The sequence below is a fragment of the Pan paniscus genome, chromosome 4 (assembly GCF_029289425.2).
Source record: "Pan paniscus chromosome 4, NHGRI_mPanPan1-v2.0_pri, whole genome shotgun sequence".
Lineage (NCBI taxonomy): Eukaryota > Metazoa > Chordata > Mammalia > Primates > Hominidae > Pan > Pan paniscus.
The window spans coordinates 80,239,812-80,311,900 of record NC_073253.2 but is presented as its reverse complement, the minus strand read 5'-3'; positions in this window follow the sequence as shown (position 1 = coordinate 80,311,900).

Sequence of the window (72,089 nt, the reverse complement as noted above, 5' to 3'; positions counted from 1 at the left end):
AAGGCCTTGGCATTAAGTAACTATCTATCTTCCACCTGTCTCTACAGTTATCCACCATGGAGAGAGCAGTGCTAGACACAGATGCATTGGTCCTTACATATGGGAAAATGTGAAACTCACTTACCTTTTCTGGTCATAGGAAAGAAATTAATCATCCGTCTTGCCAGTTAAGTGTCATTATCTCATCTCCCAGAGCCAGACTTGCTTACTTCTCTCCCTGAGCCATTTTAGAACAGAGTTTGGCAGTGAAGTATGTGTGTTTGGAGATGGGGGGAAAGGGGAGACATTTGTTGACTTCTGGGAATCTTATGTCTTGTGATTTCAACTGTGCAAAATAAAATCTATTGTTTCTCTTCATCAAGGAACCCAGAAAAATAATATCAGGATTGTGTTTTTATCTTAGAGCACAGTAGTAAAAGTATTTCTTATTTAAAAATAAATCCTTTGGGAATGTGTTTTTTGTATCACTTGTTTTTGATTCACAATATACAAACGCTCATGGAAAAAAAAAGCAATACAAAGGGTCAAACCAGTAAAAATACACTCTTTTCCCTCATAGACTTAGTTTTTCTCCCCAAATGCAGCCTCAATACTAATTGTTTGTGTAGCTTTCAAAGACACAAGAATTCCCATTATCAGGATAGACATTTTTTTAATACAGTGACCTTTACAGAGACCTTTTCATATTAGGATCACATTCTTTATTATCTTGTCATTCTGTCCAGTCAAGCATTATCATTGTCATTTCCCCTCATTCCTGTTGCTACCATTTTCTGAGCCTTCTGAGAATGCTGCAATATAAAACATTTATCAGTTTCTCAACTTTCCTCATTTCCTGCGTAGAATTCAGCATTCTTTGTTCTGTTAATTCTGTTACCACTTGACCATCTGTTTTCCAGCTCCCAATATTTCATTGATTTGTTACATGTTCCTCTGTCCTGCTTGCCTCCTTAATTTTATGCTTCTCTTTCTTTTTAATTATGTTTTCCTTAGTCGCTTTAGTAAAATTTTAGAGGGAGTGAAATTATATGCACATATTCAACTCACAGTTTGAACCTGGAATCTCTTTTTTCTTTTAATCTCATGAAGAAGGAGAATCAGTAATTTCCCTATAAATGAACAGACAGTAAATAATTTAGCCTTTGCCAGACAATGAGACTCTGTCACAACTCCTCATGTCTGCCTTTGGGCTTTGAAAGCAGCCATAGACAATGCATCAATGAATGAGCACAGTTGTGTTCCAACAAAACTTTATTTACAAAAGCAAGTGTTGTGCTAGATTTGATCAGCAAGCCATAAAGATTTCCCTGTACTGTAGCTTTAAGAACTAATCATTAATTATCTCAACAAATATTTTCCCCCACATCTTTCTTCCTTAATAGACATTAAACTCTATGAAAACAGGGACTCTAATTTCTCTGTCTCTCTTTCCCTCTCTCTCTTCATACACACATGCTCTCTCTCTCCCTCTCTCTCTCTCTCTCTCTCACACACACACACACACACAAACACACACAGAGACACAAGGTTAGTATTTGGAAACATCAGAATTCATACTATGTAATCTTCATATGTTATTATTTCCATCCAGCTCTTATGTGGACGTTATTCCTTTGCCCATTTTGAAAACCAATTTAATTTAGTAATTGAATCTTTGCTGAACAGATGAGAAACTTTAGGAAGCAAGAGGATGAGTAACCACTTTCTAAATTGAGAACCTCTTTCCCCCTGTGGCAGTATGTATTTTCCCATCTCTATGAGGTTGGTACATAAAGATACACTAGGAAGAATGAGAGCTGAAATTTCTTATCTGAGCAGACCTTTTGCAAGATAGCATTGCACTATCTAGGGCTGATGTAAGTTTACAGCTAACTCATTCTCTTGTGAGTGCTTTCATAGTGTTATTTAGAGGACGTCCCACTGAGACCTTCTGACAACTCCCAGGAATGAAAGGCAATTGCTCCTGGCTTATGCCATATTGTTGGTGAGCACAGAGCCTCTAACTGATGAGTCTTTATAGGAAAGTGGTTTTCTGCGTCACTATATGACATCTCAGCATTGCTGTTTAAGTGATAAATCTTTGTCTGAAACCTCATTTTGGCCTTTATTTTTCTACTTGTAGTGTTAGTTGAAATTTTAACTTAATTACCATTGCATGTGCATACCTATGCATACCCTCCCCAGTATATACCCACACTCACCCTTGCAGCAAAAGCCAAGCTAACAAAACACCTGATTTACAGTCAAACTTTTGTTTTATCCTAGTGTCCTAATATTTTTCAGATGTTTTCAGTTTTTGAATAATCTTTTTATTTTGTTCTGGACTTAAATAATTTGCTCTGGTTTGTACTCTACCTTTCACATAATGTATTGCATGTAAACATTCTCTCCTTCCCTTCACTCAAGCAGGCTCCAGAGTCCGAGGATTTTCAGCGGCAGAATAGGGAGTGGTTCAGTCTTACATATTTTATCTCTTTTTCTGACATCTGGTTCTTCCGAGGTCAGATTTGACTAAGGGGAAGTAAAAACCATAGTAGCATGACTGTACTCAGCTGGCGCTATTTGCAACTCTCGTTTGGCTACGAGCATGCACTGTAATGACAGGTACCCACATGCTACATGTATTACTATTTTCAGGAGTTTTAGAGTCTCACCATTCCCACAACTCATCCCATATGCTTTTTTTTTTTTTGCAAGGACTTTTGGTGTCTTTATCCCATCAGTTCTCTTCCAGGGTCTCCCCATCTTGTTAGGTGGATGTCTTCACCCAGCTATGTCAAGGCTTGTCTTCTCAGCCCAAGAGACAACTCAGGTATCACTGCCAAGCTACAGTCTGTAAATGCTGGCTGCTCCTACTACCACCGCTCTCTCCTGTCCCTACTATCATGGGCTGTTTCAGATGGCATCCAACACTCAGGTTTCTCTTGACACAAAGCACCCACTTCTATCTCTGCAGTCCGACCCCAGAAAACTCCTGGAACAAATATCATATCATGCTTTTCCCCAAATTATTTTGACTCCTGGTGGGAGCATTTGGTGAGCTTATGATAATCTCCAGCTCAGCAAGTGTCAACCAGGAAAGAAGCCAGACGTCCCCATATGTGTAAGTAACATCCTTGACACCTGCTTTCAGGGTCCATAGAGCAGAAGAAGGACCTCAACAACAGAAGCATAAAGCCATGGGTCTGTCTACTCCCCTGAACTCTCCTCCAAGGTCATGGTGTGTCTACTAAGAAATCTTCTAGAAGCGCAAAATGGGATTGACTGGTACAATTTTGTCATCTTTAAATAAACACAGTGGCAGTGTCTGTCACCTCTTTTTAGAATGAACAGAGTACGTTCACTCATTGTCTTCAACTTTTAGAGGTGTGAAAGAAATTGTGAACTGACAGGGAAAGACACATTTTGTCACTTATTACATACATTTCCACACTGCCTTTTGTTTTTTGATGATTTGATATAATAACTATACAATATATATAATATAATAAATGTGTATTTATATATTATACATATAAATATATAATATATACATATATACATATGTATATACAAATACATATACCTATATATACATATATATAATATATATATATAAAATCTATAATACAGCTGTAGCCATATTTGTCGCATTTCATCTTCAAGGGATTTAGTCTTTTTCTCATTCCTGTACATCGAATCTCAATGATATTTAATTCAGTTTAAAAAATGAAAGATTATTGACTCGGCACAGTGGCTCATGTCTGTAATCCCTGCACTTTGGGAGGCCGAGCCAGGAGGTTCACTTGAGGCCAGGAGTTTGAGACAAGCCTGGCCAAATCAGTGAAACTCAGTCTCTACTAAAAAAAATATAAAAATGAGCCAGGCCTGGTGGTGGGTGGCCTGTATTCCCAGATACTTGGGAGACTGAGGCAGGAGAAGCGCATGAACCTGGGAAGCAGAGGCTGAAGGGAGCCGAGATTGTGCCACTGCACTCCAGCTTGGGTGACAAAGCAAGACCCCGTCTCAAAAAAGAAAAAAATAAAAGACAGAGAGAGAGATTATTTCACATTATTTCTAATATAATTTTAACCTTTTAAAATTATTTCATATTGTAAGTTGAATAATTATTTACTAATTGCAGTAAATATCAACATTAACTTAATTCAATTGTTAAAATCATATTCTTGAGTTCTATTTTTGGAGTCATAAGCGAAATGCTTGATAAGTGTAGTCATATTTAATTTTACAACCAGGGCATGAAACCAGAACATCCAGTGAAACCCAAGAATCCAATTCTATTAATTTTGCATACTGACATGATTTGGCTCTGTGGTCCCACCTCAACCTCATCTTGAATTTTAATATCCACATGTCAAGGGAGGGACCTGGTGGGGAGTGACTGGATCATGGGGGCGGTTTCCCCCATGCTGTTCTCATGATAGTGAGTGAGTTCTCATGAGATATGATAGTTTTATAAGGGTCTCTCTCCTTCACATTCTCCATTTCGTGTGCTGCCATGTGCTGCTTTCCTTTCTGCCATGATTGTAAGTTTCCTGAGGCCTCCCCAACCATGCAGAACTGTGAGTCAATTAAACCTCTTTCATTTATAAAATAATCAGTCTTGGGTATTTCTTTATAGCAGTCTGAAAATGAACTAATACACATATGAACAACTAATAAGATGGAAAGTAAATTTTTGGGATTCAAACTTTTCTCCTTAAAATTCAGTTGATATAGGGAACTTATCTTCTAGGCTTTAATACTGTAGAGAATAATTGCAAGATCATTAAAGGATAACTCTGAGGCCAACTTGATTTTTGCCTCTTTAGGTATGCATTTATTTAATTATAATCTTGGATTCTTGTGAGATTTTCTTCAAATGAAAATTTTATCTACATGTGTAGATCTGAGTGTGTTTTCACAATTTTTCAGAAATATAATAAGTCTTTAACAAAAAATAACTATAAAATAATAGAGGAAAATAACATAAAAATTCTAACATTGCAAATAAACCTAAAATGATAGTCTGCCTTGTACTATTTTGCAACTATTCCAACATTCTTGTCTATAATAGGCTTTCTAAACCTTGGCATCACTGAGATTTTGAACTGGTTGGTCATCTTTGTGCAGAGCACACTTGTGCGTTGTAAGATTTTTTTTTGCAGGATCCGCTGCCACCTAACCAATAGATGCCACTAAGATCAATCCTTTCCTTCAAGACATGATAATCAAAAATGTCCCTAAACATTGCCACTGTCCCTTGACGGCAAAATTTTCTCCCCCAGTTGACAATCTTTGCTCTGAGCATAAAGATTTTATGTGCTTCGTGCTTCATTTTTGTAAAATGATAAAATGATTTTTTTAAATAACAAGAACATATACTTTTACCTCAATTTAGATACATCTTCTCCTACTTTGCATTACATCTTATTTTTATTGTGTTATTATTTTTAATAATAGTCTTACATTTATAGCTTCTATAATATAGGTGCCTTCCTTGATTCATTTCATGTAGTACCCATAACTCCTACATCCTCTTCATCTCTCCTCCATTTTACCTCCACAATTCTAAGATGTTCTATTATTTTTGTTTTTAATAGCATTCAGTGGTTTTAGTCGAGAGAATTATTTAAAAAATAAATTTCAAATGTCTTACAAATCACCATTCATATAACTGCTGTTGACATAAAGAAATGGCTATACATGATTCGAAATTCAAACAGTATAGAAAGGTACATAAAACAAAGTAAGAACCTTCATTTATACAATAGTTCAGTGTCTTTTCACAACAGAATCTGGTCACCTTGGATAGGAATTTGATATTGCAGAAACAAACAGATAATCATGTACACATACAGAATAAAATGCAATTGAATTTCTGTTGCTTGAAACAGAAATACCAATATTGAGGAGAAATGAATTATCTTTTTCATACTCCCTCAAGTGCTTAAATCCTAGTATATTATTGTTTGTTTCATTTTTTGTCTAAGACATCCATGACTACCTCTGTGAGGTCAACAGCAGCCTGCTTGGCAGCTGGTGCAGGCATAGAGCGGAGGGATTTATAAATAGGTTAGATCATTTCCTTATCACTCAGTCTGCATAGGGAACACCATGAGAAGGTAAAAGTATGAGTTTGTGGCAGGACTTGGTGTGGTTGTAAGTCGAAGATATCAGATAATTTTCTGTAGGTTGTTCATTTTTGCGTTGCTTCAGGGTATGTCGATATTGATAAAAGGTCTGAAGTTACAGACTCCATCAGTATCCTCCAAGCCAAAACAGCAATCATTTCCTTAAAAGAGGACAACTATGTCCTGAAATGTTGCAAATCTTTTTGAGTTTCTATTGTGATTCTTCTATTTGAGTTTGGCGACAGGATCCACAAAGCATCCTGAGAATCCACCAACCTCTTCAAGAAGTTTTGGATTTCCAGGGACCCCACAGTAGAATCACAGAGATAACTACTCTATACTTGGCCAGCTGATTGCCATAACATGTTCTGGTCTTCACTCAAATCTGTGTCATTTGCTTTGCTTTCATTGCTAAGGCAATAATGCACGAAGTTGACTCAAAAGAGCATATCAAGTGTTATTCCGGTATTTTATTGGTGGGGTAACAAAGTAAATCAACTTGTCCTTTATTAAGACGAGAATAACTTGGTAGTGGCTTCACACTAACACAGCACCTTGCATCCCAAAATTTCATGGAGATAGTGGAGTCCGCTCTATTCATGGAACTGATCTCTTGTTCTCTGGTGTATATGTGGAGTAACACTGTGTTTAGATTACTCGTTACTTTTCCCAATAAAAACTGGCATGGTCCCTTCATAAAGGTGGCATTCTGTAAAACAGTAAGATATTTAGATCCCTAATCACTAAACTGAAATTTAGAAATAGAAGGCTGACTTATTCCAGAGGTAGAATTTGTCACAATATTAATCCTTCTGCTACCCTCAAAACCTCTGTATTTTTTAAAAATTCTACCAAGACCAGAAATCCTATATAAAGTGAGCATAAATTGAGTTCTCCAGAGCACTTCATCCAAGAAAGACCAATCAATAAAGAGCATTTCAAAATGCTGAGGCTTTTGTCACAAATCTACAGGTAAAATATTTGTTGAAAGATACTTCAGAGTACTTTAAAGAGATACTATTTGAGGGTGAATATACAGTATAACATAATGAATTCCTTACTTTCCTAATTCATTAGATTATTTTGCCTGCATTTTGTCAGAGATTATCTGGCACCTCAACTTACTTTAAGCAGGGTCAATAATTAGTCCCAGTTTTCATGAAACAGCTAAACTAAATGTGAACATAATATTCAGTTTTCAAGTAAGCATTCCAAATGTACACAGGCTCGTATATGAAACTATGTTAACACATTAACACCACTTTAAAATATATTTCTCTGGATTTTTGGTGGTGGTGGTTGGTATTGCTCACATATTCTCAGATTCCCTACATTTGTGTGACTATATTGAGGCTCTTTTGGTATGAATGTCTTCTGCTTGTGAATTTTTTTTCTAGACTGCATTTTACAATGAAGGCATGCTAGAATTTTATTGTAGCTCTTGACATGGTATCAGTGAGAGATGGGACACAAAGAGAATATTCGTTTCTTGTTTTGAGAAATTACCTTTATGAGAGACTACCCATTCAAACAAGAAAAGAACAGTGTAGTAAGGCTAAAAACACTGCTTCCCTTGGAGAAGTAGTTAAATTGGTGAAGAAACAGATATTCAAGAAACAATAGCAGTATTTATTTAAAGCACAGAATCAGAAAACCATGAGGCTGTTTAACTTGGTTGGGAAGATTACATGAATATGAGCAGACAGATATTAAACTGAAAATATGGATTTAGACTTGGTATTAGAGGCTTTGAATAACTTTTGTTATTTTGGTTAGCAGACAAAGATTTTGAACAGAACTGTGCCTAGAATTATCATTTTGGGAAATTAATTTGACAAGAATGTGTAGGATGAATTAGAAAAGTAAGAAAATGGAGACCGGGGCACCAATTAAGTAACTAAACAATATCCCTGGTGAGAAGCAACGAGGATACTACTGAAATAGTTGCAGAAGGAATGGAGAATAGAAGGTTAACACTAATCTCCGGTCTCTTGACTATTTATAGATAGGTGCAGTTATTAGGTATCTGCCCTTTAAATGCTGGGAGTAATACTTTATATTCATCCACTTAATATAGAATTAACCATAATGCTTTATTAAACTTAACATGGGATTAATAATTAAATATGTAGCTAAGATACTCATCTCGGTCAAGATAGGGCAAAGGAATAGGCAGAGTGGGTGAGGGGAAGCTTAGTAAGAGCTTCGCAAATGTGTGAGGACACTGGAATCATAAGGGGGATTTTTAAGAAGGAAGAGTGAAGAGATCTGAATGTCACTGGAGAAAATGCAGACTTAGCAATTCTGAAGAGATTCTGTGACATATTCATATTTGCAAAAGATCTCCATGTGAGGCTGATGCACAGTCAAAGCTTCACCAATCTACAGCTAGATAGGCTAATGAGGAAGACTCACAAAGAAACGTACACCTAGAGCAGACTTCTGTGGCACTCTGCTTTTCCATGGATGATCTGTCTCTACAGGTTTATTCTGTTCTTATATGAGATTCTGTTCTGTAATGTACACTCTGTTGCTCCTGACTCTGGCTAGAGCTTGAAAATCTGAACTTCATGTTTCTGTGTACATCTTGATAACCAGTCATGTATTTCTAAACTGATGAACATTAACTTCATGGTAAAATGTCAATTTTACCCAAGATTCTTCTTTCTATCATCAGGAAATTCAGATTTAGTAAACTCGTATGGCCTTCTGTAAAGAAATTTCGATAAGATCGACACTGATGACTACCTCAATTGTGGTTAAATCAGGAAAAATGTGAGTCTCTTTAGAGTTTCACGAGCTAAATTAAATTTTTATGACTTAATGATTTTTTGCAAAAGTCCATTTACATATTTTTGTGTCCTTAGTGTAAAAGTATAGGTGTATCTCCTCTCTTTCCCTTCCTCTCTCTCTCTTCACCTGCTCACATCCTCCCCTTCGCCACACACACACACTTGCAGACCTTCTAAAGTTTATTTTATACACTGAAATAATTAACTCACCTCACATTGTCTAGCAATATCTTTCCAGAGAATGGTTTATATGTTTGGACTCACCATTAATCTCATCAGGTCAATTGATAGCAGAACTATTTTACTGGAAGAATTGCCAAAAGGTAAAATTTACCTTTTATCTTCATTGAGATAAATTAAATTAATTCTCTACCTCACTTTTTTTTTTTTCAGCTTGATCTTGGAAAAACTATTATTTTCTCTAATGCAAGAATTGCTAACCAGTGTTTGTGGACTGACTCTGTCAAGGAGATGTGCTTTTAATGGCTAGGTAAGTATTTAATAATGTTTAAGTTTGGAAGTTTTTAGGTGCAGCATGAAATCTCCAATTTAACACAATTCCTATCACTTCATATTAGATTTCACCTGGATCTCCATGTACGTATGTTTCTTGACTTATCTTTAGTGGAATTTGAGCTTGACAGACCTAATCTAAAACTAGGTTTACATATGAACTACAAAAAAGGCTAGTTATTTTAAATAAAAGTTATTATTATTTACATGCAGTGAAATGAGTCAGTTTTATGTGCACAGTGTAATGGGTTTGACAGATGAATGCATCTATATAATTATCACCACAATTAAGATACAAAGCATTTATATCACTGTGAAAAGTTTCCCTTATTGCCAATCTCTTCTTCACGGCCCTGGGCCCAAGTCAACAATCCTCTATTGTCTGTCTCTATAAATCAGTTATTCCTGTTCTGGGATTTAATGTAAATGGTATCATAGAGTGAGTATTATTTAAATCCTAGTTTTTAAACAATCATCATTGTATAAGTTGCATCCACGTTGTTATGTTTATCAATAATAGTTTATTCTCTAATGCTCAGTAATGTTGCATCATCTGTTTTTAATTATTTACAAGTTGATGAGTGCTTTGTTTCTAATTTTTTGTTATTATGAATAAAACTGCTGTGAACATTTCCATCAAGTCTTTATGTTGACAGTGTATTTATTTTTTTTGGGAGCCACAAGAAGTAGTTTTTGTGTCTCTTTTATTTTCAAATGGTCCAAACTCTGTTATTTAAATTAATTTCACTCTTATAAGCATCTATTTAGCAACTATTAGGTACCAAGCACTCCAGTAGAATCTGTAAGTATACAAAATACTAAGTCCAAATTATTGACATAGGGAAATAAATCCAGGAGAATAATGCAACTTTTAAAAAAATTACCAAATGGTACGCTATTTCCAAAAGAATATTTAAAGACTGTTATGTGGGGAGGAAACTTTCACAAAGGAAATGTCAATGTAGCTTACAAAATAATGTGAGAGATTCCAGTTAGTGTTGACGCAATGATGGAAAAAGTAGCACATTGTCTTTAGTGAACTGCAAATAACATTGGTAGGCAAGGATATATACTCTAAGTGAAAAGCAGACAGGTATTAAGTTTAGACACGAAGCCAGACCTTTCGAATCTCATTTTGAAGCAGGGCTCTTAGAAAATATTTTATACATTAGAGTGAAAAGAAAATTAGAGTTTTGTTTCAAAGGGATTGTGCTGGTGGCAATAGAGCAGTGTGATCTGAAGGAAATTGAAGTTAGGAGCCAAACTGTTGCAAGAATTGAGGCAGCAATGGGAAGTTTTGTTGACTGATTACATGTTCTAGAGAACAGACCAAGTCCTAAATTTCTGGTTGCATAACTGGTTACGTGGAGATGCTTTTAATGAATGTTTTAAAATATTAAATGATTGGTATACAGAGGCAAAATTACTTATCTTCTTCCATTCTCATAAGCGTTGAGAATCCTGTGAAACTTTTGGGTGATTATGTCAAATAGGAATTTGGTTGTCCTGATCTGAACCTCAGGAGAGGGCTCTAGACTGCAGAGGCAGATTTCAGATTAAGAAGACTGCTAAACGTGTGGATGTGAATGAGCTAATCCAACCAGTGGGTGTAAAATGATGGTAAAAATGATAATGAGAGAACCATGGTGAAAATGACCAGAAAGGCAGAAAGGGTGAATTGCAGTTGCAGATAAGAGATGGAAAAACAAGCAGAGAGGAATATGGTGAGCCATGAGCACTGGCGTAGAAGCCAAGATAAAGAAAGATTCAAGAAGAGGGAGAAGTCAGAATATTGTTGAATGTTGTGCTCGTGATTTTGTTTTTAAATACAATAATCAGGAAATGATAACTTTCAGTACATGCTATTCCAAAATATAGCACCCTGGCACTTGAAAAAACAGCAGAAGAAACAAGGTCTCTCTGCTCTTCTCCTGTCCTTCTCTCCTGAAGCAGGCCCTAAAACACTTATCCGACCTTCCTCTGAAGTAGGTTATAAAATCTTCATGTGAGAGAAGAACCTATAACCAGAGAAAAAGGAATATATCTCCGAGGATACGAAGAAGAATCTGAACAAACAGGTTTTGCTAAGTTCCCCTCATTTATTACCATTAGATTGCAGCCCCTTCACCCAATCATACTTCTGCACAACTGCCCCCACTTAATCAAACTTAGCATAAAAATATATAGGGTTTCCTGTTTCTTTCAGCCTTCACTTCTGAAGATTCAAAGCTTATGTTAAATAAATTTGTATGTCCTCTTTTGTCAATCTGTCATTTGTTATGGAAGTGTCAGCCATGAATCTTGTGAAGGGTAAGAAAAATCTATTACTTTTACTTACCTACAGAAGGAATTGTTGAATCTATAAAGAAGAGGCAAGAATGAGCTTCACTGAGATGTGAGAATCAGGCACTAAAGTGGAAATATTAAACAAAAACTTCCAATTTAAATAAGCTTATTTGTGACTTAAGAAAAGATAACCCCTAGCTCAACAAACAGGGCTGTGAACGGTCTTCAAAATGAGAGTAATTCGAATATGATTACATTGTGAAGAATAAATTGAATAAAAATAAGAGGAAACAATTAAACTAACATAAAAATGGGTTGTCATGTAGAGCAATTAGTGATATTAAACTTGGGTAGGAAGAAAATCATCTCTTTTTCTTAGACCTGTGGTTCCCAAAATGTTCTCCAAACAGTAGCATCAGCACCTCCTTAGGAACTTTTAGAAAAGAAAAATGTCTAGCTCCTCCTCGGTTTATTGAATAAGAAACTCTGGGGTTGTGGGGTAACATTCTATTTTTTAAAATTGTCTCCAGGTAGAATATTGTTGCACAATAATGTTTGAGAACCCTGAATTGAGGAAAAAGGAAGGACAAAGTTTGTGAGATTATAGAGACTCCCATAGGGATAGACTGACAGATATCATAAGCTCACAGAAATCATGCTTACCAGCCTCAATGACACCTGTGAATTTGAAGATGAGGCCAGGGATAAAGAAGACGTAAACTTTTTGAGAAAAGTGGTGAAATAATTCAACATCCACTCCCTCTAATGTGGGATGAATCAATCTGATGACTGGACATTAAAAATTATTTTTAAGAGACCCTTGGTGTCCTAATCTGACTTCAAAATAGCATAGTTCTTCACAGTTATGTGATTTTTTTCTAGAGCAATTTTTAGTGACTTTGAGTAAGAGCAAAAACTGGGGGCTTTATCTTGGGGAAATATGCCAAAAAAATACAGACAATTTGAAATATAACACTAATGATTTTGCCCTCTCTTCACAGTGCTCTAAATCTTGGTATCTTAAAAAACTGTGACAACTTTTGTAACCTTCTGTTTCATGAGATGGACTAATTTGTATGAGTGGTGAGGCCACATGGGATTTAGATTCTAGTTGTGAGACAGACTAGTTGTAAAGCATGTGATTTCCTTTAGTTAAATTGCTTGTAGCTGTAAGAACTCATGACAATACTTGTTATGGTACGGTGTTATCGCTCCACTCCAGAGCCCTGAATGTGTCTCCACTGAAATTGCAAGCAATAGAGTCTTATTTGCTTCATTAAATACTGTACCAGACTGGACTTCTTTGGGAGATATGTTTATTTCCTGCAGGAAAGGCTATGAAGATATAACTTTTGAAAGCCTTATACAATATTTAAGGGACTATGTATTAGAAAGTAGACAATAACTTCTTACCTCATTGCTGTGAAATTATTTGCATGCTTCCTTATTTAATGAGTCACTAGATTCAACTTGCCTTTCAAAATCAAAATATTCCTAGAGAGTTAACAAAAGAATTTCAATAATAAGGATTCTTCATTTTCTCTTAACATTGGTTCATGTAACAGCTTGGGGAACTTTTTCTCCTACACTTTACTAGGCAAAAAAGTTATAAATATGAATTTTATGTAAGCAAAGTTCAAAAATAGCTAAATCTTATTACTATGCATAACTAGATTAGAGGACTCCTGAAAACACACTTTTTTGTATTCAAATTCTACTTTCACTGTTGTTATTGATGCCGTTTTCACAGCTGGTCTTTCAAATTCAGGGAAAAAAATGAATAACTGAAATAGTTTAGTTGATAAATTGTGCCTATTCCACTCATTTTATTCAATCAAGAAAATATTTAGTGACAAGATGACGGCTGGTTAGTAGAATGTCAATTCATCTAAAATAAGTGAATTAAGCAGCATGTATTTAGGGCCCATGTTGGATTTCTTCATTTTCCAAACTGACATTTAATTGACATTTCCAGCATGAAAGGTAATGATTTTTTATAACAATCATGTTATGATGATGATTGCTTCCACATTCAATGTGTTTCAATTTACACATGAGCAATATGAGAGTGTCCTTAGTAAATTATAGCCTCTCCACATCTGAGGTAGTTTCAGGGTCTCAATTATTCACAAAGACCTTATCAGCTAGTGAGAAAATAGGGCTCATTTTCAAATATCTATATTTAGATCACCCAAGGATAGTGGCCATCAAAAAAAAGAGAAAGAAAATAACAAAGTTACTTATGCATATGTAAACAATAAACACACACTGTAGAATATGATTAAGTAAATAACTGATCCTGAAGGACGAGAGGAAAGGTAAGAGAAAGGCAAACAGGTAGTTTGCTAGTATAGTAAGCTTAAAACAGTTAATGCTTCCAAGGTGTTATTTTTCCAATGAATCTTAAAAATTCTTTTCACTTATTTATTTATTTTCAATTTAACTTTCTTTTCCAAATCTTAGTTTGATTCTGGAAGTAAAATGAAGCAAAGGGAAACACCATGCTAACAGTTTCAAAAAACTCAGAGAAATAATGCTACTTAACGAAAATCTTACAATAGATTTTCATTGTCACAAATTATTCAATGGTATAGGAAAAACATAATATTGCACAAATACAGCAAAAAGCAATAACACTCTTTTGTGTTTTCTTACTTTACTTTTATCGATAGTTGCTGAGAAAAATAATAATCTGTTAAATCCATACACTTTGCAGCATTATATGAGTTTGACTTTATACTTTTTATTTTAGCCAAAATATTTAATATCTTTATAATTATTTTTTCTTGCTTGAGAAAAAGTTACACAGTTACTAGAACATATATAGCATATATGATGTAATTTACCTCCAAATGTTTTACAGTAGATTAAATTCTAGTCATCAACATCATTTTGAGATGTTATTACATTCCAGGCTCTTTGCTAGGCACTAAGGTTATGAAAGTTAATTAGGCCGGGCGCGGTGGCTCACGTCTGTAATCCCAGCACTTTGGGAGGCCGAGGCGGGTGGATCACGAGGTCAGGAGATCGAGACCATCCTGGCTAACACGGTGAAACCCCGTCTCTAATAAAAATACAAAAAATTAGCCGGGCGTCGTGGCAGGTGCCTGTAGTCCCAGCTACTCGGGAGGCTGAGGCAGGAGAATGGCGTGAACCCGGGAGGCGGAGCTTGCAGTGAGCCGAGATCGCCCCACTGCACTCCAGCCTGGGCAACAGAGCGAGACTCCGTCTCAAAAAAAAAAAAAAAAAAAGAAAAAGAAAGTTAATTATATGGTGTGGCTTACAAAGTCTTCATAGAAGTGTGGGTGATAAGCATATAAAGCTTGGATGACATCAAGTCTAAGAGGCTTATTAATATGGATGGATAGAAAGGAAGGGGGGGTGGTTCTGAAGGAGCTGAAAACTTTAAGAAAAAGCTTATAGGAAGTTGATATTAATTTCCATTTTCCCTTAGAATAAATTATATATTTAAAAAATGTTTGATGAATCCTTTCATGATCTACAAATCACAATTATTTTTGCAATTTCTTCCTTCATTATTTTTCAATAGTATTAATTGTATATAATGTATATACATTTGTATGCCCATGCATACATATACACATATATGTATACATTATGAATCTATACATTTTGCATCAGATGCCATCATTTTGTCTCAGATACTATCATTTTGTATTAGGTACTATGCAAGGAACTAAAAATAGCGAATAAGGCACATTTTCTTCTGGATGAACCTTTTATCAAGTTAGTAGCATTCAACTGGAAATGAATACATGCCATGGGATATGCAAAACATTTAAATATGGTGTGGAAAGAAATGTTACAACTTTTATTTGCAAATGTTTTATATTAAAAAGGAGGAAATCGAGGGTACATACTGAGAGCAGTGTCCTCATGTAAGCCCTAGTCCAAGTGACACTTCTCATGTTCTCTGCCTCTATTACCTGGAGCCAGTAGAAATCCTCATGGACAATTAACTTTGGTGCCGTTATTCTGTTGAATGCTCAAGTGTATGTGTGCCCAGTTAAATCAAACCTTGGATCATTTTTGCTCAAACTTAGCTATTAAACCAACACAAAATTTAAAATGCCTTACATAGATTTTAGTTAAGGAACTGTGATTTGATGACACTATTTATAAAGCAAACACAAGTGAAATAAAATAAGTTTGACAGAACTGACCTTTTTGCTATTGCATAAATACTCTTGTCACCAGCCACAGAGTTAATCTGTCCCTTCATGGTAGAGGAGATTCTGTAACAATAAAAGAGAAGGGAACTGTTTTACAAAAGCAAATTGTGCTAAAAAGAGAACGTTATGTAAATAAATATTTAGACTTTTTGTTTTGGGTTGACTTTCATTATTGTCACATGTTGGCTTCTCAGCAGACACTGAGACACTGAGTTTTAGGTATAAGATAGCTATTAGGAAACAACACCTTTGAAATGAAGCAGAAGAGGCATAATTGGGTGAAGATAAATCAAACTGCGATTCAAAGCATTGGCCAACTTACAGGGAGTTCTGGTGACTATTTCTCATCGGGATTATCTTACACCTGTACAATGGCAGAACCTCAATATTCTTGTGTCACTCAGTAATCAGATGCAGGCTGACCCAGAAGAGTGGAACCTTTGGTAAGGCAGCTTCCTGCAACTGACACAGACCCTAATGGCTCATAGTAGTTTTTAATTAATTTTTAAAAAGACATAATAATTTTCTATTTAGTTTGTGGGTTTGTTTTTGTTTTGTTTTTGTTTGTTCGTTTGTTTGTTTGAGATGGAGTCTTGCTTTGCTGCCCAGGCTGGAGTGCAGTGGCAAAATCTAGGCTTACTGCAACCTCCACCTCCCAGGTTCAAGCCATTCTCCTGCCTCAACCTCCTGAATAACTGGGATTACAGATGTGTGCAACCACGCCAGGCTAATTTTTTTGTACTTTATTTACTAGAGATGAGGTTTCACTATGTTGGCCAGGCTGGTCTCAAACTCCTGATCTCAAGCGATCCACCCACCTTGGACTCCCAAAGTCTTGAGTTTACAGGCATGAGCCACCACGCCCAGCCTAGTTTGTGGTGTATCTTAATTGATGAGAGTTAAAAATCTAGGGCCAACTGTAGGAAGTATATCATTCTTATCGGTGAAAACAGAATTGGCAATATACCTGAAATCTATGATAGCTATGAAAAGAATTGTATGACTGAAAAATCTGTGAAACCAGATGAATAGTTTATATGGTACTGAGAAAAGAAGTAGCCCAATCAGGGTACTCAAAATAAAAAGAACATGTTTTAAATATTATAGTCCATTTTATTCAACATAATATTTACACATTTCCTCATCCATTTGTCCTCAAAAGATTATTAAGGTTATAAGGCCAGAAACTAAATTTTATTAACACATATGTCCCAACATAACACGGTGCTTTACATATAGTATGTACTTCATAAATATACTTGGAACAAATTAAAACATGGGAATGAAGTACATTCACAAAATATGGAAGAAAAGACACATTTTGACTAATGTTTACTATTGAAATGTCACTAAAATGATACTGAAGGAAGAATAAAAAGCATAAATCCTCATGTACTAAGAAATATGAGATAACAAGAATATCAACAATTTTTGAAAATGCAAAGTAGGTTAATGCGTAGAAATCAAACTAGAAAGTTCAAGAGTGAAACTATGTGCGAGGTGGAAGAAATCAAGATTAAAAACTACTTTGACCAAGAGAAACCCAGAAAGACTCCGGAATTTGGAATACCTAGCATGTCCACTGTAAGTACAGGTGGTGCTAAATTCAGTATTATGATTTTAGGTCTCAGAGAAAACATTTGAAAGTCATCACTCCTGTCCTTAATACAAAAAAAGACAGAGGCCGAGGCAGGCAGATCACAAGGTCAGGAGATCGAGACCATCCTGGCTAACACGGTGAAACCCCATCTCTACTAAAAATATAAAAAAATAGCTGGGCATGGTGCCGGGTGCCTGTAGTCCCAGCTACTCGGGAGGCTGAGGCAGGAGAATGGTGTGAACCCGGGAGGCGGAGGTTGCAGTGAGCCGAGAATGCGCCACTGCACTTCAGCCTGGGTGACAGAGCGAGACTCCATCTCAAAAAAAAAAAAAAAAAAGAAAGAAAAGAAAAGCTAGACAAATCAAAAAGTGGTTACTTCTTTTCTTGGATTCATCATAGAACAGAGGTCATACAGCAAACTACCACTCTGAAATCTAGAAAGAGAGTCTTACTTAAAGAAATGGAGCAACTGAGATCTGCTTATCTAGGGCCAAAGTTCCTGTATCTATAACTGCTGGGTGCATGTAAATGGTAATTTAAATTAATTCTGGAGACTTGGTATGAACTGGCATGAATGAAAAATGCCTAGATTCTTATTTGGATCTTCATAGTTTCATAGGCTTCCCCTCCAGGAAGTCATAGGTTTTGATGGGATCCAAGAAAGATCACTTCTTCTCTCTAGCATAGGAAGAAGAGTGACTATTGTGAACAGTGCCTAGTGCCTTCTCCAGAATATATGAGTAATCCCTAGGGAAAAGGGCTTTATCAGAGAGCAATTCAGAAATTTTATCCCAGCTGGGAGAATGAATCTCCTCTTCACACAAAGCTTCTCCTGCTATTCTAGCTTACCTAAGGGGGGAAAGTTAAACAAAATTACAGACAATAAGGTTCCAGACTTCAAGAAAACAGAAATAGAACATTCTTACTGGAAAAAAATAGTACGGTACAGGGGAGGGGAAAGGGAGAGCATTGACAGAATACTTGTGAAATTAAGGGAACCAAAATAAAGGTCTCTAAAAGACTGGGACTTAAAAGAATATAGAATATTTCCCCTACCGTACATCTCACCACCAAACCAACAAGGCTTCAATATAACAGTGAATTACATATTTTAAAAGGTTAAAGAAACAAATTCTACAAGAAGAGTACATATGAAAACACAAGAGAAAAAATAAAAATATGAACACTAAAAAGATTTTAAATCCTTACCTATATCTTTAACAAGCATTAAACAGAGCAAAATCTCTGGCTAAATTTACATACCTCATCACATTATGTGTCAAATTACTTCACTTCCTATTGTCTTGTGCAGCATGTATGGATTTCAACAATAATATCTAAGGCATAAAGAAAAACAGATAAAAAAACAATTTGGGAAGACAACGCCATGATAAAAACAAGACTTAGATAAGACACAGCTGTTGAAATCATGAGACAAAATATTTAAAACAACTGCGATGAATGTTAAGGGCTGTATTAGAAAAATAGACAACATGCAATAACAGATGGATGACTTAAGCAGAGAGATGGAAAGTCTAAGGAAGAATAAAAAGAAAGTGATAGAAGTGAAAATCTCTAAGCAGAGATGAAGAATGCCTTCAATGGGCTCATCAGTAGCCTTGACAAGGCTTAAGAAAGAATCAGTTGGGTGCGGTGGCTCATGCCTGTAATCCCAGCACTGTGGGAGGCCAAGGCAGGTGGATTGCCTGAGCTCAGGAGTTTAAGACCAGCCTGGGCAACATGGTGAAACCACATACCTACTAAAATACAAAAAAAAAAAAAAAAAAGTAGCCAGGCATGATGGCGTGTGCCTGTAATCCCAGCTACTTGGGAGGCTGAGACAGGAAAATCACTTGAGCCTGGGAGACAGAGGTCGCAGTGATCCGAGATCGCGTCACTGTACTCCAGCCTGGATGACAGAGCAAGACTCCATCAAAAAATAAAAAAATAAAAAAAAAGGAGGCGAAGAAGAAAGAAAGAATCAGTGAGCTTGAAGATATAATAGACCAATAAAAAAATTCCCAAAATGGTATGTAAAGGAGAAAATAAATAAAAATGTAAAAACCTAGGAGATTCAAGAATCATTACACAGTATCAAAAATGTATTATATGCACAATGAGAAGGGAGGAAGGAAAAAGGAGGAAAGAGAAGAAAGAAATAACAAAGCAGAATAAACATTTGAAGTGAAAATGACCAAGAAATTTTTTTAATTAATTTCTGAAACCAAACCACAAATCGAGAAAACTCAGAGAGCAGCAAGTAGGATAAGTATGAAAAAAAAGATCATATCTTCACTGCAGAAAACTAAAGATAAAAGGAAAATCTTGAAAATATTCAGAGGGTATGCAATCATCCATCTACAGAGGAAGAAGGATAAGAATCACAGCTGGCTTATTGCCATAAAGTGTGTAAATAAGAACAGAGCATAGTGAACTATTCAAAGTGTCGAAATAAACAATTTTAGAAAATAGCATTCCAGGCAAATAAATTACCCTTCAAAATGGAAGGACAAATCAATTTTCTGAGAAAAAACGTTTGATTGCCAGTGTATGTGTCCTAAAAAGAAAAGTAAAGAAAGAGATTATTCAGGCAGGACGAAAATAATATAGTCAGAAACTCAAATCTATATAAAGGAAGAGAGCTGACAAATATTAACAAAAGTAAAATAACATCTCTTCTTTTTCTTTTTCTTAATTGATCTGAAGGATATATGCTTAGTTGAAGCAATAATGTTAACAATGTATTGTGTGATTATGGCATGAAGGTAAGTGACATGACTGACAGAAATATCACAGGGGAATATAGGGAAGAGAATACTAAAGGTTCTTATAATTCATGCACATTATTATTGTGTTTTTTACTGTGTACTAAGAATTTTTTAATGTATACTATAAACTCTAAGGCAACCACTCATTTATTACAGAAGTATGATTGATGATACCAAAGAGGGGAAACATAATCATATACAGTGTACATTTAAAGCTAGAGAAGGTAGTAAAAGAGGGAAAGAAAAAGAAACAAAAGACAAACACAACTAATAAGAGGTAGTTTAGAACAAGGTAGATAATAGACCAACTATATTAATAATCACTTTAAATGCACATATCCTAAATAGTCAAAAGAGACAGATTGTCAAACTAGGTAAAAAGAGAAACAAAAACGAGCCAAAAATATGCTTTCTACAGGTGAACCACTTTGAATATAAAGACTTGGGTTAAAAGTAAGAAAATCCAGAAAGATATGCAATGCTAACACTAATAATAGGAAAGCTGAAGCAGCTATTTTTATTTAAGACATAGAAGATTTCATAACAAGAAAAATTGTCAACGATAAAAACATTGTCATATAATAGATTATTTAGATTTTTTAAAAATAAAAATATAAAGATTTATACACCTAAAAAATTGTCAAAATTCATGAAAACAAACTGAAAAAACCAATATTAGACAAATCTATTAGAGAAGCAGACATCAACAACACTCTCTCAGTAATTTATAGATGAAACAGACAGAAAATCAGTAGGGATGTAGATGGGATAGATGCACTGTTAGTCAATTTTACATAATTGATATTTACTACTTCATGTAATGACAGCGAATATATAAATTTTTCAGACTGACATGAATTGCTCATCAAGATGGGCTCAATTATGATTCTTAGAGCACTCCTTAAATAAACATTTACAAGAATGAAAGCTATGCTTAGTATATTCTCAAACTACATAGATTTAAACTAGAAATCAATTTGTAAATTAAGACAGCTGAAATTTCCTGAGAAACATTTGAAAAGTAAACAGTACAATGCTAAATAATCTATAGGTCAAAGAGAAGACCTTAAGATACTTTTAAAAAAGTTTATGATAAACAGAAATTTATTGACTCATGCTTTTAGAGGCTGGGAAGTCCAAGATTGAAGGGACAACACCTGGCAACGGTCTTATTGAAATGTAATCCCACTGTGGAAGAGCAAGGATGCAGTGAGAAAGAAAACAAGAGAAGAGCTGAACTCATTCTTTTATAAAGAATCTGCTCCCACAATAATGGCATTAATCCATTTATGAGGTCTCATCACATTTCAAAATGACTAATACTGTTATAGTAGCAATTAGATTTTCTACACATGCTTTTTGGGGTACACATTCAAATTATAACACACATACTGAAGAAAAAGTAGTCTACTGACTGGTTTACCAATGTTACCAAATGTGTAAAATGATTTGTAACCGTGAATCAAAGTATAATGATTTTAGAAAATGTTTCTGTATTTACTCTAGGAAAAAAGAGAGAGAGAGAGACAGACAATAAAAGAAAAAATGCATCTTGAAAGATTAGGACAACAAAGTTTTTGTGTGTGTTTTCCTTTATTTGAGAAAATTCCCCAGACCTGATAATTTCTTTTATTAAAGAAGGAAGAGCTACAAAGCATATGCTTTGGATGAACTATGTCAACTTCAAATGCAGCATTTGCCCATGATGCCACAAAGCTTATTTGTAAAGTAAATGAGGGGCCTCTCTTGTCACCAAATATTCATCATCTTTTTTGCCAATTGTAATTAATTCCTCATGGATGATTTTCCCATATCTCAATGGTTCAAAACGAAGGGCATTCTTTTCTTTTTTTCTTTTTAAATATCAATGAATACTTGCCAATGGAGTGACAGGTTTATAAGCTCTTTGTTTATTAATGAAGAATATATTGATCTCTTAAAAAGTTTAATTGGCACAGGACCTTGAATTAATAATTTTCATTTCAGTATTATTCTTCATTTTAACACATTTAAAAACCTGGTATGAACTGCTGTCTCCTGTCTACTCACTGTGAAGATCACTTCTTGGGAGATTACCAAAACAACTAAAATGTTTTTCATGCAAACAGACTAGGGGAGTAATAACCAGGTTTGTTCTATATTCAAAGAGTAAGACTATGATTATATAAATTTCAGTAACTAAGATTATGAATCCAGCTAGCTCACCAGTGGACTTGATTAAAGTGATTCCTATGGATTGAATAGTATTTTATTTGGCAAGTGAGACAAAACAATAGATGAGTCAACTAAAATGTACTTCCTGACACTACTACTTCTTAATCAAACGTAATCGTTTGCAGAGTCATTATTCTGCAAGTGATATATTCCATGTAAGTTAATATTTAAACAGAAAAATATTTCAATTGTCAAAATTTTTGATGTTTTAAAAAATAGTGTATTATGTTGACAGATTACATAAAAGTTCTAGAAAAATTAAAGAACAGGGTACCACCAAGGACAAAAATATAATTAAAATTAAAATATAAATATAATTAAAATTGAAATTCTATTCTCCCCATATGTAACATATTTGTCTAACGGTTTCAGACATTTGATTGAATTAGGAGATGAAGTAGGAAGTAAAATTTAGCTATTTCATAAATATATGTATTAGATATATGTCTTGGTAACAAATGAGTCTCTTTGGAATTCCTTAGCAATTGACAGATTTTAATAAGTCTTAATAACAGTTATTGTAAAATCAGTTTTCTCTAATTTTTTTAATCCCTTAAAATGTATACTGTTGTGGGAAGTCAGGGACCCCAAACAGAGGGACAGGCTGAAGCCATGGCAGAAGAATGTGGATTGTGAAAATTTCATGGACATTTATTAGTTCCCCAAATTAATACTTTTATAATTTCTTATGCCTGTCTTTACTGCAATCTCTAAACATAAATCGTAAAGATTTCATGGACACTTATCACTTCCCCAATCGATATCCTTGTGATTTCCTATGCCTGTCTTTACTTTAATCTCTTAATCCTTTCAGCTGAGGAGGATGTATATCGCCTCAGGACTCTGTAATAATTGCATTACCTGCACAAATTGTACAGCATGTGTGTTTAAGCAATATGAAATCTAGGCACCTTGAAAAAAGAACAGGATAACAGCAATTGTTCAGGGAATAAGAGAGATAACCTTAAAATCTGACCGCCGGTGAGCTGGGTGGAACAGAGCCATGTTTCTCTTCTTTCAAAAGCAAATGGGAGAAATATCGCTGAATTATTTTTCTCAGCAAGGAACATCCCTGGGAAAGAGAATATGCACCTGGAGGTTTAGGCTTATAAAAGGCCCCCCCAGGTGTGCCCGTCTCTTATGGTCGAGACTGCAGGGGTGAAATAGACCACAGTCTCCCATAGCGTTCCCAGGCTTATTAGGAAGAGGAAATTCCCGCCAAATAAATTTTGGTCAGACGGGTTGATCTCAAAACCCTGTCTCCTGATAAGATGTTATCAATGACAATGGTGCCTGAAACTTCATTAGCAATTTTAATTTCGCCCCGGTCCTGTAGTTCTGTGATCTCGCCCTGCCTCCACTTGCCTTGTGATATTCTATTACCTTGTAAAGACTTGTACAGACTTGTACAAGTCTGTATTACCTTGTATTACTTGTATTACCTTGTACAGACTTGATGTCTGTAACCCACACCTATTCGCACACTTCCTCACCTTTGGAAAATCCCTAATAAAAACTTGCTGGTTTTTGTGGCTTGTGGGGCATCACGGAACCTACTGACATGTGATGTCTCCCCCGGATGCCCAGCTTTAAAATTTCTCTCTTTTGTACTCTGTCCCTTTATTTCTCAAGCTGGCCAATGCTTAAGGAAAATAGAAAAGAACCTATGTGAATACGGGGCAGATTTCCTGATAGTATACCCTTAATTAATCTAATTTTTCTCCAGTTCACATGTCCTATAAAAGAGATGTCTGATTGTGCAGGAATAACACCTTCATAACTGCATAAACTTCATATCTCATCCTTAAAAATAATTTTATTTCTTCATAGAATATTTTGAGATAAAGGGAAAAAAACAATCATCTACAGTCCTACAACATGGAAACAATTACTATTAACATTTTGATATATTGCTTTTCAGATATTTTCCCAGGCTTTGTTGTTTTGTAATCTTGTTTGCATTACAGAAAATATTACACAGAAATTAAGATTATGAGCTCAGGTTCAGAGAGAGGAGATTTAAACACAAACACAACCCCTCTTGTAGCTGAGTCTGTCCAAACTTCCTCCTCATATATATGTGAGACAGAGAGAGAGCTAGAAGTATAAAGATTTTGTCAGGGGTATGTATTTTTGAAAATATTTACTATGCGTTATCAAACTAATTAAGTAATTTCCTTCACCACCAGTTGCGGGTGAGTGCCCGACTTTCTTCAGAATCTTATGCAAGTTAACGTCTTCATACCTTATTTGCATTTTAGTTGCATTGTGAAGCTATTCTTTAATACTAGATATATATGACTTATAAAGTATTGGTTACCAGTTGTTTCATGTGACAGATATCTCAAATAGCAGTATATATTTTCATACTGCTTAATCAGTCTTAGACAGAATTGTATAGTTTTGCATGGTCAAATGTATCCTTCTTCCCTTTAAGACATTTTTGTCTTTTTGGCAAATTCAAATTTTTCCACGATATTGGCCAGCATGGTGGTGCATGCCACCTGTAATCCCAGCTGCTGGGGAAGCTGAGTTGGGAGAATCCCTTGAACCCAGAAGGCAGAGATTGCAGTGAGCTGAGGTCGTGCAAGTGCACTCCAGCTTTGCAACAATGAGACATTGTCTAAAAACAAAAACAAAAACAAAAAAAGTCACCAATTTGAGGCTATAATTTTCTCTGCTATATTTTCTACTGGTGTTTTCAAATTTTCCTTTCCTTGTTGTGGTGTCCTATTTATCTGCAGGTTATTTTCATGGTATAAGGTGCATATCTAATTTGTGTTTTTTACATAAAAGCAATATTTTTTGTACCCATTAGAGAGTACTTTCTTTACTTGTTTGTTAATTACTGTAATTGTATAATTCATTATAATTAGCAATAAAGGTCTTCATTATCTTCAATCTTTCTCAGAATTTATTCTTCCAGATAAATTTTCAAGTGTCTTAGAAAATCCTACTCAGATTTTGACTAAAATATAATGGAATTGACAACTCTATTTGTAGAAGTAATATCTGTCTCCAAATAATAAGTCTTATTTTCTGTCTCTGGCAAGCTGAATAATGGCTCCCAAATACACCCAAATGCCAATCCCTGCAGCCAGTGAGTATTACCTTATATGGCAAAAGAGACTTTACTAATATGATTAAGTCTGATATTGAAGGGGATATTATCTTGGATTACCCAGGCACAATGATCCTCATAAGAGGATGTAGGAGGAAAAGGTACTGTGAGGAAGAGCAGACATTGTAGTGATGTGGTTTAAAGATGGAAGAAGAGGCCACAAATCAAGGAATACAGGTGGCTACCAGAAGAGGAAAACATAAGGAAACAGATTCTCCCCTCAGAGTCTATAGAAGGAGCTTGTCTTTTTGGAGTGATTTTAGACTTCTGATCTCCAGAACTGTAAGATAATGTATTTGTGTTAGTTCGACTAACCAAGTTTGGGATTAATTTATTTTAACAATAATAAGAAACTGATACATTATCCTACAGTAATACTGGTGCTCTCTTTTCATTAGATTTTGTTTGCCTTAGCTATTGAGTAGTTTTAAGTATTGGTTTATTTTATATATGTCAAGTAAACAGCTAAAGTTGAATTTAAAAGTACCGATTTGAGGTGAATACAGTCCTTTTCAATGTATTGCAATTACTGATATCGCTTATTGGTTTCTATTAGCATAGTTTGAGTATGTTTCTGTTTAAAAGTTCTGGTTTGCATGTTTGTTTGCCCTACACCTTCATTTGTATTGTAGTGATAAGATTGTCATCATTCCTATCTGTTGTCCTCTGCTGGTTTGAAAACTGTATATTGAACATGTTGTTTTTGTAATTACTCATACATTTGTAACATACAAAAATATATTTACTTACAAGCTCTATAGTTATTTATAACTCTTTCCTCCTTTCAGTGAAAAACTCAGCACATTTTAACTACACACCCCACAAGCCCTGCCTAGTTATAGCCTATTGCTTTTTCATGAACACTGTTTTCTGCATACCTCTCCTTCTTTTTGGGTTTAATTTTATTTTACTGAACAACTTTTTTTAGTAGTTGACTTGCCATGGGTATGTGTGCTGTAAATTGTCTTCACTTTTGATTGTCTGAAAATATAATTTTACCCTTAATCTTGTCTACTCTTTAGCTGGATATAGAATTCTAGGTTGACAGTCATCTCACAATTACTAACCAAAGTGAAGACTTCTCACGGTTGCATGTTATTCTATGACATCTCGTTAGGGTCTTCTTTTACACAGTTTTTAATTTTTTTTCTCTTTTCAATATTCAGCTGTTTCCCTAGAAAATTAGTGTTTGTCTTTATTTTGATTTATTCTAATAGGCCCTCATTGAGTTTTTAGTCTTTCTTCAGTTCTGGAAGAGTCTTACTTATTGTTCCCTCAAACTTTGCTCCAAAATGCCCTTCAATCTTGACTTCTGGAATGATTTTGTTGGCAGCAAACTATCTATTATTTTGTCTCTTTAGCTATTTGTGCAGTATTCTGAATAAAATAATTAACACTATCTTCCATTTAAAAAAAATTTTTTTCTGACTGAGTCATTTCTAGAATTTATCCCAAAGACTGTGATATCATTTTTAATATTCAGCAATTATAATTTTTACGTTGAACCTAATTGTTTCTTTTCTATAAATATGCTTTTGATTTATGTCTACTATTTTTATTTCACATTTTATCAATTTTATTTATGCTATATTTTATTATCATTTTAAGGAAACCAAACAACTTATTTTAATATATTCTTGAGTTCTCTATCATTTACACATATTTTGAAGCAGGTAATAACTGAGTCTTAGTCATCTTCTTCAAGCACAATTTAGTTGTATATTCATCTTGAATGTGAGAGTTCCCTTTCTCTCTTTCTTGCTCTCCATTTCTGTGTTAATGTTTTAACTATGGCCAACCACAACCTCATGCCAAGTTTTGTACATTCATTAATGCGAGTGAGATTTTTTGATCTCAGATCACATATAATAATGTCAAAGTCCTTTTCCTAAACTACTGAAAACCTTAGCACAAGTCCTATTTTGTAGCTTCCTCCTTCTCCTTCTTCCATATCACTGACAGTTTTACAAAAGTGGCAGCTCCAGGAAGCTGTCAAAATTTGCCTCCACATTTTGAGGGGATAAAAGAAATTGCCTTAGATCCTGATATTAAATTATGAGCCTCGCTAAGCCCTCAGAGACCTAATGGGAGATTTGACCCTGGTTATCATTCTGGAATAAAACTCCTCCAAAGTTTTTGCTGAAAATTATGAAACTCACAAGATTATTCCTATGTAACATTATAAGGGTAGTTTTGGTTGGTTTGTCTTTCACTTTTGGACTACAGAGAAAGTTATAATCCATTGCGCATGGTTATCAGTTTTATTATATTTTTAATATTTACTCACTGTTGCCACATATTATTTCAGAATTAAAGTATATACTTGTCATACTAACTTTATTAAAATGCAGTATATACGTCTGTACCCAACTGTTCTTTTCAGTTTTGTGGTTATATTAAATTAGATTTCCTGATATTTAATTCTTTAATTATAAGAGTATTCATTTTCTAATTTCTCTTGAAACTACTGCCAATTTTCTGCCTCAAATGTTTACCATTTCATTTTGTATTGCTGTTTCATTGCACTTTTTATTTTAACCTTAAAATAATCTAAAGGTCTCAAAAATATTTTAACACCATTTTTATGACATAGTCATAAAACCTGCTTTAGTTCCTGAGATTTTAAAAGCAAATCATGAGGGTAATATGTTTGTGTTTTATCCCATTCTCTAGAACTGCTGTGTTTATAAAACTCAACAAACAATTTATATTTTCTTTTGTCAGAATTAACACTGTATATTGAATTATATTTGAGTTGGAAAATGTGCAATAGAAAGAGCAGAACTCAAAATTCAGGGCTGAATGAGTCTTAGGTGTGATACAGATGACCTCAGCCTTCCTATATATTTCTGTATAAACCAACTGATAAATTAAGAAACCCAGAGCTCTCACATTTCTGTTTTTATAGGAACTGGGATTAGACACAGATATATAGATATTTTTAGGAAAAAGAAAGAAAGAAAGAAAAAATAAATAAGGGATATTATAAAAACCAAATTCATATTTCTCACATTATAAAAGTACCTATCCCAAACATATATGGAAAATTATTAGTTCATAGCAAATGAGAGGGGCAAGATACAGTATTATGAATTGGCTTGTTCTTGGTTAAGGGTTACTTCTTATTAGAATGTATTATTGACTTGTTTAATAAATAAAAACAAATTACATTTAGTGAGTCTGTTAACTTTGTAAATATAACAACCCAACTTGCTCTTTTTCACTATATTTACTAACTTTTTTTGGAAAAATGTCTTTAAAGCAAAAGCCTTCCTGAAATTTTTCCAAGACATGTAGTAATAAATAGCATAGGTGACTTAGAATCAAAGACATTTCACACTTCTTTTTTATGTATTCCATGATAATTGGTGAAACTTTGAAGGTAATAATGAGCCTGACCTTGTAGAAGCATGAAAGTGTCAATGTGTGCCTTAGTTCTACATAAAGAAATATACTAGGCACATGAGATGAGAAGAGGTACAATAGCAAAAATCTCATATTCATATGACACATGAAGGGTTGGTTCCACTGACTCAGGAAATTTGGATTCTGAGATTTATATGAGACCACCTGTTAGCAGCAAGGTGCTCTTTATAAGGGCACGCCTGCTTTTAGATCTCAGGATACAAATAATTTTTAAATAATGCACGTAGAATTAGAGAGTCCAAAAATCAACTTTGAGGAATTTTGTTTTTTTCTTCCCTTTACAATAGAAGATATGTGGCTTAACAAAAACAATTATGATAATATAATTAACAGAAAGACAACAGCAGAGAAAAGGTCTGGATATGAGTTCCTTTAATGCAAGTAAAAGCAAGGTGATTTGTGGGTGTAGGTAAAGGTAAAATGTTTTCTAAAACTCCTACCAACTAAGGACAAACTTCATTAGTATTGAAATCCCAGGAAAGCACCCAGCTATGAATAATAGTCCTATATTTTTCAAAGGGTAAACTTTACCATTCTGCTGTGATAGCAAGACGTTTACACCACTTTTATTTCTTCTAACACCCTTGGGGACTCTGGCTACCTGCCTGCTTGCCCACCAGTTGCAAATATTTCCAGAATATTCTTGAAGGATTACTGTGATATGAGTAAATCACTCATTTGTACCATTTTTTAAGAGTCTCAGTTTTCTGGACTGCCTGAATTACATTTCTGTAGACAGGATTTCCATCAGTGAAGAAGCTATATTTTTGAAATCAGATAAGTCTAGCACAAACCGGGTACAAAACAAGCATATGAGTCAGCAATTGAATTTTTAAGAAAAAAGAAAATAAGTTTTAGATATCACTAAGTCAAAATATGTAATGTTTTCTCTTTTTTGGATCTTTTGGATCACTTTTCTTCTTGAATTTCATTTTTTATGATAAAATCAGGTAGGAAAATATCTTTATCTTTGGAGATTACCTTGTTCTTTGAGGTGGTAGATTAAAAGAGTATATGAAAGAGTCTGCCGAGACCAGCTCGGTCGGGGAGACCCTAACCCAGAGGCGCTAGAGGAATTAAAGACACAAACACAGAAATATAGAGGTGTGAAGTGGGAAATCAGGGGTCTCACAGCCTTCAGAGCTGAGAGCCTCAGAGAGAGATTTACTCACATATTTATTAACAGCAAGCCAGTCATTAGCATTGTTTCTATAGATACTAAATTAACTAAAAGTATCCCTTATGGGAAATGAAGGGATGGGCCAAATTAAAGGGATAGGTTGGGCTAGTTAACTGCAGCAGGAGCTGTCCTTAAGGCAGAGATCGCTCATGGTATTTTTTGTGGCTTAAGAATGCCTTTAAGGAGATTTTGGGCTGACACAGTGGGGTTTTCTAGGTATACAATCATGTCGTCTGCAAACAGGGACAATTTGACTTCCTCTTTTCCTAATTGAATACCCTTTATTTCCTTCTCCTGCCTGATTGCCCTGGCCAGAACTTCCAACACTATGTTGAATAGGAGTGGTGAGAGAGGGCATCCCTGTCTTGTGCCAGTTTTCAAAGGGAATGCTTCCAGTTGTTGCCCATTCAGTATGATATTGGCTGTGGGTTTGTCATAGATAGCTCTTATTATTTTGAAATACGTCCCATCAATACCTAATTTATTGAGAGTTTTTAGCATGAAGGGTTGTTGAATTTTGTCAAAGGCTTTTTCTGCATCTATTGAGATAATCATGTGGTTTTTGTCTTTGGCTCTGTTTATATGCTGGATTACATTTATTGATTTGCGTATATTGAACCAGCCTTGCATCCCAGGGATGAAGCCCACTTGATCATGGTAGATAAGCTTTTTGATGTGCTGCTGGATTCGTTTTGCCAGTATTTTATTGAGGATATTTGCATAAATGTTCATCAAGGATATTGGTCTAAAATTCTCTTTTTTGGTTGTGTCTCTGCCCGGCTTTGGTATCAGAATGATGCTGGCCTCACAAAATGAGTTAGGGAGGATTCCCTCTTTTTCTATTGATTGGAATAGTTTCAGAAGGAATGGTACCAGTTCCTCCTTGTACCTCTGGTAGAATTCAGCTGTGAATCCATCTGGTCCTGGACTCTTTTTGGTTGCATTACCATTCAGGACATAGGCATGGGCAAGGACTTCATGTCTAAAACACCAAAAACAATGGCAACAAAAGACAAAATTGACAAATGGGATCTAATTAAACTAAAGAGCTTCTGCACAGCAAAAGAAACTACCATCAGAGTGAACTGGCAACCCACAAAATGGGAGAAAATTTTCGCAACCTACTCATCTGACAAAGGGCTAATATCCAGAATCTACAATGAACTCAAACAAATTTACAAGAAAAAAACAAACAACCCCATCAAAAAGTGGGTAAAGGACATGAACAGACACTTCTCAAAAGAAGACATTTATGCAGCCAAAAAACACATGAAAAAATGCTCATCATCACTGGCCATCAGAGGAATGCAAATCAAAACCACAATGAGATACCATCTCACACCAGTTAGAATGGCAATCATTAAAAAGTCAGGAAACAACAGGTGCTGGAGAGGATGTGGAGAAATAGGAACACTTTTACACTGTTGGTGGGACTGTAAACTAGTTCAACCATTGTGGAAGTCAGTGTGGTGATTCCTCAGGTATCTAGAACTAGAAATACCAGTTGACCCAGCAATCCCATTACTGGGTATATACCCAAAGGACTATAAATCATGCTGCTATAAAGACACATGCACACATATGTTTATTACGGCATTATTCACAATAGCAGACTTGGAACCAACCCAAATGTCCAACAATGATAGACTGGATTAAGAAAATGTGGCACACATACACCATGGAATACTATGCAGCCATAAAAAATGATGAGTTCATGTCCTTTGTAGGGACATGGATGAAATTGGAAATCATCATTCTCAGTAAACTATCGCAAGAACAAAAAAGCAAACACCGCATATTCTCACTCATAGGTGGGAATTGAACAATGAGATCACATGGACACAGGAAGGGGAATATCACACTCTGGGGACTGTGGTGGGGTGGGGGGAAGGGGAGGGATAGCATTGGGAGATATACCTAATGCTAGATGATGAGTTAGTGGGTGCAGCACACCAGCATGGCACATGTATACATATGTAACTAACCTGCACAATGTGCACATGTACCCTAAAACTTAAAGTATAATAAAAAAAAAAAATGCCTTTAAGTAGTTTTCCGCCCTGGGCGGGCCAGGTGTTCCATGCCCTCATTGCAGTAAACCCACAACCTTCCAGCTTGGGTGTATGGCCGTCATGAACATGTCACAGTGCTTCAGAGATTTTGTTTATGGCCAGTTTTGAGGCCAGTTTATGACCAGATTTTGCGGGGCTTCTTCCCAACAAAAGTCTGATCAGACTCTTTTCTTACCTAAGTTTTTCATATTAAAGGGCACACATTGAGTTTACAAGTTCACATTTCAATCCCATTGCTCAGTGTACAACAGATTAGATCTGGGGGACAACAACTTAGATATAAACAGGTAATATGTTTTCTTGCGCTGCCATTTTTTTCCTTCAGTATATATGGCAGTGAGTGACTAATTCAAGATTCAGTTCCTAGACCCTCTTCCTCCTATTTTTTCTCAAGCTTTACTGCAATAAATGGTACTATAATGATTTAAAAGAGTTAATATAGATTCCAAGTGCGTATTTTGCTCTTATCTATACTTTCACCGAGAAAACTTTCTAAGTTTTAATATTATTATTACTTAGGAACATTTTTTAGTAAACAAGTTGCACTAAAATGTTTATAACATGGTTCCAGACAATAACCTTGCTTCTTTTATATATCATTTTAGTTTATATAATAAGCATCAACTGAATGTCTATTTTGTATATATTTATAGAGATTTAATTTATAGGGCTCAAGGAAAGTAACTGTGTCAGGCAATCTTCTAGAAAACTTAAAAATTAATTTACTTAATTATCATAACAACCTATAAGACAAAATTTATTATAAAGATGCTAAAAATGAGGTACAGAGAGACTAATTAACTCTCTCAAGGTAACAGAGCTAGTATGATAAGGAATTGGGAATTTGAACACAGGCAGTCTGGATCTAAAGTACTTGTTTTTCACTACTAGCCAATGGAAGATGACTATTACACAGTTTTTATTTTTTCTGAGGAATATCATAATCTATTGAAGACACAGTTTAGGTAGGAGATTGTTTTTTAATGATAAATGTTTTGGTTTATCACTATGTTCACAATAACACTATTCATCATCTGTCTACCCATCCAAGAATCACAGTTTCTCAGAGCTCAATATTATCCTGGATAAATCTACAAAACCATGTTTTTCAAAAGAGGAGTTCTGGGAGTGAATCTTCTTACTAGCTTCCATGTTTACTATTTACTTATCTTTTATAAACATAAATTCTTCAGGCTGCAGACTAAGTATCTCATTTGCTTTCAAAGGTTATAGAGCATATACATTAAAATAAATATTATTAAGTATTGATAGTTATCCTTATTTCCTGTCAATATTATCATATATCCTATTCTGCAATTGCATATTCATTCAATCTCCTATCTCATGAATCTTTTCTTAAATTAATTTTGAAGTTCAAATTAGGATAAAATTATTTAGTCCAGTTGTACTTTGTTAAGAATAAAAGAGATAAATTACCCATAGTTTTCTACATATTATGAAATTGTTTAGTGACCCCAATATTTGATTACTTTTAAGGCAACAAAAGGTTTTGTTATGCTTATTTGTACCATGGTAATTAGATACATTTGCAAATACTTGTACCTCTTGTAACTAGTGCTGATTGTTTTTAATTTCATAGATATGCAATCTGAGAGATTATTCTTCCAAAATTATACTTTCATCTGTACATCTTTTGAACCATAGCTTTTGGAATTTTTAGCAAGCATGATTCTTTGTAACTAGCATTTTTTAACATAAGGCTTATTACAAAAAATATATAACAGTGAAGCCTTCAAAAAATGCATTAATAGTCTTATGATTTGATTTCTTCACAAAAAATAGATACTTGTGAATACTATACAAAAATATAAGTTATAAAATTAGATATACTGAATTGATTAAGATAAAATCCACATTTTAGTTACAGAAATATTCTCCATTTTAACAAAATATAATTTTGCATTATAACTACTATAAGTCAACAGACTAGCGTACGATGACTTTTTAGTATTTTATAAATCACAATAGTATTAGCTTTGTAGTTTGTACAACTTGTTTAATTTTTCTAAATAAATTAAGATACTGTAGTAGATGACCCTTAAGCTAATTATGTTTCATTTTATTAATGCCAATAAAGTAACAGGCCAATTGTATTTATTATAGTCTATGTCTATAATATCATTATACATGCATAAAATGTAACATCCTAAACCAGTTTTTAAATTTAAATTATTTTTAATAATACCAGCTTGTATGTAAACTATACATACAGTTTGGGCAAATTAAGCATCATGCGGAATTTTGTGAGGTAATTTAAAACATCATCAAGCCACTTAATAATTCCACAATATGATCTTACCATATTTGAAACCAAGAAACAGAACTGAACTAAACTGAAATAGCAATGTTAAATATGATCTCTGAAATTACTTATCTTCAATATCCACTGAATGACATTTGATTTTTAAAATTTTCCTTCTGCTGACTATCACAATCTTCTAGAAAATGTCTTTTGAGTTACTGCATACATTGCTGTTTTCTATCCTTCCTGATATTTCACTCGAAGCAAAACATAGGATTTAAAAAGTTTTGTCCACTTTCTCTATTTCAGCACTACTTTTGCTGTTGTGCCTTTGCAAATTCTGAGTAAAATAATTTTTTCCTGTTTGACCTATGTCTTTCATACTGAGAAACATTATATTTACAGTTGCTGTGATGATTGTATGAATTAATATACAGAAAGTAATTAGAACAGTCCTGGACATATATGAGACATATAAGTATCAAAGAAAATGAAAGAAAGAAAAAAATTAACTAATGTATCATTCTTTTTTGCTAGATGAGTTTGATGAACATTATTAGAGATATTATCTTACCACATGAAAATTGATGGACTTCCTCTCCATCTTCTCTGATAGACAGTGAGCTGGTAAAAAGCTGATACTATGTCTCATTCATCTCCATATTATGAGTCCTTAATATTATGGCATCAGTGGCATTTGGAGTTCAGTGGCCTTCAAGTAGGATATAAAATTCAGTTGAAATATCTTAAATACTTTTCAACCAAATTGCTCAACTAAGATGTGCAATAGCAACAACAACAAAAGACAGGTTGAGAGAATAGTTAATACTTCCCAAAGGTATTATTGAACTTGATTCAATTTCATATCAAATTGGTTTTCTTCTGAATTGACCTATGATACACCAGAACACCTGGGATCCTGACTTACATATGTTATATATTATTGCTGAAAAGATCAGAAGATGTTAGCAAATTGGCCAATAAAGCATAGTTTGCTGACCCTAGATCAAATCAATAAAATTGTCTATACTAAAGGTTGAGAATTCACTGGAGTGTTAATTGACATATCTAGTTCTCATTAAAGAAAATAAATGCTTAGTTTTCATTTGTTATGCAACATGGTAAAATAAAGAGTTTGGATTAAATCAATTTTTGATAAGTTTTTTTTCAAAATACATGAATAAGTGCTACTAAAATAAGAATTATGTTATCCTTTTGGACCCACCCGAGCCCAAGATCACCCCTGAAGATTCATGCTTCACCCCAGCCCACATTCAGGCTCCAGGAATGCCCTTGTAGAACCTAACAACAGACCAGCCCCTGTGGCTCCAGGCTCCAGGCCAACCACTATAGAACTAGTCTCTAAGTCCACTCCAGTGGTTGCTGGTGCCATTTTGGACACCATGGACCCAGACTTCAGGCCAAACTGCCAAGGAGCTAGGAAGTACACAGTCACATGAGTACCCCAGAAGCACATCACCCCATAATCTCTGAAAGCTATTGATGAAAGGCTTTCCCAATGAAAACTAATATCTAAGGACTGGAAGAGGTGACTACTTCCAATGTTCAGACACTAATCCAAGGCTACGAGGATCAACAAAGATCAGAGAAACATCATACCCCCAAAGGAATAAAAGAAATCACCAAAAACTTGCTCTAAAGAATGGAGATCTCCAAACTGCCTGACAAAAATTTCAAAAATATCATCTTAAGGATGCCCAGTGAGTAACAAGAGAACACAAATAGACAAATAAACAATAACAGAGAAAGTGTCTTTTCCCCCTTTTGCTCACCACTTCTCTCTCATGCTGCCATGTGAAGAACATGTTTGCTTCCCCTTCTGCCATGATTCTGTAAGTTTCCTGAGGCCTCCAAAGCCATGTGGAACTCTGAGTCAATTAAACCACTTTCCTTTATAAATCGCCCAGTTTCAGGTATTTCTTCATAGATGCATGAGAATGAACTAATACAATAAGGAAATGTTATGAAAGCCAAATAATTGGACAACCTAGAAGAAATGAATAAATTCCTGGAAACATGTGACCTACCAAAAAGGAATCAAGAAGAAACAGAAACCCTTAATAGACCAGCAACAAATGGAAATATTGAGTCAGTGATCAAAAATTTTCCAATAACTCTAGAAAGCCCAGGCATAAATGGCTTCACATATCAGTCCTCCTAAATATGTTTTTAATTAATACATTCATTCCTAAGCTGTTTCAAACAATAGAAGAGGGATCACTTAAAAACTCTTTATGATGCCAGCATAACCCTGAAAACATTTATAAACCATATATCTGGTAAATGGATATTATACAAAATATATAGTTTGGCTACAACTCAATGGGAATAATAATAACAATAATAATAATAGCCCAAATTAAAAATATGCAAAGGTATAAATAGACATTTCTCTAAAGAAAACACAGATCTATGAAAAGGTGGTTGACACCATTAATCATCAGGGAAATACCAATAGAAAACATAAGATGTCACATCTGTTAGAATGGTTTTCATCATTAAAAATATATATATTGCACATATTGGCAAGATTATGAAAAAAATCCCTTGTATACTGTTTAAAACAAACCTGCAAACAGAAATGTCATATGATCCATCAATCCCATTTCTGGGTACATACCCAGAGGAATAGAAATCAGTATATCAAAGACATATCTCAATTTCTATGTTCATTTTAGCATAATTCACAATGGCAGGATATGGAAGCAATCCAAGTGTCCATCAATAAATGAATAAAGAAAACATGGTATATACATACAATGGATTACTATTCAGCTATAAAAAGAAATAACCCTGCCATTTACAAAAACATTGATGAACTTGGCAGACATTATGCTAAGTGAAATAATGCAGACACAAGAGAATAAATATTAAATGATGTTACTTGTGTAATAAATATATAATAGCCAAATTCATAGAGGCACAGAGTAGAATGGTCATTGTCCGGGCTGGGACACAAGAAAGGGAGAAAGGAAAGTATTAGTCAAAAGGTGTAAAGTTCTGGGTATATAAGACAAGTTAGCACTAATGACCTACTGTACAGCATAGTCCCTACAGATAACAACACTCTATAGTATACCTAAAGATTTTCTAAGAGGGTAGCATTTATTTTATGTTCTAATACAAATAATAAATAAGAGATTAGCAGAAAATTTGGAGGTGACGGATTTATGGTACAGACAGCAGTGATTGTTTAACAGGTGTATACTTCTCTTCAAACTCATTAAATTGCATACATTATGCACGATATTTTATAAATAAAATATTTAAATGAAAAATAACATTGAGTTTTTTTTTAAAAGTGTGTGATGAACATATTTGGAAAATTGAAATGTAAACAGTTTGTTAGCAATACCATTAATTTGTTAATTTATCTTATAATTATCAAAGTGGAGATACAGGATTCAATGGCTCCTAAATTTGATAAGAAAGCAATGTTTCCAAAAACTATCTCAGGAAAGAACTGTTTAAGGAAATGCATATTGAGGAACATTGAAAATTATGAACATCACTATCCCTTTCGGTTTATTTTCTACTTAATAAGAAATTAAAACAATATATATTTTTCAGAATATAGTGCCTTGGGGAAATGGCGATCATGGTGGATGGGAGGCAAGATTAGATTGCAGCTCCAGACACAGCAGCATGCGGGGGCTAGCATTGTGAATTTTAGCTCCAGATTGACTGCAAGAACTAACCAGCAACCCCAAGAGGACCCACAAAAATTCTGAAGGAAGTGGACTGCTCCGGCAGGACACAGGAGATCCCACCAAAACTGTGAGTACCCCAACTGCTGATGTGGGAAAGGGGAACCCTCCTTGCCCGAACACACATCATCACTGGAGAAGCTGAAGGTCTATTTGTGGGAGAAGTTTCCAAGTTTACCTGCAGCTGAGTCAATTTGGAGAGCCGAGCAAAATACAAGGGTAGAGGAAGCAGCAGAAAGGCCCCGGGAGCTCACTGGGTCCCCTAGCAGGCCACTTCTGCCTCGCACCACAGGGATCCAATGGGAGAGAATCGGGGGTAAAATTACACAGGCAGATGGAAATCTCTAGCTGAACTTTGTAACAATTTGAATTGGGTGAGACACCTTCTGGCCAGAACTCACGGGAGGGTGCAGATCCGGTTTGCAGACTCCACAGGCAGAGGAAGAGCCAAGCCCTTTTCTTTTGCAGCTGGGAAGCAGGTAGTCTGGGACAAGTTTTCAAGCCCATATCATCCTCCACCTGGAAACAGGCTGGAGGATGTTGTGGGGGGTCACCGTGGGAATGAGACCAGCCCTTCTGTTTGCATGGGAGCTGAGTGAGGCCTGTGACTGCCAGGTTTCCCCCACTTCCCTGACAACGTGCATGACTCAGCAGAGGCAGCCATAATCCTACTAGGTACACAATTCCAGTGACCTGGGAATCTCACCCCCATCCCCTACAGCAGCCACAGCAAGAGCCACCCAAGGAGTCTGAGCTCAGACATGCCTAGCCCCGCCCCCACCTGATGGTCCTTCCCTACCCACCCAGGTAGTGGAAGACAAAGGTCATATAATCTTGGGGGTTCTAGGGCCCTGCCCACCTACCAGTTGCTCTCCATACTACCACAGTTGATGCTCTCTGAAAAGTGCCACCTCCCAGCAGGAGGCCAACCAGCACAAAAATAGAGCATTAAACCACAAAAGCTAAGGGCCCTCACAGAGTCCATTGCACCACCCCATCACCTCCACCAAAACAGGCACTGGTATCCACTGCTGAGAGAGGGATAGATGGCTCACATCATGGGACTCTGTACAGACGACCCTCAGTACCAGCTCGGAGCTGGGTAGACTTGCTGAGTGGCTAGACCCAAAAGAGAGACAATAGTTTGGCTCACAGGAAGCCATATGCATAGGAAAAGGGGGAGAGTACAACATCAAGGGAACACCCTGTGGGACAAAAGGATCTGAACAACAGCCTTCAGCCCTAGGCTTCCCTCTGACAGAACCCACCCAAATGAGAAGGAACCAGAAAACCAAACCTGGTTATATGACAAAACAAAGCTCTTCAACAAGCCTAAAAAAAAATCACACTAGTTCACGAGCAATGGATTCCAACCAAGGAGAAATTCCTAATTTACCTGAAAAAGAATTTAGGAGGATAGTTATTAAGCCAATCAGGGAGGAACCAGAGAAAGATTAAGTCCAATGCAAGGAAATCCAAAAAATTATACCAGAAGTGAAGGGAGAAATATTCAAGGAAATAGATAGCTTAAAGAAAAAACAATAAAAAATTTAGGAAACTTTGGACACACTTTTAGAAATGTGAAATATTCTTGTAAGTCTCATAAATGGAATTGAACAAGAAGAAAGAAATTCAGAGCTCAAAGACAAGATCTTTGAATTAACCTAATCCGACAAAGACAAAAGATTAAGAGAATATGAACAAAGTCTCCGAGAAGTCTGGGATTACGTTAAACAACCAAACCTAAGAATAAACGGTGTTCTTGAGGAAGAAAAGAATTCTAAAAGCTTGGAAAACGTATTTGGGGAAATAATAGAGAAAAACTTTCCCAGCATTGCTAGAGACCTAGACGTTCAAATACAACAAGCATAAACAATACCCAGGAAATTCATTGCAAAAAGATCTTCGTCTAAGGCACACTGTCACCAGATTATCCAGAGTTAAGATGAAGGAAAAAATCTTAAGAGCTGTGAGACAGAAGCACCAGGTAAAATGTAAAAGAAAACCTGTCAGATTAACAGTGGATTTCTCAGTAGAAACCCTACAAGCTAGAAGGGATTGGGCACTATCTTCAGCCTCCTCAAACAAGACAATTATCAGCCAAGAATTTTGTATCCAGCAAAACTAAGCATCATATATGAAGGGAAGAAACGCTTTTTTTTTTTAGACAAACAAATGCTGAGAGAATTTGCCATTACCAAGCCACCACTACCAGAACTGCTAAAAGGAGCTCTAAATCTTGAAACAAATTCTGGAAACACATCAAAACAGAACCTCTTTAAAGGAAAAATCATACAGGACCTATAAAAGAAAAATACAAGTTAAAAAGCAAAAACAACAACAACAACAACAACAACAAAAAACCAAAGTACAGAGGCAAAAAAGCGCATGATGAATGCAACCGTACCTCACATTTCAACACTAACATTGAATATAAATGGCCTAAATACTCCCTGTAAATGATACAGAACAACAGAATGGATAAGAACTCACCAACCATCTACTGCCTTCAGGAGACTCACCTAACACATAATGACTCACATAAACTTAAGTAAAGGGGTGGAAAAAGACATTTCATGCAAATCGACATCAAAAGTGAGCAGCATTTTCCAATATTCTTATATTAGAAAAAACAAGCTTTAAAGCAACAGCAGTTAAAAGAAACAAAGAGGGACATTATATAATGGTAAAAGGCCTTGAGCTTGTCCAACAGGAAAATATCACAATCCTAAATGTATATCCACCTAACACTGGAGTTCCCAAATTTATTAAACAATCACTAATAGACCTAAGAAATGAGACACATAGCAACACAATGATAGCAGGGGACTTCAATACTTCACTGACAGCAGTGGACAGGTAATCATGACAGAAACTCATTGAAGAAACAATAGATTTAAACTGTACCTTGAAACAAATGGACTTAGCGGATATATACAGAACACTCCATCCAACAACTGCAGAATACACATTCTATTCAACAGTGCATGGAACTTTCGCCAAGATAGACCATATGATAGACCATAAAACAAGCCTCAATAAATTTTAAAAAATTGAAATTATATCAAGCACTCTCACAGAACACAATGGAATAAAACTGTAAGTCAACTTCAAAAGGAACTCTCAAAACCATGCAAATACATGGAAATTAAATAACCTGCTCCTGAATAAGCACTGGGTCAAAAATGAAATCAAGATGGATATTCAAAAATTATCTGAGCTGAATGACAATAATGACACAATCTATCAAAACCTCTGGGATACAGTAAAGGTGGTGCTAAGAGGAAAGTTCATAGAGAACTTTCCACACTTCACATCAAAGAGACTGAAAGAGCACAAACCGACACTCTAAGGTCACACCTCAAGGAACTAGAGAAATAAGAAAAAAACAAAACAAAGCCCAGCAGAAGAAATGAAATAACCAAGATCAGAGCAGAACTAAATGAAATTGAAACAAAGAAACAAAAACAATACAAAAGATAAATGAAATGAAAAGCTAGTTATTTGAAAAGATAAATAAAATTGATAGACCATTGACAAGATTAACCAAGAAAAGAAGAGAGAAAATCCAAATAACCTCACCAGGAAATGAAACAGGAGATATTACCACTGACACCACTGAAATACAAAAGATCATTCAAGGCTGCTATAAATACCTTTACACACATATACTAGAATACCTAGAAGAGATGGATAGATTCCTGGAAAAATACAACCCTCTTAGTTTAAATCAGGAAGAATTAGATACCCTGAACAGATCAATAACAAGCAGTGAGATTGAAATGTTAATTTAAAAATTACCAACAGAAAAAAGTCCAGGACCAGATAGATACACAGCAGAATTCTACCAGACATCCAAAGAAGAATTGGTACCAATTATTTTTGCACTATTCCATAAGATAGAGAAAGAAAGACCTCTCCCTAATTCATTCTATGAAGCCAGCATCACCCTAATACCAGGAAAGGACATAACCAAAAAACAAATCTATAGACCGATATCTTTGATGAACATAGATGCTAAAATCCTTAACAAAATACCAGCTAACAAAATTCAACAACATACCAAAAAGATAATCCACCATAGTAAAGTGGGTTTTATACCACGATGCAGGGATTGTTTACATATGCAAGTCAATAAATGTGATACACCACATAAACATAATTAAAAACAAAAATCACGTGATCATTTCAATAGATGCAGAAAAAGTATTAGACAAACTCCAGCATCACTTTATAATTAAAACTTTCAACAAAATCGGCATACAAGTGACACACCTTAAAGTAATAAAAGCCATCTATGACAAACCCACAGGCAACATAATACTGAATGGGTAAAATTTGAAAGTATTCCCTCTGAGAATTGGAACAAGACAAGGATGCCCAGTCTCACCACTCCTCTTCAGCCTAATATTGGAAGCCCTATCCTGAGCAATAAGAGCAGAGAAAGTAATAAAGGGCATCCAAATCGGTAAAGAGGAAGTCAAACTGTCACTGTTTGCTGACAAGATGATAATTTACCTCAAAAACACTAAGGACTCCTCAAGAAAGTTCCTAGAACTGATAAAAGAATCCAGCAAATTTTCTGGATACAAGATTAATGTACACAAATCAGTAGCTCTTCTACACAACAACAGCGACCAAGTGAAGAATTAAATCAAGGACGCAACCCCATTTACAATAGCTACAAAAAATAAAACAAAATACTTAAGAATATACCTAACAAAGGAGTTGAAAGACCTCTACAAGGAAAACTACAAAACACTGCTGAAATAATCATAGATAACACAAACAAATGGAAACACATCCCACACTCATGGATGGGTAGAATCAATGTTGTGAAAATGTCCAAACTACCAAAAGCAATCTACAAATTCAATGTGATCCCCATCAAAATACCATCATTGTTCTTCACAAACTTAGAAAAAACAATTATAAAATTTATATGGAACCAAAAAGAGTCTGCATACCCAAAGAAAGTCCAAGCAAAAAAAACAAAACAAAACAAAACAAAAAAAAACAAAAACCCAAATCTGGAGACATCACACGACCTGATTTCAAACTATACTACAAGGCCGTAGTCACCAAAATAGTGTGGTAAAAAGTGGGCACATAGACCAATGGAACAGAATAGAGAACCCAGAAATGAACCCAAATAATTACTGATCTTTGACAAACCAAACAAAAACATGAAGTGGAGAAAGGACACCCTTTTCAACAAATGGTGCTGGGATAATTGGGTAGCCACATGCAGTAGAATGAAACTCTATCCTCATCTCTCACCTTATACAAAATCAACTCAATATGGATTAAGTACTCAAACCTAAGACCTGAAAGTATAAAAATTCTAGAAGATACCATTGGAAAAACCCTTCTAGACACTGGGTTAGGCAAGATTTAATGACCCAAAACAAAGATAAATCGCTGGGACCTAATTAAACTAAAGAGCTTTGCACAGTAAATGGAACAGTCATCAGAGTAAACAGACAACACACAGAGTGGGAGAAAATCTTCACAATCTATACATCTGACAAAGGACTAATATCCAGAATCTACAACAAACTCAAACATATCAGTAAGAGAAAAGCAAACAATCTCATCAAAAAGTGGGCTAAGGACATGAACAGACAATTCTCAAAAGAAGATCTACAAACGGCCAACAAACATATGAAAAAATGCTCAACATTACTAATGATGAGGGAAATGCAGATCAAAACCACAATGCGATACCGCCTTACACCTGCAAGAATGGCCATAATCAAACAATCAAAAAACAGTAGACGTTTGGTTGGATGTGGTGAACAGGGAACACTTCACTGCTGGTCAGAATGTAAACTAGTACAGCTGCTATGGAAAACAGTGCTGAGATTTCTTGAAGAACTTCAAGTAGAACTACTATTTGATCCAGCAGTCCCACTACTGCGTATCTACCCAGGGGAAAAGAAGTCATTGTTTGAATATAATACTGAGTAGTATTCCATATATATGATTAAATAAAAAGGAATAATTAAATAAAAAGGAATGAATTAACAGCATTTGCAGTTACCTGGATGAGTTTTTGGAGACTAGTATTCTAAGTGAAGTAACTCAGGAATGGAAAACCAAATATTGTATGTTCTCACTGATATGTGGGAGCTAAGCTATGAGGACTTTGAGATCTTGGGGGGAAGAGTGAGAGGGAAGTGATGGATAAAATACTACAAATATGGTGTAGTGTATACTGCTCGGGTGATGGGTTCACCAAAATCTCACAAATCACCACTAAAGAACTTACTCATGTAACCAAATACCACTTGTACCCCAATAACTTATAGAAAAATAAATAAATAAATAAAGTGATTATAATGGTTAACTTTTAAAAATAATAATATAGTCCCTCAATTACAAAAAAAATGATGGTCATTGTCTTAATAGGGAACATGGAGACTTTAAACATTTCTAGAATCTATGGAGAACTTCTTAGAATCTGTAGGCCTAATCTCATTTTCTTTCCTCACTGTTTGACCTGAATTCAAACATTTCTGTTCAGAAAAAGAGGAGTTCTTGCTCTTCATTATAATGTAGTACAGTCTTTTCTTCTTATTTTCTGTCTGGGAAAGACTGTAATGATCTTCAAAAACATATTTTTGTCTTATTTATTTTAGTCATTAAACTTTCAAATTTCAGTGGAGCAAATATAATCTAAGTTGAAGATTATATTTCACAGCCTCCATTACAGACAGTCTTGAACATGTACTTCAGTTCTGAGAAATACCATGCTAGCTTCTTCAGGTCACCTTCACTGAATAAAAATTATTTGTCCTCCATTTCCTCTTCCCCTTCCTGTGGACTGGGAAGTGGGCGTGTGGTGAATTGCCTTTAGTCATATTATGAGAAGACAACAAAACACAAGGAACCTAGATGTCTATGTGTCCTTATGGAGTTAAGAAATTGATCACCTTGCCACTCCTAGCAGGTCATGGTTTACACAACAGAGAAATAAACTTCTATCTTATTTATGCCAAGGACAGTTGGTTTCTTTTGAACAAATATCCTTAATAAGTCTTACTTCACAAATGTCAGAATTTGGGGTTATTTTTATTTCTGCTGTTGCCCACTGTACTTTTTAAAAACTTTAGTATGTATTTATTTTATTTATTAAATTGACTTATAATTGTACATATCTGTTGAGTACATAGTGATTTTTAATATATATAATGTTTACTGATCAGATTAGGGTAATTAGCATACCCATCCAAAATATTTATCATTTTTTTTGTGTGTTGGGAACATACAAGATTCTCATTCTAGCTATCTGATACTGCATATTTTGTTAATATAATGATCCAACAGTGGTATAGAACACTAGAACTTATTCCTCATATTTAGGTGTAATTTTGTGTCCTTTAACAAATCTATTCCTATGCCCCCATTCTCCCTACCCTTTCCAACCTGTAGTATCCTTTGTTCCACTTTTTAATTTTTTTTTTTTTTTGAGACTGAGTCTCACTCTTGTTGCCATGCTGGGGTGCAGCGGCGTGATCTCAGCTCACCACAACCCCCACCTCCTGGGTTCAAGCAATTCTCCTGCCTCAGCCTCCAAAGTAGCTGGGATTAGAGGCATGCGCCACTACGCCCGGCTAATTTTGTATTTTTAGTAGAGACGGGGTTTCTCTATGTTGGTCAGGCTGGTCTCGAACTCCCAACCTCAGGTGATCCACCCGCCTCAGCCTCCCAAAGTGCTGGGATTACAGGCGTGAGCCACCATGCCCAGACCACTTTTTACTTTTATGAGACAGCTTTTTCTGGCTTCTCCATATGAATGAGAACATGTGGTGTTTAACTTTCTGTTTCTGGTCTATAACCATTGTTTATTGATCAGAACTACCAGTTAAAATGGTGTATGACCTTAAAGCCATACTTTCTCCTCTAGACTGGGAATGGCCTGGTACTATAACTGGAACACCTCAGGCAGAGATAACTTAGAGGGAAAGGTTGGAATTACCTACATGAAAACGTAAAATCATTTATTAGGTTCCAGAGGAAGAGACAGATATTCTTCTTTCTCTGTGTTTGGTCAGGTAGTAATACCTATCTTTTATTATCTACATGTACTTTGGCAGCAACTCTTCTTTTATAAAATGCTTTGGAGTTATTTACTTATAGCACTGATAAAGAGTGGTATATTTGAATAAGCACGTGTGAGCTTGTTTCTGTGTGTGTGCATTTGACTGTACTGCGATTTTCTGGATTATCTACTATTTTCATTATCCATGCTTCTGTAACCTTCCATCAGCATGGATAATCAACTCTTGAGTTCTGTTAACAAATATGAATGTCTAGGAGGCATTAATAAAGCTTATAAAATGCCTAAGTGTTATTTTTATGTTGAATTAAATTCAAAGAAAAGATTACATGTATGTGTTAAAGAAATAGGGAACAGTTTGATTATGGATCCTTGTAAATTTTTATATGAATAATAAAAAATAAAATTTTAGGTGAAGCATGGTTATTATATTTTATCACAGTAAATAGTCTATCTGAAGGCTTTCATTTGAATTACTAAAATTCAAAAGCTGTATTTAATTATAATGAAATGCATTAATATAATTACTTATTGAAAACTTCAGATTCAATGTAGGACACAAGCTATTCATATACTATTACATATGAAAGTTTTTGAAATAAAATCTCTGATTCTAACTTGATTTTATGCCTTTGCAATCAACTTTTAAAACTAATATATTATGCACATTTCAAACTTTATTGCTTTTTTTTAAAATAGCTTAAATGCCACATTAACAATTTTTTAAAAACCAACTCAATTATGGATGCATAAGTTCATTTTGGGATATATATATTATGGGTTGGGAAATGTCATCACATCCTTCATCATCGCACTTTTTATGTCCTCCTGTGGTGAACACCTGTGGCTTGTTGGCAATGTATTTGCTTCCCTGGGCTATTAAGCACTCTATATTCTTAGAGTGGATCAACTCAGCGTTATTTAACACAGGTGTTTCTATAATTGTGAAACATTGAGAAATATACAGTGCTCAGTAGCTTTCAGGTTCCTATTTCTACCTGTGTGACAAAATTTTCTGTGCTTTATGTAATGCAGTTTTATTGAAACATTGATAAATGGTTAAGTTTTGGTTTGAATACTTGATTTTTAATAAATTAAATAGATATTTATAAAAATATCAGATATCTTAAAGACTATATCAATTTACCACATTTCTAGAATTTTTAAAGAACATTTATTTTATTCAAAATTGCACATACACAGCCATTTTACAGTATATTTCTATATCTGACATACATATTTAAATCATAAAATATAAAAGAGATGCTTTTATAGTAAATATTATATGAAATAAAACATGTATATATGTAGGTTTGATTTTAAGACAGTCTATGTAGAGACCGATTATCTTCAAGAAAATAAAATTTGTTGATTTTAGATATTTTCAAACTTTGCCAGCATTGAAGCCATTAGAACTCTACCCAGGTCCAACACTGAATTTTAGGTTCTTGGTTGTTATGATGTGACTGTTGGTGTCCCCCCACAATTTATGAGTTTAAATCCTAACTCCCAAGGTGATGATATAAGGAGATGGGACCTTTGGGAGATGATAAGATTATGAAGGTGGAGCCCTCATGGATGGAATTACTGCTTATAAAAGGTCCAAGAGAATTCCTTTGTCCCTTCTGCCATGTGAGGACAGGGAGAGAAGTCAGCAGTCTGCAATCCACAAGAGAAACCTCATCACAACCCAACTATGCTGGCACCCTGATCTCAGACTTGCAGCTTCCTGAACTGTTTGAATAAAACATAAACAAAAAACATTCTGTTGTTTATAAGCCACCCAGTTTATAGTACCTTGTTAGAGTGGCCCGAATGCACTAAGATATTGCCAATATAAATACTTGCATGTGCCACAACAAAGGTAAATATCTGACTCACTGAAAGATGAATTGGAGGAAGTATGTTTGCTTTTAATAACCCACTATTCTCTTCTTCACTTTCATAAACAGTGTTCCTTCATTCCATTTACTCTGAAATGAAGGTAAAGGAAGTTGTTCGGACTAATTGCTGACAATGATAACAAGGGAGAGGAGTCAAGAAGAGCAGCCTTAGCTACCTCGAATATATTCTCACATTTACTCTGGGAAAGCTGCTGAGGCGTTGGTATGTGTTTTTGCAACAGTGACTGATTCATTCAGGTTTGTATCCCCCTTGCCAAAAGATGTCACCTGGTACCTAGTAGCACCTAATAAATACTGTGAAAAATGTGTCTAGGTAAAAGGTAATTGAATAGAGAGTCCTCAACCCTTTCCTTTAGAATTTCAGAATCTTCTGTCTTTATAAGGTTTTCCAGGGATCATAGCAATTTCTGCTGTAATTGTTGCTGCTGACAATTAAATCAACACTAACAGATCAGAACATTATTCAGAGAATATAATGCTGGTAACTTTCATTGTAGATGCTAGACACTAAGTACTACACAAATGGGTAGGAGGCACAATAGCGTCTTAAACATTTGATGAACAAATAACATAAAAGGTGGGAGTTAACCACAAAAAATAATACAATACTCTTTTCATCCTCCTCTCATTCTCCTCCACAAAAAATCCACAGCAATGATGAATAGTGTTTGTTATAGTTCTAATAATGTCATTTGATAGCAGGTTTAGGTTTTTCCTGAATCCAAGGGCTTTACATGAGTCTGAAATAAAGAACACCATTTATTGTAACTCTGACTGTTGTGTTCTGATTTCTTTTCTGGTAAATCTTTATGCTATGACTTTAGATGATGTTGAACTTTATAAATGAGGCTTAGCTTACATTATCCAGAAAAATATTATTTGTGTGAATGAGCTGAAATAAATAAAAGACAGATTCTTTGCTCCTCTTTAGTAACAGCATAAGCCTCAGAGACCAAATAAAATAAGGGAGGCTTACTTCCCCTACTCAAGGTATTTGTTTCATTCCCTTGCTGGAAATGTCTTTATCTCTAGCATTTTTTATAACTCTTTTCCTGTTAAATGTACTTTGTTAAAAAAAAAAAAAGGATCTATCAGTCCTTTATACTTCCACATGAATTGAAGGCAATAAATATACCTCCCAAGAAATAGCCTTTTGAGTCTTGTCCTTAAAGAATGACACAAGTTGTTTTATTAGTGGGATTTCAGTTGAGCAGCAATGTTGGAGGAGAGGATGGTGGTTATCAAAGAGTTTTATGGGAGTCTTTTTCATCAGGAAGTAGGAAAACATTGTTCTAGGAAAAAAGTTTGAAGTATTGTGGCACTAGCATACTAATATACTCTTTGTAAGAACTGTTAAGCCAGGTATGTAATTTATATTTTTCTTTTCTATCAATCTCTGGCCATTCCTCCCATAAAGTGTACTTTCTCTTCATATAAGATTATGATGATTCTCCAAATATTACTGCAGACTTCCAAATTATTTTTCTGCAGTCTCTCTGCTTATAACAAATGTCTTCTTTATGATCATAAGAAAGTAAAACATATCTTCAAAATTAAATTTAAATGTTTCTTTCCCTCTCCTCATCTGTTTATTAACTTATATTTCCACCAGACTCCTCCATTATCAATGTCATGTTAGTCATGCATATATCTCTTTAATGGAATACTTGTCAGTATTGAAATTATTCAGTTCCTTATCTCATTTGCTTCCCAACACATTGTAATCAACTTGATGTCAGAGTCATATCCTCACTGTCTTTGTTTCTCAAAGACCAGAAAATTAATATTACTAAAATTTTTGAAAATATAGTAAATATTTTGCAATGATTTTATCTTTTTAAGGAGTTTCTTTACAGTCTTTCAACTTCAATACAACATCTTGAATTATTTAGTTTTTTTCACATATCCTTTTTTGAAGAAAATCTTTAATGCATATTTATTAATCTCTAAATTTAGAATGAAATTTTTATCTTACCTACCTGGAATTGTCTATAATGTCTACCCTTATTCTGCCTTTTCTGACAATTTAATTATGTTCTATCAGAGATAGCTCTATTAAAATTTAAGCCAAAAATAGAAGCAACTATTTAGATAAGTTAATAATGTATCCCAATTTGTAAGAATATGTTTAAATGGCTTGATTAAAAGCAGAATGTACTGTTTTCTAAATAGTCTTCACAATTTCTTTAATTTGCCTTTCTTCTCAACTATTTGTCTTACCTCCTGAGTTCTACTCTAGAACTTTGTAGAATTAACTATTACCGCCATATTAACAATACCTATTGATTTTTGTCTTTCAATATTAGAAAATTCAAATAAAGGCCATGAACTCAAGTGATGTAAGCTGGTTTATTTAAAATACTATATGCTAACAACACCTCTATCTGGACTTAAATCCCTGTTGTGGCAAAAAAAACCTACATATGCTGATAAAAGACAAGATTATAGTTCAGACATAAACTTTCCCACATTAAAAGGCAGACAGAATTTTATTTAAGCACCGTAGTTTATTGTACAATTGGAAAAATGTATCTCAAGCACAAGTGGTATGCAATTATATATCTTCACTCATTCTGTGTTAATATGTTTGCTCCTTTTTCTTAGATCAAATCATTGTTACCTAGTAATTCCCATCCTCTACATTATGGCAATGACACCACATATCTGTCTACGGATTCCTGTGCACTAGACGTATTTTAAATACTTTAAGCATGTGGATTATCTTACTTGCGTCTCACAATAAAAATATACCTAGAAATTCTCTATTTAATTGCTATTTACCTAGACACATCTTTACAGTATTTATTAGGTGCTACTATGTACCAAGTGACACCTTTTGGCAAGGGGAATTGAATGAGGAAGAAATAGAAAGCTTGAACAGACCAAGAATGATTAAAAACATTAACGAAGTAATCAAAAACCTTCCAATGGAGAAAAGTCTTGGACCAGATGGCTTCATGGCTAAATTCTAGCAAACATTCAAAGAAATATAAATACTTCCAAACACATATTATGAAGCCAGTATCACCTCCATGATACCTAAGCCAGTCAAAGACCCCACAAAAAAGAAAACTACAGGCCAATCTCCCTGATTAACATTCATGCAAAATGCTCAACATAATATTAGCAAACTGGATTCAACAACACATCAAGAAGTTTATAGATGAAGACCAAATGGGATCTGTCTCTGGCATGCAAGACGGACTTAACAGTTGCAAATTAAGCAATATGATATATCACATTAACAGAATGGAAGACAAAAACAACATAATCTTCTCAATCGACACAGAAAAAGATTTTGACAAAGTTTAGCAATCTTTTTTTGATACAAACTCTTAACAGTTTAGTTATAGAAGGAAAATTCCTCAACACAATAAAGTTTATTTTTGAAGAAACCCCAACTAACAGAAAACAACTGAAAGCTTTCCCATTACGATGTGGTACAAGGTGGGGATGCTCACTCTTACCCCTTTTATTCAGCACAGAACTGGAAATCCTATCAAAGACAGGTAGAAAGAAATAAAAGAAAAAGAAACAAAAGCCATGAAAATCAGAAAGAAGAAAAGTAAAATGATGTCAATTTACGGATGGCATATTCCTATCCAGAATATGGATTCCAATTAAAAAAAATTGTTAGAATAAATGAATTCAGTAAATTTACAGGTATAAAATCAACATACAAAACTTAGCTGGATTTCTCTGCATACATAATAAACTATCTAAAAAGAATCAAGAAAACTATCCCATTTATGATAGTATAAAAATAGTACCAAGAAATAAATTCAACCAAGGATGTGAAATACTTGTACACTGAAAACTACAGAGCATTGATGAAAAAAATTGAAGAAGAAACAAATAAATGAGAAAATATCCAATACCTATAAATGGGAAAAAAATTAATATTGTAAAAATGTTCATACTACCCAAAGCAATGTAAAGATTTAATGCAATTCCTATCAAAATAATACGTCATTTTTATGGAAGTAGAAAAAAGCAATTCTGAAATTAATATGAAATCACACACACACACAGAAACAGAATAGCCAAAGCAATATAAGAAAAAAAATGAAGTTACAGATGTAGCATTTCCTTATTTAAAATTATATTACAAAGCTATAGTTATCAAAAGAATGATACCTGCATAATTACAGAAACAGCCCAGTGGAACAGAATACAGAACTGACACAGTTCAGCTGTAATAATGCCCATGTATCAAGGGCAGGACCTGATAGAGATAATTGGATCATGGAGGCCGTTTCTCCCATATTGTTTTTGTCATAGTGAGTAAGTTCTCATGAGATCTGATGGTTTTATAAGGGATTTCCCCCTTGGCTTGGCACACATTCTCTCTCCTGCCACCCTGTGAAGAGGAGCCTTCTGCATGATTGTAAGTTTCCTGGGGCCTCCCCAGCCATATATAACTGTTAGTCAATTAAACCTCTTTTTAAAAAATAAATTACTCATTCTTGGGTATTTCTTCATAGCAGTGTGAGAACAGACTAATACAGTAAATTGCTACCACAGAGAGTGGGGTGCTGCTATAAGGATACCCAAAAATGTGAAAGTGGCTTTGTAACTGGCTATCAGTCAGAGGTTGGAACAGTTTGCAGGGCTCAAGAAAAGACAGGAAAATGTGGGAAAGTTTGAAACCTCCTAGAAACATTGAGGGCTCAGAAGACAGAAAAAATATGGGAAGGTTTGAAACTTCCTAGACACTTGTCGAATGGCTTTGACCAAAATGCTGATAGTGACAATAAAGTCCAGGATGAGGTGGTCTCAGATGGAGATTAGGAAATCATTGGAAACTGGAGTAAATGTCACTCTTTCCATGCTTTAGCAAAGAAACTGGCAGCTAATTTCCCCTGCCCTAGAGATCTGTGAAACTTTGAACTTAAGAGAGATGATTTAGGGTATCTAGTGGAAGAAATTTGTAAGCAGCAAAGCATTCAAGAGGTGACAGAGCATAAAAGTCTGGAAAATTTGCTGCCTGACAATGCAGTAGAAAAGGAAAAACCAATTTTCTGGAAAGAAATTTAAGCCCATTGCAAAAATTTGCATAAGTAATGAGGAACAAAATGCTAATCACCAAGACAATGGGAAAAATGTCTCCAGAGCATGTCAGAGACCATCACAGCAGCCCCTTCCATCAGAGGTCCAGAGGGGTAGGATGGAAAATTGGTGTCCTGGGCTGGGTCCAGGGCCACCAAACTGTGTGCAGCCTCAGGACTTGGTGCCTTGCATCCTAGCCACTGCAGGTGTGGCTAAAAGGGGTCAAGGTACAGCTCTGGCCTTTGCTTCAAGGGTGTAAGCCTCAAGCCCTGGTGGCTTATATGTGGTGTTGGGCCTTCAGATACACAGAAGTCAAGAATTGATGTTTGGGAACCTCTGCCTAGATTTCAGAGGATGGATGAAAATGCCTGGATGTTCAGGCAGAAGTTTGCAGCAGGGGTGAAACCCTCATGGAGAACCTTTGCTAGGGCAGTGTGGATGGGAAATGTGGGGTTGGAGTCCCCAGACAAGGTTCCCACTAGGGCACTAACTCGTGGAGCCACCATCCTCCAGACCTCAGAATGGTAGATCCACTGACAGCTTGCACCACTCACCTGAAAAAGCCACAGGCGCTCAATGCAAGCAGTGAAAGCAGCCAGGAGGGAGACTGTGCCCTGCAAAGCCACAGGGGTGAAGCTGTCCAAGGCTGTGGGAGCCCACCTCTTGCATCAGCAAGACCTGGATGTCAGATATGGAGTCACAGGAGATCATTCTGGAGCTATAAGATTTAATAATTTCTTGTTGAATTTTGGACTTGCCTGGGGCCTGTAGTCCCCTTGTTTTGGCCAATATTTCCCATTTGGAATGGCTGTTAAATAAAGCAAATAAAACTGGCTTTTAATTTTACAGGCTCATAGGTGGAAAGGATTTGTCTCGTGTCAGATAAGACTTTGGACATGGACTTTTGGGTTAATGCTGGAATGAATTAAGACTTTGGGGGACTGTTGGGAAGGCATGATTGTGTTTTAAAATGTGAGCACATGAGATGTGGGAGGGGTCAGAGGTGACGTGATATGGTTTGGCTGTGTCCTCACCCAAATTTCATCTTGAATTGTAAGAATCCCCACTTGTTAAGGGTGAGATAATTGAATAAGGAGATAATTGAATCATAAGAGGGGATTCCTCCATACTGTTCTCATGATAGTGAGTGAGTTCTCACAAGATCTGGTGGTTTAATAAGGGGCTTCCCTTTTTACTTGGCATTCATTCTCTCTCCTGCAACCCTGTGAAGAGGTACCTTCTGCCATGATTATAAGTTTCCTGAGGCCTACCCAGCCATGAATAACTGTGAGTCAAGTAAACCTCTTTTCTTTATAAATTACCCAATCTTGAGTATTTCTTCATGGCAATGTGAGAATGAACTACTACGAGAGCCCAGGAATAAATCAAAATGTGTATGGAAAAGTAATTTTTGACAAGGGCACCAAGGGGACACTATGAAGACAGGATAGTCTCTTAAATAAATGGTGCTGGGAAAACTGGATTTCCACATACAAAAGAATTAAATTGAACCATTATCTTACACTATACAGAAAAATTAATTTGAAATGGATAAAAGACCTAAATGTAGGACTTGAAGTCATAAAACTCCTACAAGAGAACATAGGGAAAAAAAATCTCCTTGACAATCTTTAAGTTCTTGGTGATCAATTTTTTTGGCTATCACACCAAAAGCTCAGGCTACAAATACAAAAATAAGCGAATGAGACTACCTCAAATGAAAAGCTCCCGCATGCCAAAGGAAACAATCAACAAAATAAAGAGGCAATCAAAACACTGGGGAAATATATTTCCAAACCACATATCTGATAAGGGAAGGGATTACTATCCAAAATGTATAAATAACTCCTATTATACAATTCAGTAATAAAAATACAAAAACTGAATTAAAATGAGCAAAAAACCTGAACAGATCTTTTTCAAAATTAAAAACAACACATAAAAATAGCCTACAGGTATATGGAAAGGTGCTTAACATCACTAATCAACAAGGAATGAAAATAAAAATCACTGTTAAATTTCACCTCACACCCAAAAGAATGGCTATGATCTAAAAGGGAAGAGATAATACATATTGACAATAATATAGAGAATAGGAAACCCTAATATATTGTTAGTGTGAATGCAGATATGTATAGCCATTATGGAAAGCAATGTGTAGGTTTCTTAAGCAATTAAAAATTGAAGTATCAGATGATCCAGCACTGCTCCCCTCTCTTTCTTTTTCTTGGTATGTATGCAAAGGAGATGAAATAGTCACACCTAAAGATATCTGGACTCCTGTGTTCATTGCAGCATTTTTCATAATAGCCAAAATATGGAAACAAACTAAATGTCCATCAATAGACATTTAGTTACAGATATGTAGTATAAACGAAATGGAGTATTATTCAGCCTTCAAAAATAAGGAAACCCTGCCATTTGCCACAACATGGATGAAGCTGAAGGACATAATGATAAGTAAAATAAGTCAGACACAGAAAAAAAAGTTGCATGCATGATCTTACTTGTATTTGGAATATTAAAAAAAATCTCAAATACACAGACAGAGGGGAAAAAAGTAGTGGTTTCTACAGGAAGGGAGGAGGGTGATGAGGAAATGAAATGAAGTAGGCAAAAAATACAAAATAGCAGATATGTAGCATGAGCAAGTTTAGAGAGCTAATGTACAACATTAGTGAGAACTAATGGTAATAAAATTGTATTGTATTAGAAATTTTTGTTAAATAGATTTTAGCTGCTCTTGTCACAAAAATGTATGTGCGATGATAAATGTGTTAATCTGTTTTACTTTAGTAACCATTTTACTATCTATATGTATCCCATAAAATCATGTTGTAAACCTGAAATATAAACATGAAAATTTATTTTTTAAAAAAGAGTATCTGATAAATATAGTATGAAATAGCAAACAAAACATGACCTAAAATGAAGAACTAGGGAAGTGTGGTATCCAAGAGTATATAGACAAAAGTAGGAATCAATGGATTATATTAATAATCATAAGCCAGATGAAGTGACCAGAATATTCTCTGTTATTTTTGAGGAAATGTCCTGATATTCATAATACATGTCCATATTATGAAGGAATAATTTTTGCTTTCTCATGGTTTCTGGAAGATTCAGAAAACATATATAATTAGTATAGTTTATTTGAAAAAATGAAGAGTGATTTTCTGCCAAACCTTTGACTAATTTTTGCAGAATACTCTCATAATAAGCAGATATTATTGTTCTTTGGCCCTCCAGAGAGTAAACAAAAGAAATGCCATGAGCAGACCAAATAAATAAACAAGTAAAACCTGTTGTGATGACTTTTGCTCTCAATTGGTCCGCTTTTGCTTTGACTGGACCATTTTTACCTCTTGGTAACCATTGCTCTGATGGTGCCTTATTTTCAGGATCATACCAGGAAAGCCATGTTTGATCTCTTGTTACAATTCTTTGAAGAAATGCTACAGGATCTTGATCCCATTTGTTTAAAATTTCAATGGAAAACTCTGTTCTTATGTGCAGCAGTTGATTTCGGTGCAAGAATTTTAGCACCCATTGAGTGAAAGATTTGCTAAAGTTTATGTTTTCAGTTAGAATTGCATAAGTTGAACTAATTGAGATGTCTATGGTGTTGGCTACTATTCATGCTGCTAATTGTTGGTTCTTTTCAATTATGGCACAAATGAAATTATTTTTTTCTTCACTCCTGTAATCTTGGAACTTTGGGAGGTTGAAATGGGAGAACTGCTTGAGCCTAACAGTTCAGGACCAGCCTGTACAACACAGTGAGACCTTATCCCTACAAAAATTTACATAAAAATAGTTGGGCATGGTGGTATGCACCTGTAGTCCCAGCTACTCAGCAGGCTGATGTGGGAGAAATGCTTGAGTCTGGGAGGTTAACACTACAGTGAGCTGTGATTGCACCCCCGCACTCCAGCTTGTGTGACAGAGTGATATACTGTCTCAGAAGAAAAAGAGAAAGAGAGGGGAAAAAAACAGAATGGAAAGTAAGAAAGAAGAAAGGAAGGAAGAAGGGATGGAGGGAGGGAGGGAGGGAAGAAAGAAGGAAGGAAGGAAGGAAGGAAGGAGGAAGGAAGGAAAAATAATTTATGAAGATAACCTGCCACTGCAGGCTTTGTCTTAAAATCATCTTAACCCTTCTAAAAAAAGTTATCTATCTGTAAACTGCTGATTTCTTTGCCTCCATAAACTTTTCAAAAAGCATCAGTGATTTTCGCATTCTTTAACCCAGGTTTCACTATAAATTTAATGTTTATTTTTGTCTCAATTTTAGCAGAAAGCATGATGCTCTGATAGGGGCTGTTCTCAAACTGATGTCATCCTTCTTAATGCCTAAAACTAGGTCCCTTTGGGACACAGTAACAAGTGAGTATGAGTTTATTTTGGTGCAAAAAATATTGAAATCCATGCACAGTTTCATAATAATGTTTATTAAACATATGTTGATCCTTATTAACAGAATCTTTGTGATAGTGATATTTGCCCTCACTCTCAGCTTTGGCTAGGCCACAGAATTTAGACAACAAATTAGAGGAAACAGAAATAAAACCACACTTAACCATGTCAAAGAAAAAGTCCCCTGTCTTGACAGTGCAGAGTAGAAAAATAAATTATGTAAGAAAAGCTTTACATGTTCTTACATGACCTGTATGTTGAACAATCCCTTTTAATATATCCAAATTTGTTTTTGTCACTCACTGCCTCTTTAAAATATACTTAGTGAAGTAACTGTTGGGGCGTTTCTTCTCACTTATAAATAAAATTTGTTCTAGAGGCACTTTTATTGTTATCACAGACACAATTTAGTAACTAGAATGTTCAATCCAATATATTAATTTCAACTCTGAATTTGAATTTAATAGCATATTTCTAATCCATTAAAACCAGCCTGTTTTAAGCTGTAAGCCTTCAGGATTAAAAACGGGTATAGTGAATTTTTTATTTTTAAAGTTCTCTTATTTAAAAAAATCCCTCTCCTGCCTTCTTTTATAGACACTATTTTCAAATTAATGGCATTTCTTGTTTTAACTATCATTGAGCACTAGGGGCATGACATACATTTGGGGAGAGTTTCTTCTGTGAATTCTTCTGAGGTTTGTGCTAGCCTCTTCTCTTTTGCCATTCTCTTGACCATGGCAAATTAACCTCTATTCTAACTTATCTTGACCACTCTTTCCCGAGCTCTGGGGATGCATCTTTAGCTTTTTGCTGCTGAATTCCCTCCATGACTCCAGGTGGCGCTATTGGACAAAAGTCAAGATGGCTTGCTCTTTGCACAGTTCAAGTCCACTAAGAGAGAACCGTAAAAGCATTCATTGTTAAAACACATCCAGGGAGTGCAGGCCCATCCCAAAGCAGTGACCTTCTCTAAAGAGTTATATCAAGTCCTTTTCTCTTGTGCAAGGGTTCCGAGGTGAGAGTCAGACTTAGTTCGTTCTGCCTCCTAGATGAAAGAATTGTATATTAAGCTCTGCATAGATCTCTGTGAGAGTCCACACCCCAGAAGAATGTTTGAGTCCAGGGATCAAGCCCTCCTCTCTGTAGGAGAGGAAATGAATATCACATCATATTCTTATCTAAAGATATCTTCTTCCCAATATCTTCAATAAAAAAAACTTCTCTCCTTTTTCTTTCTCTTGCCTTTCTTGCATACTTGAGGTGAATGAATCCCAACCCTGATACCAATTGTATTATTATCTTATATTTACTTTGTATATTCCACACATGGTGATTTGCCCTGGAATTTTATATTTACTATACTTTTTAGATGTATAGTAAATATACATTTGTAGATGTAGATGTACTATAGTAGAAACACATTTATATCAACTACACATTGGAGTCATTTATGAAATCTCGAAATTAGTAAGCTATTATTATAAAATTAGCAAGCTGTTACTTACAAAATTTTAATCATATAATAGCGAAATGACACTGGCTTCATAAGGCATCTTGCATACTTAACTATATCTAGATGCACTTAGGAAAAGCATTTGAGCAAGAACATGGCAGGAGATTCAGTGAAGCATAAAAGAATCAGGCACAGGCCGAAAGAGACAATCTGTTTCTGACACTTACAATCCTGGAATAGGTGTTCTATTGAAAGAGAGCAATTCTGCTTATTATAAAATAGTTTCCTGCAGGACTTGTTCATTCATTTATTCACTCATAAAATAAACATAAATATCTTGTATGTACCACTGACGGCAGTGGGGCCCATCTGGAACAGCCACTGTGAAGATGCTGTCTGTGGCGGGGGAGGCCTAGTCAGGGCTGCGCACTCCACGGAGCTGGTGGAGCCAGGAACAGGCAGAAACCCCTCCTGCTTCTGAGTTGGTGGGGCAGGAGCACCGCCCTCCTGGGCACAGATGCAGTCACCCAGCCGCGGCTGTGGACCCAGGTATCCCCGCACTCTAGGGGACCTGGGAAGTCCCCTGCCCCCACAGATTCAGAAGTGCCTGCTTCCACTGCATGGCCTCACCCTACTCCCAGTGCCCGCTTCAATTTCAAAGCAAAATTGAGGTTGAGTCAGGATGCTGTCACCACCCAGCCAGGTGTGCATGTGCTCAGGACAGCACTGACACGCCAGCACCCTGTCACCTTCGCGCCCTCTGAGCTTTGGGCACCAACGACCATGGGAGTGAGGCTGAGTGGGGGCTGAGGGCAGCTAAATGTGGGCATGCAGGTATCCCTCAGCAGAAATAGCCTGGGAGCCACTGGCACTATGGATAGCAGGTTTATGGTGGTAGGAGGCAGACAGTCTCCAGGGCAAAAAGGGGCAGGTCCCCAGTAAAGCCCCACCTTCAAGCCAGGGAGGTACTGAAGCATGGGGGCTGGTCTGCCAGTTCTGTGGACTGGAGTGAGAACTTACAGTGCTTTTACCAGGCCTGCCCATGGTCACCCATGGACTACGCAGCACGTGTTTTCTCCCCTCTGAAACCTGTAGAAACCCCAGAATCAGCCACAGGCAGATGATGAGATGACCTGCCTGTAAAAGGCGCTACCCACTTCAGGTCTCCTGAGAACTGTACTATCGCTTAATAAAATACCTCTTTGCCTAGCTCACTCTCCAGTTATTTGCATACTTCATTCTTCCTGGACATGGACAAGAATTCAGAACCTGCTGAATAGTGTGACTGAAAGAACTGTAACACAAACAAAGCTGAAACACACCCCTTGCTCACCACGTTGTGGGCGAAGAGAAGGAGAGAAGAGGGAAAAAGAGAAGAGCTGCAGCCCTTTTGGGAGCCCAGACATAGGAGCTCCTTGAGCCAGGGCTGTGACACCCCCTTTGGGGCAATGTGGTTCCTGGCATCGTCAAACTTCTGGGCACCACTGCATTGCCCAGTGCCAGCAGTGGAAGCTGCTTGTGGTACGCCTGGTCCAGCTGCAGCCTCACAGGGAGCTGGCTCCCGTGCTGGCACCTGGAGCTGTCCACCTGCGGCAGCCAGAGTGCCTCGCTCTGAGCCGCAGCTGGACCCCACGCTCGCTCACTCACTCTCCCCTCACCGCTTTGTGCCTGGCTTGCCCTTGGCAGGTGTGGGATCTGGACCAGTATCACGAGCCAAGCACAGCCTGCCAGGCTGAATGGGTAGAACGAGCCCAGTGTGCCTGAGCAAAACTGAGGCAAAGGCGCCACCAGCCACAGAAGCTTCCGGCTGGCAAAGCAACACTCTGCGTATCCCGTGACACCCACCTGTGTGCAGTGAGCTAACACACTGTGCAAGAATAACAAACATTAGTCAGATTTCACAGAAATAGTGATATAACCTTTCTAAGGAAAAGTTCATTTGGTATCCTCCAAGCCTTAATAGAAAAGTTTAAAAGTAGCATTGTAAAATATTCAATGCAGGAGCATAATCATGTTTGCCTTCTGATCTGCTACTTAATGTTGGTTTAAGTTGCTTACAGTAAGTCCTAGCTATGATTTGAGATGTAAATTTTTATTCAGTTACTGATTTCCTCAGAATTTCAAATGAAAATTCAAGCCAACAGAAATAAATCACTTTAAAAATTATCTGAGCTTTTCATGGCACAATTTGGTGATCTCAAAGACATAATTAGTCATAGCATTTAAGAGAAAAATATTTCACCTTCTTTCAGTGATGACAAATTATTTAATTATAAAGTTAATTACACAAAAACATGAAACTAGTAATCAATTCTCTAATATATTATTTATACAAATGCAATATCAAAAAGTTACTAATTAAGTATAAACATTAAAATATTGATGAATTAGATGATAAATTAACATAATATCATATTAATATAAAGGTTTGATGGTTTGCTGAAACTAAATCCCCACTTAAAACACAAAAACAGGCTGGGTGTGGTGGCTCACTTCTGTAATCCCAGCACTTTGGGAGGCTGAGGCGGTGGATCACCTGAGGTCAGGAGCTCAAGAACAGCCTAGGCAACATGGTGAAACCCCATCTCTACTAAAAATACCAAAAAAAAGTTATCTGGCATGGTCGTGGGCGCCTGTAATCCCAGCTACTGGGGAGGCTGAGGCAGGAGAATCGCCTGGACCCAGGAGGCAGAGTTTGCAGTGAGCCAAGATTACACCATTGCATTCCAGCCTGGGCAACAAGAGCAAAACTCCATCTCAAAAACAAAACAAAACAAAACAAAACAAAACAAAATGTTGCTACATTGGCATGGGTTTTGTTGAATTTAGCATACTTCCTTTAGTGTCTGGTATGTGATGCTTCCATTTTTTCAACAGCTTTAATTTTCCTGTTCAAACAACTGAATTTATACAGTGTTCAATGGGGTTCCATGGTCTTGGTGTAGCAATAATATATTATTTAATTATTTGTTGGCCTCTGTTTTTTCCACCTTAACCTGAAAACATAAAAGAGTAAAATGATTTGTTAATTCAATGAATCATAAACATAAAGGTAAATCCATTTACTGAACTCATACTATAATGCAGCCATTATAGTTATAATTGACTCTGTAGTCCTAAGTTAGTCATTGGAAGGATGCAGAACAGACTAGTATTAATTGTTTAAACCTATAATTGAAGTAGATGCGTATACTTAAAACTTTTTCAGGACAATAACTAAGAAGGAGGATAAAAAGGAAGAAGAAGAGAAGGAGAGAGAAAGAAGGGGAGGTAAAAGAAGAAGGAAGAGGAAACTTTCAGAAACTTTAGGAACATATGGCTCCCTGAGAGACAAGGATTTAGACATTGGGGTACCTTTGCACTGCCGGTTAGTGTATGAAACAGTATTTTATTTTATATAAGGCTCTAAAACCAATGTATTTCTTTTTAGTTTTATGTTCTTATTTTGAGATATTTGACATATATATATGACATGTGTATAAGTTACAAAGCACAAAAGAGTGACTGAAGGGCTGGGCACAGTGGCTCATGTCTGTAATCCCAGCATCTCAGAAGGCTGAGGTGGGAGAATCACTTGAGCTTGAGAGTAAGCTCTGAAAGTATCTCATCTAGATATGTGCTAGATGCAGGTACCATAGCTGGTCTGTTCAAATTCTACCTAATTACTTTTTATCAGATATACGTAATATTGAAATTTATTTTTCAGGCAAGAGTTTGCATACAAACAAAGAACAATGAACACAAAAACAAAATTTTAATGAATAGCTTGTTGTTCACACATTGGCAGCTATTTCAAAATGCATTACAAAACTTTATGTCAATCAAATAAATTACATATATGACTTTAAAATAATCATAAATATTTCCTCATATTATTGAGTTTTTCTGTGCTTATATAATATTTTTATGCAGGAAAGAGGTTTGGAAATCAAATAATATCTTCTTATTTTCATTTTTATGTTCCTTTGTCTCAATACATATTTTGCATAGCAGGAGATAATCAGCTTGGTATAATGTTGTCACGAGTTTGAATTAATAATATATTACAGATACATCAGTTTATACAGGAAGATTCTAGTTACTGAAATCACGACATTTTACAGTCCCTTGGTTCTACTTCTTTTATTCAAAGATATTTGAAAGTGAAGTTATTAACATTAGAACTGTTTTGACAGAGGTGGATACATAACCTAAATTTAACCAATCTAATTGCCCAGCATAAAAATGTAAAATGAGGACAGTTCATATGGATTGGTTATGAAAGATAGTGGCCTGCAGGAGCTAGCATCTATCAACTATGAGAATAGGGGAACAGAGAAGACTAGTGGTGGCCAGCATCTATCAACTATGAGAATAGGTGGCCAGCATCTATCACTAAGTGGTGGCTAGCTTCTATCAACTATGAGAACAGGGGAACAGAGAAAACTAGTCCAGAGAGAACAAAGATTTAAGCAAAGGAGAGAAAGAAAAATGAAAATGGAAATGAACTTCTACGTGCTTTTATGGCATAGCTTCAATCCCTTCTTGAGTACTTCCTGACTTTGTTTGTGGTCCATTTTTTTAGTACTTCACCTTTTATTTCTTGAATTTGTTTTGTTATTTGCAAACACAGGGCCCCAATTAATTTTAATCTAAGCATTGGATAAACACATAAAAGTGAAATTTCACTACTAGCATGATTATTCCTGCCAGATCTACTGTGTGCATCTAAGTAAGTTATTTGACTTGTTTTATATAAATCCAAGAAACAATGTTCCTATCTGTTGTACCAATTACATGAATTAATACTTGTGAAATGCTTAGAATAGTGCCTTGCACATAGTAAACACTATGTAAGTGTTGGCTCTTGTTTGTATCCTATTTTGTAAGCATTTTTCATTTATTAATTCCATATTATATGCTACATTGTAATACACCCCAGGAAGCAAACAGTCCATTTGATGGAATTGGCTTCTTTTTAAATAGAAATGGTTTGCAGTATTTTTTAATGGAGAGGAGAGGGAAGGAAGGAGAAAAAATTAAACCATTGCTCATCATAGATCTGTGTTTTATTGCACAGATGAATAACTTACCCTTTAAGAAGAACATTTAAGTAAAACTTTTAAAGATATTTTTCTCACATTTTAGGTTGCTGTTTCTAACATGTAGGACATTGTCATTTTGGAAATAAACCAAATAACCCTCAATAGTCATGTTTTTCAAAAATATCCATCTTTAAAGATGTCACAATTTCTCCCTGTAGTTTTACTTTCAACATGACCTGCTGTCTTAATATGAAAAGGCATTTGAAATGAGCTTAGTTCACTATTAATGAAACGTATCTCAGGGTCACAGTAATTTTTTGTCTGCAATGAGGTTCTTCCTTTAGATTTTTATACTTCTTTTGAAGAACTGATGTGTTCAGCTTTAAATAATAAACTAAACTGCTCTCTCTTGTGTCAGAATGCAGGCCAGGTGGCCAGACAGACAACATGACAACTTTAGGAAGGAATTTCCTACTCTTTCATACCTTATGAACTATACTTTCATTCCTCTTCAAATGCTGGCAAGCAAAACAAAAATGTTCTTATAAAAGGATGGGAGGAAGAAAAACAGATTTCAATTCATTATGGCCAATTCAGAAGTAAGTATGACGGTATATTTCCAAAACCAAACCAAACCTTCACTTCTTTAGAAGCAAGGAATAAGCTGAAGACTAAAATAAAAGTCCTACACTTCTTCAACAGACTAATGGACCCTCTTTTGGCTAAAAGTCTCCAAAGTTTTAATTCCTGGACATGGTAGGACAGAGGCTGGCCATGTCCCATTTCCTGCTACCCACCTTTCCCTTACTAATCATTACTAGATTTTTATCAAAGGTTGACTTGAGAAGAACAAAAGACCAGAGTACTTCTTTGCCCACCTCATTCAACCACCCAGTACCTTCCTCCTGTTTTAATGGTTCTGACATGACAGCCATCCCAAGCCACAAAGAGCCTCTTGAAGGATTACTGCTGGCTACAGATCAGTTCAGACTCATCTCCTGAGAGTATGCAGTTCCCTGGACTTGGCCGTACGCTTTGCCTTTTTACCTATGGGACTTAATGATAATGCATTTAAATGTTAAATCTCCACCCCAATGTGAATCTGGATCATATGTTGCTGTATGTTTCATATATGTAAACCTAATACACGTGCACAACTTATGTCCATGAATATTCATAACCTTCTCCTATACCCTATAAAATATGTGTGTCCTGCTTCCCCATGCAGCAGAAATACCCACCTCTACTTTCTCCCCTTTGAAGCTCTATTAGTCTGCTTTCACACTGCGGATAAAGACATGCCCATGACTGGGCAATTTACAAAAGAAAGCGGTTTAATTGGACTTACAGTTACACACGGCTGGGGAAGCCTCACAATCATGGCAGAAGGCAAGGAGGAGCAAGTCATGTCTTACATGAATGGCAGCAAGCAAAAAGACGGAGCTTGTGCAGGGAAGCTCCAATTTTTAAAACCGTCAGATCTCTCGAGATTTATTCGCTATCGCCAGAACAGCACAGGAAAGAGCTGACCCCATGATTCAATTACCTCCCACCAGCTTCCTCCCACAACAGGTGGAAATTCAAGGTGAGATTTTGGTGGGGACACAGTTAAACCATATCAGAAACATGCTTTACGGTCTCTGCCAGAGGCTTGCTTCCCACCTGCAGGATGTAACCTACCTAGAAATAAAATTCTTTAATTTGCTGACGTTGATTCTTTTTCAGTTGACTATATAGATATAGATAGATAAAGATATAGGGTACAGATATTTCAACCTGAATAAGCAATATGAAAAATGGAACTAGATGTTCTATCTCTAAGCTATTAAGAGAGAAATGGGAACTTATGATGCTTATCCACGTTGGAATAAAATTTAAAATTACTAGGAAAACTACTAATGTATAGAAAACAGATTTAAATGTTGTGTTAAGGTAACTTTTTTTCTGTAAAGGAGTTGCTTGGGGTTTTGTGAGTTTGGCATCATGCGATGTGTGTAGTCTGATTGGTAGACTTGTTGGCACACTTGTAACATTTCTCTAATGGTGACTCTTGAATTGCTCCTCCTCTCTAGAATACACTGTCTGAAAATTGAGAGTGTCCATAGTCATCATAGTTGTTCAATTTGTACCCAGTCTGCTTGAACTGAGTACTCCTCAGAAATTTGGGGTTGTATTATTTTCTACTGTAACACATTACCCCAAAATTAGTGCTTTAAGGAAAAATTTAATATTGTATAGCTCTGTTGGTCAGAGTCTGACACAGTTCTCACTGGGCTAAAATCAAGGGACAGGTAGAACTGTGATCATTTCTGAAAACTTTAGGGGATGATTCCTGACCTTGTCATTTCCACCTGCTTGAGGCTACCGTCAAGCCTTGTGGCTCATGGCCTCTTCTTCCATCTTCAGAAGGGAGATTTGAACCCTCCTTGCACTGCATCACTCTGACTTCTTCTTCTGCATTTCTCTTCTCCTTTTAAATGATAACATTGCCCCTCCTCTCACTGAGATAATGTAGGATAATGTTTTTATGTCAAGGGCAGCTGTTTATCAAACTTAATCCCACCTGCAACCTCAATAGCCTTTTTCATAGAACATAGTATATTTATAGGTTCCTGGGATTAGGACATTGATATATTTGGGGCCAGAGAGTGCCTTATTCTGCCTATCACAGAGACTACATTTGCCCTCTGTGTTGCTTAGCTTGTATTGTTCAATGCTAACTTTCACAAAGAGATCATAATTTAATCACTAAGTGTCTCCATTTGAGAAAAGTTACACTTATGAATATATAATAGAACCATTACTTGATATTCATGTAAAAGACTGGTTATTGTCAATAAAAGTTAGAATAATTATTGGAAAAATCGTTTGATTTCAAAGTGAAGTGAGTAACAAAATGTGGATGCAAATTCACTGTCTTTATTAAAAATCAAAATAATGAGCGTCATATGTAGTATTCATTATTTCTTTGATGAACTCAGTTTGGAAATTTTATAAACAACCAAGCAAACTGAGAATATGACCACGTGATAAAACTAAACAGGAAGGTTTAAAGACATACAGATAAGCTAACTTGAAGGGAAGAATAGAAGATTAAATCAAATGTTGAATAGGGCAAACAAATCAGTTGTTAATTTTAGATTAAAAAATCATTATCTTCTTTAAAGACCTTGACAAATCATGTACCTAAGTAACAGTAACTCAATTAAGCATCTCATGCATGAAACACAACACTCCATTCTTTTGACTTCATTTTTTGCAAAATTAAATTTTAATTTAAGTAATATTTTGCTAGAAATAACAAAAATAATCAACACAGCAATCCTACTTAAGCAGGACTTTATGCTTTCTCTGCTTTTGACATAAAGTAAAACTAATCACAAGCATTCACTATGCATGAGAAGCTAAGATTTTATATAGTTTAACTAACGTAACCTTCAAATAATTAACACAAGGAAGTCCATATTATCATTCTCACTTTATAGATGTAAAACCTGAAGCGCTGAGAGGTTAAATAACTTACTTAGGAATAGCTATATTGTGAAAGATAGATAGCCTTTCTAACCCACACATCCTGGCTTCGTAACTTCAACTATTAAGTGGTTCCCTACTGTCTTCTAACACGGGTCACATACAAGTCTTTTCCTTCTTAAATGGAAGACTCCCAAAAGCTTATATTGTTGAAATTTGATCAGTTATCATGAGAATTAAGAAAAAAATATATGATTTCTTTCTCATGTTATTGGACAATTTATCAAACTTTGCATCTTTTAGATTGCCGTTATTCTGTTCTTCCTAGGGTGAGCTATGCTATCTTGCATTATTCATTCAACTTCTACATTTTCAGCCTCAAAATTACAAACCTCAATGCCTGCTAAATGTAAACAATGTAAGTTTTTACAGCTTGGAAATAATGAGAGTAAGTCAGTTAAAATGTTCTTTATCTCATTGGGCCTGGATATGCATGCCTGCTGTCATTCCTACTCAGCTCAGTACTTTGGAGAGAGGACAAGGTCAAGATGACCATTTAATAGTTTTCTATGGCTGTATAACAAATTACAATAAACTGAGCAGTGTAAAACACAATTTATTGTTTTACCGTTTCCGTGGGTCTGGAATCAGGATATGGATTTACTAGGTCTTTTGCTCAGGGTATCCCTGGGCTGAAATCAAGGGACTACAATTCCATTTTAGGTTTGGAGTCTTTTTTCCAAGTGGTTTCATGAATAATTCATTTCCTCGTAGCTATAGGACTGCAGTTTTCAGCTCCAAGAATCAACCCATTGTTTTTGATCTTGTGGCCTTTTTGGAAACATAGCAATCTGCTTCGTCAAAGCCGATAGATGAGTGTCTGTCATCCGATGCTTCACTTTTTAAAAAATGGCTCAGCTCAGTAAATCAGTACACAAAAACAATCTCCATTTTGATTCACTACAAGTAAGTTGATAGCAATTGAATCATAGGAATGATATCCCATTATATCCACATGTTTCCCTGCACATGTTATATGGAGAGGAAGGGTTATATGGAGAATATGTACGTGGAGTCAGAATACTTGGGGCATCTTAGAATTCTGTTTGCCACACATCATTTTCCAAGTTTGATACAAACATTATAAACCATCCATCTTCCAAGTATCTAGGTTAAAAAGATTTTACTCTTAAAATTCAGTAATGTGAAGGATGAAGTTTTAATATCCATTATTGATTATTATGTACATTTTCAAATGTGAAATACTAAAGTCTATTTTGTTTATTTGGAACATAGTGTCTTTTTTGCTGTGAAGATGTTTCACAGTTGAATTTTAGCGTTCCTGTTCTATGTCAAACTGTCATTTGAGAACTTAAATATAAACAATATGCGATATGTTTATTTCTATATTTATTTGTGGTATTTTAATTGAGTTTTCTTATATATACTAAGTTGACATTATTTAATTTATTGAAAGTTTAAGACTTCATTTAGTTTAAAAAGCAAATAGTCTATCTAAACTAATAAAAGATCAAGACAACAGCTTAAGTCTGATTAAAACTTCTAAAATTTTAAGGAATTGGGAGTATTTTACTGAATCAAAGCTGTTTGTGCTTTATAGCAGGGGTTCCCAGCCCTTGGGCCATGGACCATAACCTGTCAGTGGTCTGTTAGGAACTGGGCCACACAGCAGGAGGTGAGCATCAGGCAAGCAAGCATTACCATCTGAGCTACACCTCCTGTCAGATCAGCGGTGACATTAGATTCTTATAGTAGCTCGAACCCTGTTGTGAATTGTGCATGCCAGAGATCCAGGTTGCACACTCCGTATGAGAATCTAATGCCTGATGATCTAAAGTAAAACAGTTTCATCCCAAAACCATTCCCCCAGCATAAAAATTGTCTTCCACGAAATCCGTCTCTGCTGCCAAAAATGTTGGGGACTGCTGCTTCATAGAATGTAGCTAGATCTACTATCGTGGCTCAATAGCAGAAAAATCTAATCACTGTTTGGGGGTCTCTTCGAGTGAGAAAGAAACTTAGGGTCAGACTAACATGGGAAATAAAAAAAAGAAAATACAGTGTTAAATGTTACACTGTTTTCTTGAGTCCACAAAAAATATTTTCTTATGGTGAGTAAATCGACTTTTAATCTTATGCTCACTGCATAGGTGCCAGGGAAATATTCTATCCAGCAAAAAATATTTTCCAACTTCATGGCTGCAACAAAAATATTTGCTAAAGTGTGGAATTATCTCCCCTGTTGGGACTGAGAGGCTAAGCAAGGGAAAGCCTTATATATTATGGCAACTCCTGTGATCATTTTGAGACTTTGAATATGTTAACGTTACAAATTTCACCTGATGGTATTCCACTAAGATGACATATGGGCACAGCAGATGCTTGCCTACAACTTGACCTGGAACTCAAAGTCCATTGTAAAGATAAACAAGGTTAGCACTCCTCTAGATAATAGAAAATTTGACTAAAAATGCATCTACTTATTATTCATAGAGGATTTTCATAAAGTTTTTGAATACACATTTTTTAACAACAAAGGTTTAGTAATTTATGTAGTTCACATAAGGCAATTAGTTGTCATGCAACTAAATTAATTCTCACATTTAATTATCTTTTTATAACCTAGTTCTGTACAATTCAGAATATCATTTCTCAAGAAACAATGTAATAAATAATGCTTATATTATCAAATTACTCTGTTCTCTTTATTCAATTTATAATTTATCCAACACAATGCAAGTTAATAACAATATGGTTAAGCATATAATAGTTGTGATGATAGCTGAGTAAATTGCTATAAACTAAAACAAACTTCTAGTAAAAGTCCTTAGTAGAGTCAAGTACTAGTAATTAAGGAAAACCAGCTAATTAGATATAAACATAATTTTTGGTTACTCACTTGGCTTTTAAATAAAAATCATACTAGGTTTCGTTAACTATAATTTTGCTGCAAATCATCTACTTTGCATTTTTATAAAGCATATCCATCGCTGTTTATAATTTGCATAAGCATTAGCTCTGATTAGTATATAGTGCTATCTCCCAAGTAAATAGAGAAGTTCTGATTTTATTGCATCTAGTACAGGCCTATTATGTAATATGTTTTCTTTCAGATTATATATTGTCATTGGTTCTTGAGGTCATTAATTCTCTGTGTCATCTGAATTTCTCGTATTTTGGATTTTTCCTGCCATGTGAATTTTTTGTGTGGATGTTCTTTGCAGCTGTTTATGTTGTTGCTGCTGTTGTTTTTTTTCGCCTTCAGTAGGAGTCTTTTGTTTCAGTTATGTATTGTTGAATAACAAGTTATGTTAAGAGTTAATGGTTTAAAAACAAATGATTATCTCTTATGATCATGTGGATTGACAGTGCTCAACTTTGTGGATCTTGCCTTGCGTTACCAACATCATGTGGATGTGATCAGATGGTAATGCAAATTCAGACTTTATGGTACCAAGAAACACAGATTTCCAATTATTTCGAGATGGAATTTTTATTTTGACAACTACTTGCTTAACACATATAGGAACCTTGTCATCTCCTTCAACTGAAGTGTGGTTGTTGACCTTCCTTTTCACATAGAATTTAGTTCTTTTTTTTTATGGTAAAAGGTAAGTTTTGTTTTTCTTTTTTATGTGAATATTCTATTTTTTCAGGATGGCTTGTTGGAAATATTTTTCTTCCATTAAATAATTTCACAAATTAATTAAATACAAATGTAAAGTCATCTCATTCTTCATTCTCTAGTTTTTTCCATTAATCTGTCTATTCCTATCACATAGGCCACACTATCAAGCTAGCTTATATCAAGTAATTAATGAGGTGCCCTAAAACACTTTTGTTTTCAAGTAGACTTTCACTATTGTAGGTTCATTATGTTTCCATAAAAATTTTAGAATCAGCTTGTCAATTATAACAAAAAATATATATTATTTTTTATTGGGATTGTTTTGAAATTATATATCATAATGAGAGTGTAGATATCTTAGCAATATAGTCATCAAATAATGAACATGGTATGCACTAATTAAGGCTTTATTACCTTTATTATTTCTTGTCCTTAAATAGGGTTTTCTTTATTTCAGCAATTTTTATAGTATTTGTTTCTTCATTGAACAAACAATAAATTGATCACAAGGCTTTTACATGTTTTATACTATTGTAAATACTATTTTTTATATTGTATTTTCCATTTTTAAGAATAGAAGTGTAGGGCCAGGCGTGGTGGCTCACGCCTGTAATCCCAGCACTTTGGGAGGCCAAGGCTGGCAGATTGCCTGAGGTCAGGAGTTCAAGACCAGCCTGGTTAACATGGTGAACCCCATCTTGACTTAAAATACAAAAATTAGCAGGCCACGGTGGCGCATGCCTGTAGTCCCAGCTACTCAGGAGGCTGAGGCAGGAGAATTGCTTGAACCTG